The sequence below is a fragment of the Lissotriton vulgaris genome, chromosome 3_1, assembly GCF_964263255.1.
Source record: "Lissotriton vulgaris chromosome 3_1, aLisVul1.2, whole genome shotgun sequence".
In the NCBI taxonomy this organism is placed as follows: Eukaryota; Metazoa; Chordata; class Amphibia; order Caudata; family Salamandridae; genus Lissotriton; species Lissotriton vulgaris.
The window spans coordinates 487903958-487976046 of record NC_141689.1 but is presented as its reverse complement, the minus strand read 5'-3'; positions in this window follow the sequence as shown (position 1 = coordinate 487976046).

Below are 72089 nucleotides of genomic sequence, written 5' to 3'. Positions count from 1 at the left end.
AGCTTGCTTCTTGACCTGTGAAAGAACAGAAGAAGACTGGCTCTGCTGTCTGTGACCTGAGAAGAGCGCTGAATACTGGACCTGCTCTTCCTCTTGTACCCAGGACAAAAACAAGTGGACTCCAAAGGTCATACATCTGGCCTCCAGTTTGGGCAATAGGGGTACAACAACTTCCAAGAGGACTTGTCTTCAATTCCACGCTGACCAGTTCCAACTGGACCTGCCCTGGACCTTGCTGCTTGCCTCTGCTGGAGTGAGTCTTTGCCCCTAAGTGCTGTTTTCTGGTGTTAAAGTATACTCCTTCTAAAGTTTCATGAAACCTGGGACTTAAAGCCTTTTTGCCAACTTTCTGCCCTGAGAACCATCATAGGACCGGGAAAACACCCTGCCAACCCGATCTGATGAAGGTGCATCATCACTGGGAATGAGTTTGGCACAGCTCCTGCTACTTTCTTGTCCGCAAAAGCAAAACAGCTTCAGCTGGAGAACCATTGACAGGCAACTGACGACATTGAGCCATCCTCAGCCACTGCTTTCAGCCTTGCCCCACTAGGAAATCCATGCCCCAGAAAAGATTCTTTAGAGTGCTTCAGTAGACCAGTCCACTGCCTGTATCTGATTTGCATTGAATCTTATCTGCCTTTGCAGAAGAATTCACCGATACCTTGGACTTCAGCTGCCCATCGTTGTTGACCCCAGCTTCAGCCATAGCCTGCTGCCTGGCCCACTGTAGACTTTATGCTCCATAAAGGTTTTTAAGCATAACCTAACTACTTCACCAGGAGGAACCTGGTCCTTGTATCCTACCCCGGTCCCATCGGGGTCATCCTTAAACATTAACCTTGCCATGTCACTTTATTTATTAAAATGTATTATTTTTTTCTAAATTCGTTTGGGATTTTTCTTGTGTTGTATTCTGACTTTATTATTGTTTGAGTACTGCATCAATACTTCATACATTGCTTCTAAGTTAAGCTTTTCTGCAGGCGCGGCCTGTCCATTTGGGCGGAGGGGCCACGAACCACCACCTTTTGCCCAGTAGGAAAAGTGTCTGTCAGGCTGAACAAAGGTCAGCCTGACATACACTGTTCACTATCAGTTGAAGCAGCCCGGAGCTAGACATGTCCATTTAGCGCTGGGTCCTGGCTGCCTGAAATGAACTTTGCTGGGCTGAGAAAGTCACAGCTCCGGTGGGCATGAAGTGCTCAGCAAAGGTTGCTGAGGCCCTCCCCTCAGTGATGAGCGGTAGTGCCACTGATTGCCTCGGAACCCGGGCGCTTCAGTTTTCAGCCCTGAAGCGCCCAGGGTTGAGTGTCAATCAGTGACACTTCATCACAGAGTGGGGTGGGGTCAGTAGTCTCACTGACCCCATCCCACTCTGTGAGGATTTTGGGACTGCTGCCTTCCCTCATTGGCTGACCTTAGGTCCCAAGCCTTCTAGAACCGCTGAGGCAGCGCAAAGCTGGCTGATGGTAAGTGTGTTTTGTTTTCTCTTTTAATTGTTTGGTGCGTGTGTGTGTGCATGTATGAATGTTTGGGAAAGAGTGTTGTGAATTAATGTGTTTGTGTGTGTGTGTGCGCACGTGTGTGTGTGAATGCATGGTTGTGCACGTGTGTGTGTGTGTCCCGTCCGCCCCCCTCCCAACAAAACGTACCGGCTGCCACTGCTTGTCTGTTCTGTGCCATACCTACAAGGGGGTTTAACACATGTTAAACTAGTGACTTTAGTGGTTCGCCCTGACAAGGATTGTGGTTAAAGTTAAAGTTTGAAGTGGGTTCTCCCCCCTTCAAACTTTGGTCTTTCTTGTTTTTCGTATTGGCAGAATCGGGCTGTCACATTTATTAAGAATGAGAACTAGAACCCCTTGCTTAATTAAATTGGCTATTATTGGATATTATAGGGTGGTTTATTTCCTCTGCTACAGGCTTTAAATGCCATTTAGGTATTCTCAGTAACTTATTTTGTGGGCTTGCCTACACTTTTACCAATTCCATTGAAAAAATAAATCCTGTATCATTAATTCCAGTAGACCACAAAGTGGTATGTACCTCTGAAAGTAATTTAATTTAGTCTGGTGACAGGACAGCTGGGTTCACATTCTCATTACAATGTAAACTCTCATACAAAGGCAAACACCTGTTTTTCCTGTTGCTGCAATATATTTGAAAACACTTCACATGAAGTGCAGAAACTGTGCAAAGAATATCCCTACCCAATATATTTTTAGGAGAACTGGGGCTGAGTAAAAAGGAGTATTTACCACTAATACATCTCATAGAGAGAATAACATGAATCATAATATGGTGGTGGGTCACTCGATGTTTAAAAATACGGAAAACATCTATGGACAAGCCTGAAAGAGGTAAAGAGGGGAATTCAGAAGTTTTAAAGGCTGACAGACTGACTCTCATGTCAATGAGACAGGTGGAGCATTGATCGTTAATGACACAATCAGCAAAAGAGCCCATATGATCTACAAGCATTAAGGTATTCATTTCACAGTTTGGACATTTCAGGCTGTCCTAAACTAAGCATAGGGATTCGGGACAACTTGAAGGTACCTCGATGGGTCTAATGGCCCAGGTGAACCATAAGGGGTATTGGAACCATCACGCTCCCAGTGCTCCAGTTGCCCACATGGAAAATATGAGTTCCCTGCTCCTATGACTACCCCGCTAACCCTTCCAGCTCTACTTCCCACTCTTTCACCACCTTGGCCTCCTCGGCCTTCCCCCCTTTGAGATGCTTCCTGCCCTTTAGCTACTCACTGCATGTTCTGCAATTTTAAAAGACATCAGTTTCGATACCACGTTTTCTTTTTTTCTCCTGCCATGTTATGCCATGGTTTACAACTGTCACTAATTGCCACATAGTATACATATGTGTCAATTAAGTCTTAACATTCAATAATAACCCCTGCACAAAAGCAGCCCCCACAGTTCCCTGTGCATCTCTGTATGATGGGCTATGGCCGAATACTTCTCAAATAAATCCTCTAGCCTATCTAGATCATTGAGCGTACCCTTATTTGGTTTGCAATCCGAAATCTTGGTTCAATCTGTTTTCACCAGGCACAGCTCTGGTGCCGCATTCAGCAACACATCCTTCACTGCACTCAGCTCTCCTTCATTTCCCCGGTCCCCTCTTGGCCGGGACTCCTTCTCCATCAATCTCTCTCACTTAATTTGTCACTATCCATTGTAGCAGCTTATTCACATCCACCCAATTAAGTCTGTACACCTCACACATGCTGTACAGCTCCTCTCGGAACTGTATGGATTTCCCCAAATATTGGGGAATTCTTGCTTCCTCCTTACAAGTCAGCGGGGGTTCAGTGTACTCTAACCATGACTCTACCCCTGGTCGCTGAGTGGTCCCTCAAATGAAGCACTGCTAATGGTAATGGATCTGAATCTGTACCACTTGAGTGGGGAGGGGGTCTTGATCGTTTCCCTTCAGTCTCTCCACCCTGGGGTTGCACACGAACGTGCTCTTGACCATTCCCTGGCAGCAGCAGAATCAGTTGCTACTGCTTTTATTGCTCGACTATACATTAGCTGCAAGCAATGCAAGCAATGCAAGCCATGCAAGCAAGCTGTGCACAAACTGTAAACAAGCATTTGCAATGCACTAGGTCTAGCATTTGCAAAATGTTAAGCTATTTGCATTGTAAATGACAATAAGGAAAAGTCCACCCTCAAGGGCAAGGGAGGAAGGTGTCACCTGCCACAGGATAATAATGGAGCGTAACCACGTCTCCAATGGATAACAAGCGAGAAAGGCTGAGTTGGCAGCAAACGTTCAACTCACTGAGCCATCTACACTGCTGGGAATGAGCTCGGTCTGCAGTTCGAAGAGGACATCAAGGTCATAATGTTTGTACAATACATATATTTCATCAGGCTCTGAAGTCAACAAGTGCTTTCAGAGCAACATGGTTTGGGAAAGTACATTCATTAAGTGAGACAATCCAAACATGTATGCCACTTGTCTAAGAATTTGCAATCATGGGGATCAACTTTTTCTTCCCAACCCCTCCTATCCTCCAAGTCAGCTAGTGTTGCGGGTCGAGTGGTCTTCACGGGGACTTAAGTTAATTAAACCCGCCTGGCTATGGGATGAGGAGGAGGATTTCAGAGGCCCAGGACCATTTTCAAACGTTTTGCATGAGAGCCACGCAAAGACAAGGGTACCCACAAGTTAAATTTAAGTGGAAGACAGGGCTACCGTCTGGAATCAGTTCTGGCTGATGACTAACTTGGGTTATAAATATCCGGATATGTATTTTGATATATGGTATACTTGTTTGACTGTAATGAATGCAGCCTTTGGGGCTTGAACAGCAGGACTGAACTGGACTGGATTGCAGCTTGTTTGGCTTACCTGAGTAAAAAACCAACAGTTAACATATTGGTCATCTTAAAATGAGTAATATTTACAATGAGAAAAGAGATCCGATATATGAACTTACAATGAACAAAATCTTTTGTCAGAGTTCTCCAGGAATAAAAGGCTGATGCAAAACTGCAAATAAGCATAATTTCCCACAATAAGAAAGGTATAAAGCATTTAGAAAAGCTACATTTGAACAACTAAAGACGAGGACGCGCCTGGGCAAATATTCTGCTAAGTGGTAGATGGAGTGAATGAGGAGTATAATACAAAATCACCTCACTGCCTCGCACAAGTCTTGTCATGTGCCCAGAGCACCATCTCACCTTTCACCACATACCCAACGGAATAGGCAGCAGAAAGGTGGAGAAAGGGCTCGAGTCGGGGTCCCACGCGGGTGGACGGCGTCCCCCCACTTATTTTACAAGGGGGGACGCCATCCGCCCTGCCAAACAGCTGTACTTCACTCTTTGGCCTCTCTGGGGCGAGGAGCTCGGCACCTTTCGTGACGTCACTTCCTGTCATGACGTCACTTCTGGTGACAGCGTCCCCCCACTTCTTTTTTTACGACTTGTGCCCTGGGGGGAGCCCATTTCCATGTTCATTGCAGGAGGCTGCTTACTCTGCATGTGACAGTCCACACACTGAGTGTTGCGACGGATGTTTCGGATCGACTGGAGGGCCGGGGCTTTGGTCTGGCTTGCTATCCCAGACTTGTTTGGCTGACTATGCCGGAAATGGAACGAGGCAGCTTGGAATTCTACCAGTTCAATGTTTAGTACTCAACACGCTATCTGCTGCTTATGCTCACATGAGAAGCTAATTTCACAGGATTTTTACTTTAACAGTACATTTTAAACGGGGCATAAAATTATAGAGAGACAAGAGTCTAAATAGTACTGTATTGCAATGTTGACTAATGCATACAGCATAAACCCCCGGACACCGCTAGACATATAGCTGGCAAGGTGTTAATATGCACAATAGACATTATGACAATCAACAGTTAATGAAAGGCGAGATGAAATGACGGTAGAGCACAGGTGAATTTTTCACCGTTAGCTCTTTCTGGTTTTCACAAGCAGTCAGTAGCGCATCCTGAGTGGGGTGAGGGAGGGGGTGCAGGCTGATTGGCCCAACTTATTAATTCTCCGATTGGCTCATGCGGGTGTCAGCCTGCGAGCCACACTTGGATTTGTTGGAATGGTTGCAGCTGTAATAGCTGCCCTGGGCTATGAAGAATCAAAAATTTGCTAGCATTCACGCCAGGAATTTTCAATTCTATTAAGGACACGGAGGCGAGGATTATGCATCTCTTATCTTTACTGCAAAACACAGCAGCCAATGAAAACATATATTTTCTTGTATAAACATTATAAACAACTACATTGCCCATGATGCATACATATAAGCCACACCTCCATAGTCCATTAGAACCCTCTGCGTGGTCCCATCATCCTCTTTCTCAGTAGAGAACGCAAGTCCAACATAAACATGTATAAGTCCAAAATCTCCTCCAACGTGGAAGAATAACCAAGTCTTCAAGCCTAAGCTCGTGTCATCCATCGTCTTCTATTCAGACTTCTTGTCTGATCCTGAAATAAAGGAAATGAGACAACAGTAACCACTGTATAAACCAATATGTCATAACAGTAAACATGGGCGGGTAAGCTTTTTTCTGTTAACAGAGCCGGGTGGGATAATCCTCGCCTCCGTGTCCTTAATAGAATTGAAAATTCTTGGTGCGAATCCTAGCACATTTTTGATTCTATTACAGGACCGGAGTCTTCAGATTATGCTAGTTTAACGCTCATTAAAAACCACAGTAGTAATATCACTCACCGGCTTATAATAAAACGTTTTAAATGTTGACTCGGAAGTCCAATCTGCACAAGGCATAATGTCCTCAATGTTAGAACCCAACATGTATGATTTTGACGCCATAGCGCCCCTTACAGAATGAGCACCAAACTTTTGGATATCAATACCAGCCTCTTTCATTACAAATTAAAGCCATCTGGCAATGGTGGCAGCTGTTACTGGTTTAAACGGTTTCTGCAGTGCAATCAACAGTTTAGAGCAACCTTGTGGTCTTAAGACTTTTGTACAGTCTTGATATGTTTTTAAACATTGTACCACACATCATTTTTCATTTTCTGGGAAAGCATTGTAATCAATATGACGAGACAATGTTTTGGTACGTCCTGTAATAGTGAAAGAAAACCCCTCAGGGGTAAATACTCTACCTGTAACGTTGAGGGCTCTCACATCCGATGAAGGTCTGCACGACGACAGGCACAGCAACATAGCTAACTTGGCCGAGAGCTGCTTCCTAGATAGGAGGGCATTAACAGGCCAACGATTGAACAAGGATATAACTAAGGAAACGTCCCACAGACCCGAATACTTGGACTTTGGTGGGTTAGCCACCCTAAAACCTTTGGGAAGTTTGCATACAACCGGGTGCATACCCACCGGTTTGCCATCCACCAGCGTATGACCCGCCGAAATGGCCGATCGAACATTGTTGACCGAACGATAAGCCAGACCTTCCGACGCTTTGTCTGACAAGAAATTTAACACGTGGGGTAATTCTGCCCCCACCGGATCCAAATGTCGTTCCAAGCACCAATCCACCCAGCTCGTCCAGGTTGAGGAATATCGCTTCCTGGTGGAAGGTGCCCAGGCTTGCTTGATAAACTCAGAAGCCTTGTCTGAAACTCCTGGCAAGTGCCACTGTTCCCTGAAAGCCTCCATGCCATCAGCGTGAGTCGCTGTTCCAGAATCATGGGGTGCCGGTCCTGAAGAGGGCCCAGCAACAGCGAATTCGACTCTGGGAGCAACCTGGGAAGGTCGCAACTCCACTGTAACAACATTGGAAACCACGGCTGAGACGTCCACCACGGTGTCACCAGGACTATCTCTGTTGCTATCCGTTGCTTGATTACCTGTGTCATCACCCTGGGGATCAGCAAGAATGGGGGAAATGCATATTGAATCCCTCCCGACCAATCCTGGAGGAAAGCATCGGTTGCCCGTGCCATCGGATCCAGTCTCCAGCTGAAAAACTGAGGGATCTGGCATGTGAGCCTGGACGCGAAGAGGTCCGTCTGAAAAGGACTCCAAATCCTCTGAAGCCAGTGAAACACCTTGGGAAGCAACTTCCAGTTGCTGTAGTCGCTGATGTGTCTGGAATTCCAGTCCACCACTTGATTGGACTGGCCCGGAATGTATTCCGCAATCACTGATATCTGGTGAGTGAGGCAGTAATGCCAAAAGTCCTTGGCTATTTCGACTAGTAGAGACGATCTCGTGCCTCCCAACTTGTTGATATACCGCACTGCGGACACGTCCATGCGGAGAAGAATGTAACAGGAGGTCTGCCTCGGGGACAGTGTCCGAATTGCGAAGGAACTGGCAAGCAGCTCCAGGCAGTTTATGTGCAATGACAACTCTTGCGGAGACCATCTTCTGCCAGTGGAGATGTCGCCCCAGCGCGCACCCCAGGCCCAACGACTGGCGTCGGACTCGATGACCACCTCTGGTTGGGAACCGAAGATGGCCTTGCCATTCCAGGCATCCACGTGGCCCAGCCACCACTGCAGTTCGGTCCTGACTTCCTGAGACAATGGTATTTTGTCTGTGTAGGACAACCCTCTCTGAAGGTGCTGGATCTTCAGACGTTGGAGGGCCCTTTAATGCAGAGGGCCCGGAAATATTGCCTGAATCGAGGAGGCAAGAATCCCCACTACTGTGTGACTGTCTGCTTGTTCAGTAAGACCAGGATCTCTTTTTTGAGGTCTCTCAACTTTGCCTTGGGGAGGCAGAGTTGAGCAGGCTCGGAGTTTATCGTGAAACAGAGGAAGTCTATCAATTGCGTCGGGGAAACCACTGACTTCGCGAGGTTGACCACGAACCCCAAGCTCTGAAGCAGGTTCGTTGTAAGACGTAGGTGCTGAAGGAGCGTAGTTGGACTCTGCGCCATGATCAGAATATCGTCCAGATATATTATTAGTCTTACCCCCCACTCTCGTAGGTGTGCGACCACTGGTTTCATCACCTTGGTGAAACACCAAGGAGCCGACGAGAGCCCGAAAGGAAGGCCAAATATTCGTACCACTGACCGTCCCCGCGAAATTGGAGGAAGCGACGGTGTGGCGGAAAGATCGGAATGGAGAGATAGGCGTCCTTGAGGTCCAACCTGACCAGCCAATACCTTTCTTGCAACAAGTCTGCTAACAGATGGATTCCCTCCACCCTGATATGGTTGTAGGTGAGAAACATATTGAAGCCTTTGAGGTTCAGAACCAGCCTGTTCCCACCCCCTTTCTTCTGCACAATAAAGACGTTGCTGAAAAAGCCGTGAGGCCCCTCGTTGCACTGCGCTATCGTGCGCTTCTGCAGCAACCCTGCAATTTCTTTGGTTATAAAACTGTGATCTTGTTGGGAAAAATTGAGATTTGCGGGAAGATAGCGCTGAAAAGGAGGAGAATAAAATTCTAAGTGAAAACCTGTGACGGTTTGCAACACCCACGCGTCCTGAGTTATCTGCTGCCACTGCAGAAGGCAGTGTTGAGTACGACCCCCAAGGGAAGATGAGAGTGATCTGCAACACTCACCTGCGAAATGTTGGACCTTGAAATTTGCCCTGTTGTTGCTATCCTGGAATCGTCCCTTGTTAAATCGTCCCGAAGGATATAAGGTACTGCCACGCGTGGAGTCCCACTCCCCTCATCCACGACCAAAATCACCCCTCTGGGAGCCTTGTTGGAAACCACGGCCTGACGAGCGGCCCCTGCCTTATCCGGCCCAGTTAAAAACACCTTGTTGAAAAACTCGCTTTATGCCAGTCTGTGCCTTATCTAAGTACGTAAAAGTGCCAACATATTTTGAAACATCTTTCACGAACCGCTCTCCGAAGAGTTGCCCGCCCGCCAGGGGGCCCGGCTCGGCGTCCACCAATTCAGTGAGATTGCTATCCATCCGGATGAGCAATGATTTACGTTGTTCCGCTGAAATTGCGCAATTGGCATTACCAATAAGACAAGGCTTGTTGGGTCCAGCCCGCCAGGATATCAGGATCTACAGGAGTAGCACTCTCCTTGGCTGCCAGCACCATTGCTAAGATTTTGGCTAAGAGGCCCACGACGTCCAGCATCTTGTCTTGTCAGCCGCGCCATGCGCGGTCGATGCCTCCTTTGGGATCCTTAGAGAACTTTTTCAAAAAGGTAAGGAGACTCGCATCAATTTCTGGCATTTCCGCCACTTTGTCCGGCAGGTCCGGGCGCGGACATTCTGACTGCAGTCGAATGCGGACTTCCCTGGAAAATCCTTATCTAAGGTTCTCGTGCAAGTAGTCGGAGACCACAAGAGGCGGTGCCCAGTCTGAAGAACGGGGATGCATGATCTCTGAAGGATTGAATGTGAAAGGGGTATTAGGAGGCTCCGAAGGAGATGGCAGAGATGTTTTCGCCTTCTTTGGGGGAGGAGGCTCCTCGGAGGTGTCAGTATCTGTGTCCGTCCCGGTTGTGGTGGTGTCCGTGTCAGTATACACTCTTTGTTTAGACTTAGCCTTGACCCCAGAATAGGAATGGTCATCTGCCCCAGTGGCGGGCAGCGTTGACAGTGCCTGGGCATGTGGCCATTGCTTTTCGGGAAGCTTGCCCTCACCCGAGGTTGAAGCTGCAGACTTCCTCTTCTGAGGCTGCTTGCCATAGCCGTGTCGCTTGGCAAAGCTTTCCAATTGTTTCCTAATAGGGCACAGGGCTGGTGCCAGTGCCTGCTGTACGGTCTGCGAAACCGTGGTCTCCATTGCTCTATTGACTGAGGCCTGAACCGAGGCGTCTAAGGCCTCCACCAAGTTATCCTCAAGGACAGCCTCCTGCTGCCTGTCATAAACCTACTCCTCTTCTCCATTTTCATCGGGGTATCTAACCCAGTCTTCCATGTTCGCAGGTGGTATGAATATCAATATCAATAACCCTTAAAGGCTCACGACCACCAGCAGGGGTAGTGGGGGGGATCAGCCCACAAGCACACTGCACCAACAAACCACACTAACAGTGTCCAAAGATCCCCTCAGCAAAGCTGTAGTCGCAGGTCAGATGACCGAGGCCAATCACAGAATACATATATTGAGCGTGTGCACACTCTAAAGGCCAGGATTATTACGCGGTGAACACGTACATGTAGACATGCGCATAGGTCTAAGGCAGAGGTCTTCAAACTTTTGGATGCAGAGACCCCTCTGTTGACATTTTCAGGTGTGAGGACCCCCTCATGACGAAAATTTCCAAACCAGTAGGCAGAATGTGCACATGCATCAAACTCCAGAACTGGTCCAGGCAGCACAACAAGTTTTGGTCCCAGAGCAACAGTGGGCAAAAAGCCTGGATTCATGGCTCCGCCAGTGCCGCAGGTTAACAAACGGTTTCCTAAGCCTACATACTCAGGGGCAGATTTACAAGCCCCCTGCGCCACCACTACGTCACTTTCTGTGACGTGTTGGTGGCCCTGGGGGCCCCTCCATATTTACAAGAAGAGGAAAAGCCGCTCTGGGTGACTTTTCCTCTCCTGATAAATATGGCCCCTTCACATGCAGCACTGTGCGTGGAAGGGGAGTTCCATAGGTGTTGCTTTGGGTGTTCCCACACAACACCCATTGAACAAGACACATCTCCATATTTACGAGAAATCGTAAATCTGGAGATACGTGTGAATGCTTCGCCACCCTTGAGGTGGCGTAGCGAGGCGCAACGAGGAGAAATTTTTAATTTCTCCTCATTTTTTCCTCTTTCAATGCGTGCTGCATTCTACAGCGGGCATTGAAAGAGGAAAATGCCTGTAGTGATTGTTTTGTGAAGGAAGGTGACCCTTCCTACACAAAAACAATCTCCCCACGACGCAGGCATCCGTGCACCATGGTGCAAGGGTGCCTGCCCCGGCGCATGGCTGAAGCTTGTGCGCCAGCGCAGTGGAAGGACAGAGATGCGACATATTCTTGTAAATATGTCACATCTCTGTGCTTTCCAAACTAACAGACCACGGCGCAGAAAAATGACTTGCTGAACCATGCTGTGTTACTCGTTGTAAATCTGCCCTAAAGTGCTTTAACATTTTTACAACTCCAGCACATCCAAAGGGCAAAATTCTCATGAGTGCCGAGATGCAATGGGACTTGTATATAATGTTTGTATCACTCCACGCCCCCCCCTGGCAGTCGCTCCACACAGTTTGAAGACCCCTGGTCTAAGGGAATCCCATTGCACCACAAAACCACACGGATGTGGCTCAAATGGTTAGAGGGGCAGACCCTGATGCAGAGGTCTGGTCCGGGACTAGGGTTCAATACCTGCCTCGGCGGGTCTTGGGCTCAATTTCCTTGAACCTGATAATTCTCGCCTCGGTGCCTATTCTAATCATGGGCCCCACTCTGCAACTCTGGGCAATAGCTTGCTTAATCTCCACAACAGTCCCAACAGCGCTGGGATGCCTGGCTTCACCTTGGGGGTGCCCAGGAGTGGACATTCCACAGGGAAAAACCAGGAAGGGTTCCTAAGCAATATACGGACAGCGCCAGGACACCTCTGTTGGAGATAGCTGTGCGCTTTACAAATGGCATTTACATTTACATGTGGATGCCTGCTTTCGCCCAGGGGGCACTAAACAATGCACAATGAACACGGGAGCCTGCAAGGAGGTCCCTGCTTGTGCCCTAGCGGTAAGGTGTAGTGCACGCTCGATCAGAATGTGAAACTGACTCAGGCACACCCGGTCTGAGCAGAGGCTGAGGCCTTAAGTTAATAGGGCTGCACTGTGGACGTAAAACAATTCCGTAGAGACAGACCTGGCCGACTCTCTCCGCATAAATAATTTAACCTAATCCGCTGGACATGTGCCGTTCACACTGTAAATCACAGCACGAGCAGCAGAGGGACAAAGGTGGGCAGCAACAAGGAGACGTGATGGGTGAGAGGGGAAAGAAATAACAGGTTTGAAACAAAAATAAACAAGCAGTATGAGGAGGTGGCTCAACATATAACGCTGCCGACATTGGAGCAAGAGAATAGGGTTTGAGCCTCGGCGTGGGTGGCATCTTTTAATAATAAATAAACTGATATCTCATGTATATTAAATTTAAATAAATAAACAGTGTCGGGTGAGGGCAGGAAGCTGCCAGATGTATTAATGCGAGCGCCAGCAGCTATCGGGACTACACAAAAGTTAGGAAATCACCAACAGAAAAAGAGATACGAACACAACTGAGCCAATAGCAAGCAAAACTACAAATAACATAAAATTTAACACACCGTACAGATTACTTTAGGTCTTGCTGAGACAGCGCATGCGCTGCCAAGGCGAGACCTAAAAGTGAGCTTATGCTTGCTAGTTGTGCGATGTACAACTCAAAATATTATGGTTCCTGATCCTACAATTACCTAGCAAAGTTGTCACTGAGGAGTTGTTCTCCCTCTAACAACGGTCTTGCTGCAGCCTCCCTGATCACAGACAGCAGCACCCAATGTCTAATTTGGGAAACCATGTTCTTTTTACATTCCACGAAGACATGTGAAATATCTGCAGACATTCAACATTCACTGTACCTCCAATTAAGGTTATCAAAGATGGGTATTAATGGAGAGATGAAGGATATTATAACATAGTTTGTGGCTGTTGTGTCCAATATATTGATTGTACAAAGTTTATGTGATATGGATCAAGTACACATTTTGCAGCTTAGATTTCTGTGGTAGCATATGAGGTCCCAGAGGGGCCTGCCGACTACGGCACTGTACATGTTGACCCCGTGTCCCCGAGTCCCTCCCCATTCCTTCACCAAATATTAATCAGTGAGCTGGTCTATAACAGGTACATTCACAGGGAAATCCAAATTTGCCCTTTTCTCTCAGGGCTTTCAAGATGTTGGCTGAAGCTTGGGTGTTTCCCCTGACACACACACTTCTGCAAGGTGATATGCATGTCTTTGAGCATCTTCCTCCCTGTACGGATAGGGAGTGCCTTGAAGTTGTACAGCAGTATTGGAATTGCAGTCATCTTTATCGCTTCTATGTGACCCAAAAAAACATTAATAGCCTGCCATTTCTTTGGGTCGCTTTTAATAATGTTTTATTCATTCTTCTGCTGGTGCATTGGGGGCATATTTTTAAGAGTACTTCAGGTCTCTGCTTCTGCTTCCTGCTCTGTTTTTTTAGAGTGCCACTTGTGGCCTAGTGGTTAAGATCTTAGGCTTTTAGTCTAAGGGTTAAGAGGCCAAGCCACAAACTGTGTTTTGTGGTACACGAACTAGTGCTACAATAGTCTTACTCATTTACTACAAAATATTATTCACAAACCTATGTGGTGAGGCTTCCGCTTCTCCTGTCTTTTCTAGTAAGCGGTCTCTGCCAAAGTGGTAGAGATCTCTGCACTCCTAAGTATACAATATAGGTGTAATTGTCCGGGTGACCAGGGGGAGATGTCAGAAAATGGGGAATATTTCCTCAAAATAGGAGGGGTTAAAAGAAGGTCCTGCTGATACAAACACACAGCCATGCAAGTGTAAGACAATTACTATTTACAACCTACACTTCTGAAGTTATAATAGTTTTAAAGGTCACAAAACAGGTGAAATTCTACTCCAGCCAAACCTTGGAGTTTAGTCTAGCATCATACATGACCACTCACAGGTACTGCAACACACTCCAGCAGAAAATAATGGAGCCAGGTTCTTCGTGTAACGACACCCCATTGAGAGTAATGTTAAAATAATTAAATTATTTTTGCTTTTATATTATATAGATACATGGGTAAGTCTTCATATTGAATGTCTGCCAGTGGCTCACATTACACAGAAAATACATTTTCACAGTAAAATATATTTCCTTTAGTTCACAGTGCTGAACTAATACGCAGGATATCTATATAAATGTATTGCCACAAGCAATTATTTTCTTGACCTCGGATGGATGAAATGCAGAGCAGGAACTGCCTTGATTGTAACCTGTGACTTCGTGTTTATGGACAGCTCTTTGCGGAGATGTCTTATCATAAGTGTATTATGTCAACACGTTTCTTAAACAAAATATATAATTTCAACACATCTGACTCCAGTAGCTAGCATTATAACAGGCACCATATATTGAGTCGGGCCACCTGCAGAGGGTAAAATGATGTGAGTGCAAGCTTTGAAACTGTCACGATCAGTTCAAACATCTGTGGAACTCACAGGAATTCGATGACAGACCTAACTCCGACTGTCATCCCACCGACCACGCATGCAACCTGGGGTTCATCCTGGACTCTTCTCTGTCAATGACCCAACAAGTCAACGCCCTCTCCTCCTCCTGCTTCAATACCCTCTGTATGCTTCGCAAGATCTACAGATGGATCCCCACCGAAACCAGAAGGACAGTCACCCAGGCCCTCGTCCCCAGCAGGCTGGACTACGGCAACGCCCTCTACGGGGGAACCACGGGCAAACTCGAGAAGGGACTCCAACACATACAAAACGCATCCGCAAGCCTCATCCTCGACATCCCCCGCCACAGCCACAACAAAGCCCACCTGAGAGACCTGCACTGGCTTCCCGTCAACAAGAGGATAACCTTCAAGCTCCTCACCCACGCTCACAAAGCACTCCACAATGCCGGACCAGCATACCTCAACAAGCGACTCACCTTCTACACCCCCAACCGCCAGCTGCACTCCGCTGACCTCGCCCTCGGCACCGTCCCACGCATCCACCGAATTACCACCGGTGGCAGATCCTTCTTTTATAAAAAAATAAGAATTAGAGGCTGGGCACACCTTGCTTTAGTTTTATACACCTTATGTACACCGTTCTAATTTGCGTGCTGCTTAGGTTAGCACAATGTCCAGTTTGTGCTGATCATATAAACTAACAAACACCAAGCGAAACCACTTGACCTAATGCGCACTGTTGCACCTCCCGCTGGAGTGCTTCTATTTCCCTTGTCAACATAAATTTAGTCAATATTAAATAACATAACCATCATTTAATCTACACAAACATAACATGATTGTTTCATTGTTATTTTACTTGTTTCTTTTTTCGAAAATAGAGTCAAACATTATAACCAATTGTGACTTTCATTGGATTACAATTTTTCTTTTGCTTTTCTCACGTGTACATTTTTATACTTGTTTGCGAAGGCCTATGCATTTCGGGCCCCTTGGCCCTTCGTCAGGGGCTGTATCTAGGAGAAATCAGAAAATTCATACTAAATTGATATAGTCCTTCAACAATGTAGAGTTTGCAGTCAAAGAATTCTTAACAAGGTTAATCTATGTAGTATAATTTAAGTACATGCCAATTTATAAATGACTAAAGTGAAAATGAAAAAAAGGGGTGAAAGATAGCGGATAGGAAGGCAACCTGTAAATTTGTGTAAAGACTAGGGAAAACCGAGGGAATTAAGGAAAGAAAAACCTTATACCGTGCGTGTAGCTATATGACCCATGAGGGTAATAGTGAGCAAACCAGTGATACACATGATTCCAGTAATATGCCCGTACACTAAAGTTACCAACCTCTACTTTAATGAGTGGAGACTCAGATGTGAAGAAATGGGCGCGTTCTGGTATGAGAAAATACTAAAAAGCAGAAAAAATACCGCTAGGAATCAAATGTTCAAAAAGTAATTCACGTTCGCGAGTGTCTGCAAGGACGTTGCTTAACAGGTCCTACCTTAATGTTAACGACGTAGTCTCGAAGTGTTGCAATGAAGATGTGAGGGAGCTACTAAAGGCGTTTTCAGCGGCTAGATCCCCATACTAAAAAAATTCGAAAAAACGAAATTACTAGCGGCTCTATTGGGGATTGAAGAGCTCTAACAAATGATCGGATAGAGCTTACCTAGCACAGATTCAACAAGCTCCGCGTAACTCCGCAGCAGGAAACCGGAGTTCGTGCTGGGCTTTAGGACAATCGTGGCGCATGCGTGTGCGAAGCATTACATGCTGATACTAAAAACGGACTGGGTCGGAGACAGCGGGTTTCTGAGGTGTATGCGGCTGCCATTACTAACTGGGCAAACTCACTGAACCAGCGATTGCACGCATCCACCCTAGTGCAATATCACCGAGCCAAAAGAATCCCGAGAGGGTTGAGGATGCCCATAAAACCGATGCTATTCAGGTTTCATATGAAAAAGGACTTTATGGACAAATGGTACGCTGTACTAAATAAAAAATGTTCCTTAGATTTGTTACTTCTATTAATTGAAGAACTGGCAGTGGTGATCAAAGAAATCACGGAAGAAATAACCTTGATAGAAGCAGATTTGGAAATTCGCATGGATCCCGCAGACTGGACAAAATTTCTTGAAGACATGAACTCAAGATTAGATGTATACACAAAAAATATACAAGAAGGCAAACTGAGAAAATACAAACGAGACACCTCAGATTATAAGCTCAACGAGGTGTATACATGGGCGGAAGTATATGCCCAAAGGAGAACATACTTTAAAAAAACGACCAATACTTCATCCCAAGAAAGTGTAACATCAGAAAGTGAAACCAATACCAGCAGAGCACCTCCTATTGTGCAAGCAACAGATAAGACCCCAGGAGCAGTAGGAGAAACAAGCACAGGAGGAGCAACGGGCGGTAGAACGTCTTTTTCTCAACAGGACGGGGATTCAAGCCAGCCACCAGGCAAATCAAAAGGAAAACCAGGCGAGGCCAAAGAAATAACAAAACAAAACCTGAGGAGTACAAAACAAATATAGTGGTGAATATATCCTCTCAAACAATAACCAATCAACAAATTAAAGTACTTAACAAAGGTTTCAACTTCGTACCCACCTATCACACCAACCAACTGGAAACTGAGATCGATTTTTTTAAATTCATGAGAATACTACGTCTGAAGTATTTCTTTATGAATATTCCGGATCCTGGAACAACCACTGTAGGAACTGATTATGAGGAGTTTAAACCCAAATCTTCATTCATAGCTCCTACATCCCATAAGATACTAGACGCGTTTGAAAATCTAGTAATGAATGACATTAAAAAGATTAACACGCGGAAAAAGAGAACCACGAATTTTACAAAGCAAGAGAGACAAATCTTGAAAGAACTAGCTGAAGACCCTAACATACGGATTGAGAGAGCTGACAAAGGAGGAGCTGTGGTAATTATGGACCAACTGTTTTATGACACCAGTATTCAAGAGCACATCAATAACACTGAAATATATTTGAAATTGGACAAAGATCCAATAGAAGACCTCAAAATAACTCTGAATCAGTTACTTGATCAAACCGAAAATATGAAATGGATCTCAGCCAAAACCAGACAATTTTTAACAGTACAGTATCCAAAACAACCTAGCATTTACATGCTGCCTAAGATCCATAAAGACCTACTGAAACCGCCTTTTCGTCCCATAGTCGCAGGGTGTGGCACTATCTTTGAACCCCTGGGCAAGTACTTGGATCATTTTCTACAACCATTCGTACAGACTTGGTATTCGTACACCAAAGACACAACTCACTTTTTACAAAGACTAGCCACAGTTCAATTCAAAGAAGGAATGATATTGTGTACCTTGGATGTAAGAGCACTGTATACCTCCATTCCGCACACTGGTGGAATTGAAGCAGTAGAATGGGCACTTCTTAAACAAAACGAATTAAGAGCTGACAAAGTATTCCTTTTGGAATTATTACACTTCTGTCTCCACCACGGGTATTTCAAACATGGAAATGAGTTTTTTCTGCAAAACAAAGGAACATCCATGGGATTTTCCGGAGCACCTGCGTACGCCAATACCTATATGGCAAGATTCGAAGATCAATTTCTATTGACAGACCCAAAATGGATGGAAAACACAACCCTGTACTGTCGCTACATCGACGACATCTTCTTAATATGGCATAATAGTAAAGAAAAGCTTGAACAAAAAATATTCCAAATGAACACACTGGATGAAAACCTGCAGTTCACCAAAACCATAGAAGATGTGGAAATTCCTTTCTTGGATGTACTAGTGAAAATTGAAGACAATGAAATCCAAACAGAGGTATTTCATAAAGTGACAGATAAAAATACAGCTTTGATATATAGCAGCTTTCATCCTAAAAATTTAATTGAAAATCTGCCGTACTCACAGATGCTAAGAGCCAAGAGGATTTGCACGGATATACGATCATTTGAGTGCAACTTGGAAATAATCACGGACAAGTATTTGGAGAAAAAATACCCAGAAACACTCCTACAGAATACCAAACAAAAAGTGACAGAAAAAACCAGGGAATCATTACTCATACCAAAAACTAAATCCGAGACGAATCGTCAAGTTTTTGTATCAAAGTATTCCACCAGTTCTCAAGAAATCAAAAAAAGTATCAATCAGCATTGGGAATTGCTCAGCAATGAAAATGATTTCCAAGGAAAATTTAAAGAAAGACCCATTTTTGCCTACAAAAGGTCCAGAAACATAAAAGAAATGTTAAAATCAATAACGACGAACCCCCAAGAGACTTTCCGTGGCACTAGGAAATGCCATAATTGCGTACAGTGCAATAATGTAATAGTGAGCGACACAGTAAAGCATCCACACACAGGTGAAACTATAAAGACAAAGCACAATGCAGACTGCAACTCAACAAACCTGATATATGCCATAAAATGCCCCTGTGGGCTCCTATACATAGGCAAAACCGAACGTAAGATAAAAACTCGAATATCAGAACATAAAAGCACCATACGCAACAACAATCCCAACAGCAGCCTAGCAGTACATTGGACCAAAAATAGGCACACCATAGCCCAACTTAAATTCCAGGTGCTTGAGGTAGTTAAACCCACCCCCGGTAAGGACCTGACGAAAACATTACTGCAAAGGGAAATATTTTGGATAAAGAAGTTAGATTCTCAAGATACAAAAGGGATCAACGACCGAGTAGATTTAGGATGTTACTTATAAGTATTGCCCTATCGTCGCCTGCTTGCGACCTGTGTTCTATGAGTATTAGTTGTCATGTTTATGGACTTTATGTTTAGTACCAGAAGGTTATTCTCTATTTATGTTAGTTCTCACCACTTTTATTTCTATTGTATGTCACATACACAATCTATTTTTTGCATTACACCCTTCTTGTTATCCTTTCCACCTTTTCCTTCCTTCCCTATCCGTCTTTACATCGATGTAGCCTAGCACTCGTCGAGAGTGAGTTTGCCCAGTTAGTAATGGCAGCCGCATACACCTCAGAAACCCGCTGTCTCCGACCCAGTCCGTTTTTAGTATCAGCATGTAATGCTTCGCATACGCATGCGCCACGATTGTCCTGAAGCCCAGCACGAACTCCGGTTTCCTGCTGCGGAGTTACGCGGAGCTTGTTGAATCTGTGCTAGGTAAGCTCTATCCGATCATTTGTTAGAGCTCTTCAATCCCCAATAGAGCCGCTAGTAATTTCGTTTTTTCGAATTTTTTTAGTATGGGGATCTAGCCGCTGAAAACGCCTTTAGAAGCTCCCTCACATCTTCATTGCAACACTTCGAGACTACGTCGTTAACATTAAGGTAGGACCTGTTAAGCAACGTCCTTGCAGACACTCGCGAACGTGAATTACTTTTTGAACATTTGATTCCTAGCGGCATTTTTTCTGCTTTTCAGTATTTTCTCTTTTTTTTTTTTTGGTGCAAAACATTTATTGAGCACTGTCAGGAGTACACAGCGTCTCGCCAACAACCCGGAGGCCGGCCGCTATCGATGCATACAGTAGCACAAGTAACAACAGCAGTGCATGGGTGCGATCACAATCGCGCCAAACAAGAACATCCAAGTGACAAGTGCAGCGTCTTCACAGCTAAATCTATGAGTCTTGCATTTTTGAATTTTTATGTCAACAGTAACATGTGCCGTGTCTAGGTGAACCCAAGGGGGGGAGGGGGGGGGGGAAGCGGACACATCGGGCGCCCAGTCGGGCATATCAGACCGTGGGAGGCATGTGGCTGGCACAGCTATGAGACCACAAAGGAAGGAAAGGCGGGCCTCGGTATCGACGGAAGTAGGCCGGTAGATACCTGGGTGAAGTCGAGGAGGTCGGAGCAGCCCCCAGAGAGCCCTGAGACGGGGAGGTAGGAGAAAATAGGGGGGGGGAAGCAGCAAGCACATCACGCCACACAAGTCGGTCTAGGAGCGTCAGTTCAAGACCAAGAAGCAACATCGCAGGGTCCCAACATCCCAACTTTAAGTGCGGTCATCCTCGAGTGGGTCAGTTATCAAATAACAGTGTAACGGGGCCCAAATATCAGTAGGCCTAGAAGTAGGTGGCAACAGTTCGGAATAAGTATGCAATTGTTCCTGGCAGTATACCAAGTCACTCATCCAATCCTTAAACTTGGGCGCCCTTCCCCTCCCCCACCTACAGGCCACCCTGCGTTTAGCCAGAAGCATAGCCAGTGCCACATATTTGAGGTGAGCCGCCTGGAGAGGTGCAACATACCCCAGAAGGGCCACCAATGGGGACGGAACGACCGTCGTGTGTATAATTTTGGGCAACGCTTGAAACACCTGAATCCAGTATCTGCTTACTTCAGCACAGCCCCATGCAAGGTGAAGGAAATCAGCCCCAGGAGCCCCACACCTGTCACACGTATCTGTAGGTCTAAGCTGGAACCTGTGTAGACGCGCTGGAGTGTGGTACAGTCTGTGCAGGAATTTATAATGAATTATCCTATAACGGCTATTGGAGGATATGCGCTCGGTCTGCTGTAGGCAAAATTCCCATTGTGTATCCGTGAGAGTCAAGGCTAGATCCTGTTCCCATTTGTGCCTAGCGGGCAGAGCAGTGTAGGCCGTATTGGCCAGGACAGATTTATAGAGTGTGGATACCAATCTATTCGGAGTGTCATGAAGCAGCAAGTTCTGTAAGGGAAGAAGCACTGGGGGCTCACAGGGGAAGTTAGGCGTAAGGGCCTGTAGTCCGTGCCGGAGCCTGATATAGTAAAATAGGTCTAGAGGTGTCGGTTGTATGCCCTCGTACAGCTGGTCCTTAGTACGGAAGGTGCCATCACGAGACAAGTCCCCCCATGTAGTGACATGAATTTTTTTCAACAATTTCTGGAAGCCAGCCTCTTGGAGGAGCGGAAGCTGCGGGTGGTAGGTCAGTGGCAGCAGTGGAGCATATAGGAAGTGCAGGTCAAGCTTCAAAACAATGGAGTTCCACGCTGTTACCGTGCTGGACACCGTGGAAGGGGTCTTGTCCCTACCTTCAACCTGGGAGTAAAGTGCGCCTTCGATAGGGGTCGGGTGGGCTAACCAGTGTTCGGCCGCCAGTTGAGGCATATATCTCTGCTGACGTACCCAGAAGTATGCATAGTGGGCTTGAGCAGCTCGATAGTAAAGCTCAAAGTCAGGAATGCCGAAGCCCCCTTGTGAGAATGGTCGGACTAGGATTTCCCATTTGAGTCTGGGTGTCTTCCCACCCCACACCAGTCGGAGCAATTCCGAGCGCAGCAATCGAAAGAAATGGGATCCGGGATGATACGGAATGTTCAAAAAGAGATACAAAAGCTGAGGGAGTATAACCATTTTAACTAATGAGGCTCGCCCAGCCATGGAAAGGGGGAGTGTGATCCATCTGGATATATTGTCACTCATCTTGTCCATCACAGTGCCATAATTAGCACGAATCAGCTCCTCTCTACTCTTTTCCACATGTATGCCCAAGTACTTAAAATCTCCTGTGCACCAGGCAAGCGGGAATTCCAGCGGAAACTGGCTCGTCGAGGCAGTAAGGGGGAAGATACACGACTTACTCCAGTTAATTTGAACTCCTGAAAGGGCACCAAACCGTATAAACTCCCGGAGTATGGGATGTAGGTTGTCGCTAGGGTGGCGAACATAAAGGGTGATATCATCGGCATACATAGAGACGAGTATCTGTCTCTGAAAGCAGCGTAGCCCACTGTCCCTATGATGCTGTCGCAATTTAGCAGCCAGGGGTTCAGTGGCTATGGCGAAGAGGAGGGGGGACAGGGGGCAACCCTGCCGTGTCCCCCTGGAGATCGGGAAGTCCGAAGACAATTTCCCATTGATGAGGACTCTGGCCACCGGACGCGTATACAATAATCTAATCCATGAAATAAATATAAGTGGGAATCCCATTAGCTCCAGAACTTTGAACACATAGTCCCACTCGAGCGAGTCAAACGCCTTAGTGGCGTCTAAAAAAACGGCTGCCATTGGGAGGTCTTTGTGGACTGAGTCATAGACCGAGAAAAAGGTACGGAGATTGTGCGACGTCGCTCTCCCAGGGACAAATCCGGCCTGGTCCGGAAGTATCAGAGCCGGCAGGAGGAGGCTGATGCGTGCTGCAATCAGTTTCGCAAGAATTTTCACGTCACAATTTAATAAGGACAGCGGTCTGTAGGAGTCACAGCTGGACGCGGGCTTGCCTGGCTTGAGCAGTGACGTAATAAGGGCAATTCTCATGGAGGCAGGGAGATGGCCCACCTCTAGGGCGTCCTCATAAACCTCCCGAAGCACTGGCGCCATGAAGTCAATAAACGTTTTGTAGAACTCAATAGGGATGCCATCTAGCCCAGTGGCCTTACCCGACTTCATGCTCATAATAGCCTCCCTGACCTCATCCAATTCAAAGGGGGCGCTCAAGAAGGCTCTCTGTGCATCGCTCAACCAACCTAAGGATACATCCGCCAAATAATCGTCCAGAGTGAGGTCGCCAGTTCTGTTAGAGGAGTACAGCGCACCATAGTGCCGCACAAATTCGTTCAGGATTTGGGTGGTGTCCCTGAGTACTAGCCCCTCAGCAGTCTCAAGTTCCAGTATGACCGTTGGCGAGCGCATCAGTTTAACCGTCGCCGCCAGGGCCTTCCCAGGTCTCTCACCCTCTCCATATCGCCTGGCCACCCAGTATTTGTTCCTAAACTTTACCTCGCGGGCAGCTTCATCAGAGAATTCTTACAGCTTTTCACGAATGGTAGCGAGGGTTGCATTGTCAGGGTTTGTTCTAAGGCGGGTCTCAGCACTACATAGGTCAGCTTCTAGACTGCATAATCTGGTCAATATGCTCTTGAGTACTCCCGAGCCTTTCGAGATACATAAGCCCCGGAGCGTGGCCTTAAAGGCGTCCCATATGGTCTCTACGTCCTGGACAGAGTCCTTATTACGTTTAAAGAAATCTAAACATTCATCCCGGAGTTCCTCTTGGAATATCGAGTCCAATAACATAGAGGGTTGCATACGCCACGCCGTCACTGGGGGGCCTAGCTCTGAACCGGACAACGTAATAGGAACGGGAGAGTGGTCAGAATATGTCCTGGGGAGGTGCGACGCGTGAACCAGCGCCGTATACAATTGTGAGGTTAGGAGGAAATAGTCGAGCCGTGCCCACGACTTAGCCTGCACTGTAAAGTGTGTACCCTCCCCTCTAGTCCCGCAGTGTGAACGCCAGGCGTCTATGAGATTGTTACCGGCAACGGTTGCCCTAAGGACTTCTCGCCCGTTAGTATAATGGTGGGGGGCGGGATGTGACCTATCCAGGGGGGGGTGCAGGGTCGTGTTGAAGTCTCCACCCCATATAAGGGGTTGTGGTCCCGTCTCCACTATCGCAGCCCATAAAGAAGTAAAGAAGTGCGGGTCATCAGTGTTAGGCCCATAACAACATGCTAGTGTCACTGTCATCTGCCCCAGTCTACCCCATAGCAAACAATACCTCCCCTGGGGATCAGCCCTGGAGCCAGCAAGCCGAAAAGGCGTGGACCTCTTAACCAGAATGGCTGTACCTCGTGCATATGAGGAGTAATTAGCGAAGATCGTGTGAGAAGCCCACCTACTTCCAAAGGTGTGTGACCCGTGGGGCGCGAAATGCGTTTCCTGTAGGAAAGCAATGTGAACGTTATGGCGATTAAGCTAGCTCAATAATTGTCTTCTCTTCCTATGGTCCCCCAGCCCTCGCACATTCCAAGTAATCACATTCAAGCGTGTGTCACCCATGTCGAAGTGTGAAACAATGATTGCAGGATTAAAGCGTGTAAGACGGCCCAGTCAACTTCAGCAATAAACAGGCCATCGCCTAATCGGGCCGGCCCAGCGACCCCCAGAGGGAACAGAGAGCAAAACACTGAGGGAACGCCCCTATCTCCTGTGCCACCACTCAGCCACAGACAACGCATAGCACACCCGTCCCACCCCCTCATTCCCCGGCCAAAACCAAGGAGCCCTCCACAGGGCAGATAAGTGAGTTCAAAACACAACATGCACATGTTAGAACCTGAACCCCAACAGAACTCCCAGCACACCCCCCCCACCCACCCCCCCCAACAGTCCCAACAAAAGGACCTGAATGGAAGAAAGCAAAACAGTTCTCAGTATTCAACCACACAGGGCGAAACTTTCCGGCTCTGCTGCAGGAAGTCATACCTTGCCCAGTGCACGCCCGTTTCGCCCGGTAGACAGCCCACCACCCCCCACCCACTGAAGCCACCCCAACTTGCCAGTACCCCAGACCCGCCCCCCACCCACAAACTAAAACAATGCAAGAAAACAACCAACAAAATAGAATGAAAGTCAATGTCATTGGGGAACACCCAGTAGGGGTCATCAGAGGTGCACGTTCCACCACCCTCAGCCGTCCCACTCCGTGCAAGTCCACCCTTGGGGTCTCCATCCGGAGCAGAGAGGGGGTAAAGGGGTGGGGGCCTGGCATACATTACCACCTGCAGTCCAGCACCCGTCCATGGCACCCCAGGGGGCAGCAGCAGCCACCGCCGAGAAGGATAAGACCCCCTGTGAAGAGAAGGGAGTGAGGACAATCCTTTTGCGTGCAGAGATAAGAGCCGTAGTAAGCCAGCCGTTGACTACTCGGGACCAGATGCGTTTAAGTCCTCGGCGTCCGCAGGTCTTCTGTGTCATTTGGGCAAAGTCTTGAGGTAGTCCTCGACCTGTTGTGGGTTGAGAAAGAAGTGCTGTGTACCCTGGTGGGTGACCAGTAGCTTGGCCGGGTACAGGAGGGCATAGTCAATGTTCAGATCTCGAAGTTTCCTCTTGACTGCAAGAAACTTTCGCCGTTGCTCTTGAACTACCGGGGTAAAGTCGGGGTATATGGAGAAGGGCACGCCATCATATGTCAGATTCTGGTTCGCTCGGGCTGCTCGGAGCGCCGCATCTCGATCTCGGTAGTTGAGCAGGCGCGCAATTATGGGTTGCGGTGGGGCTCCAGGTTTGGGTTGAGGACCAAGGGAGCGATGGGCGCGTTCCACTATAAATTGATTCGAAAGACCGTCCGCCCCCACAGCCGCTGTAAGCAGTTTTTCGATGTATAACTCCATCTTCCCTGTGTTGGTCGACTCTGGAATGCCCGTGACGCGAACGTTGTTCCGCCGGCTCCTAGCTTCCAACTCCTCGTTTTTGGCAGCAATCACTCTTAACACATTGTCCATTCTGGCAAGGCGGGAGTCATGTGTCGCGGTCGTGTCATCATTTTCCGATATTCTGCGTTCTACCTCAGTTATACGCTCTTCATGGACATCCATCTTTTGGGCTATTCCATCCATCCTAGATGAAAGCCTATCCACTTTGTCGACCACCGTTGCAAAGCCCTGGCGCATCTCCTGTAGCATGGCGGCCATATCTGGGGCCAGTGGGGCCGATGTCGAGGCCTCCGTGGTCGGGCTCCGGGGTGGCGCTGCATCTCCCGTGTGTCGCGTCGCCTTCTTCTGCGACGCGGGTTCAAACTGCAGCCTGGGTTGGCGACTGTCCGGCTTCCCCATGCCGGCACTGAGATGCAGGAAGCCTCTGCGTCTATGCGCTGTCCGCGCTGCCACTGGAGAGGAGCAAGGTAAGGAGATAGTGTCCCCGCACTACTCAGTGCGGTGTAGCAGTGTCTCAACTGCAAAAGAGGTGCCAGGCAGCGGGGGGAGCACAGCAAGTGTTTGCGGGGGGGCCCGCAGTAATACAGAGTGCAGGACGGGAGTGAACCGGTCCCCCGGGAGCAAGTGCGGGAGTACCAGCTAGAGATTTAGCGCCTCGAGGGTACACGCAATAGCGCTAGGCCATTGGAGCCGGCAGCCTGTTGAGATGACGGCAAAAAGCAGGCATTGAGGCTGTGTATTGTGGCGGGATGGCAGGCTGCAGGACGTCCAGGGCCCTCTGTAGGTGAGCGCAGCCAGTCCTCTATGGCGCCGAAATATCGCGCATAGCACAGCAATGATGAGGCTCCCAGCAGGGCAAAACTAGCGGGGGCTCTGCACCTCCTCTGCCCCCGCGTCGCCAGCAATGCACACAACACGTACCTTCCGAGCCCCTGCCCGACGCCGGTCCCACCGCTGAAGGACTGGGTTCTTTAAGACCCAGCGGTGCCAAGGCACAACACCTGAAACCTTCGTGGGTAACCTGCTCCGGCGTACGAATGACAGAGACACGGGACACTTCCTTCGGCGTCAAAGATTCAAGGTTTATTTACTGCAGGGAACACAGAAGTCACGACAAGTACAACACGTGCAACTTGGGAGACTGCTTCAAATTGGTTCTGTGGATCGCTCCTTTTATACAGATTTTACCCATAGGACAACATGGTACACAAAGGTTTACAACCCGGTTCCCATAATTATCCCCCAGAGGGGTCGCTTTGGTCACTTCGATACACATAAGGTCCGGAACATAAGTGCGGAAACATTTGGCGGTTCCCAACTGTAAAAACCCATCTTCCCAACATTAGCGCATTCCAATCGGCAGTAAAACAGATCGAAATAGGAACAAAGACAGGTGCAGAGGAAGACGGAGACAGTGGGGAGATCGGAAAGGGTGTAAAAGGGGAGGTATCGGGAAACACGAGATACAGGCATCAAAGGGACGTGCCTAATGAGATGCACGGCTGAGACAATAAACCGGCACGGCAAGATGAGCCTCGAGCGGGGCCATCTGCCTTACAGTATCATCCCCCTCGTCATAAAGACACTTACAAAGAACATGTGTCTTCCGCAAATATCTTGGGAGTCCCAGGGTCGCGAAGCGGACAGCGTCCGTTCGCTGGCTACTTGAGGGCAAGAGACAAAATGGATGCCGTATCTAAGATGGAACCCGTGGGTACAGACGAAAAACCCACATAACAAACGAACGGTTTAAGTTAGCACAGCGAAACTGCGCACACTTACTAAACTCGTCATTTGCGGTTCATAGATACCAGACTCGACCATATTCGTGCGAGTCGAAAACACCACTTACAATTGTCACGGAACCTCAGACGCTCCTTTTGCCCTCATGTAGGCAAGCACTAGTCGGAATCATATTCGATATTCATCAGACCATCGAGATGTTGCTGTAGCATAGCTCTGTCCAACCGAGTCCCCTTGGTAACAGGTGGCTGTCTCATACACGTTGTAGCACAGAGGCCACATAAGGCAGGACCGCACTGCACACAAAGGCAACACGTGAACAGGAACGCCGTAACGACTCCGATGATCATCAGAATCTTCCAACCCCAAGTCGACATTAGGCCCCAAAACCACCTTACATACCCCACCTCGATCTGCTAAGATCACGTCTAAAACCATACGGTTTTGTAACGTCATAAGTCTATCCGCCTGAAGTTCAGTGGTGATATTACCAAGGGCACTGGCAGTAATATTAGCTGTCGATTCTACCACTCGAGTCAACTGTCTCAGGTTCCTACTGTTAACCATAGGTCCCCAAAACGGGAGGAAACCCTTGAAAAAGTCTCCTGCCTCTTGACCGGCAGTATCCTCTTTGCTAATTACGCCTCTCACAACTCTAGTCTTGTGATAATCTGCATCTACAGTGAACGTCGGAGGCAACAAGTTTGCGATGAAGCATGAGCCCATGAAGTCAGAGGGCAACCATGCATATGCACGATCATGACAGATAAAGTATGTACCCTTGGCGGCCAGGAACACAGGGGACGAGACCATCGGCAGAATGTAATTTTCAGTGCAAGCACTCTCTCCAAGTCGGGCTTTCGATCTTCGGCCGCGACCTATGAGACAAAAATTACCAATGTGGGGTACGACCCATATCGGAGGCGAGCTTTTAAGCTGCTTTTCACTAGTGAACACACTATATTCGCCTCTACTTAGGACCCTATAGGCTTGTACCTCTTCTTCGGGAATAAGCGAGGGATCGTAGATATCGCTATCTAAATCCTCTATTGCTATAGACAAAGGTTTTTGATACGAGGTAGGACCAGAGTAGGGGGAATGTGGTTCTCGAATGGGGTGGAAACCCAGTGCGCTTCGAAACATTGTCTGAAATGCTCGAGCAGACCCTTGGGAACTATACGGTAACACCAGATATGGAATTCCCTTATCCGTAGTATGTGGCATCAACCCACACACCCAACAATTAGTAGTGTTAACCGCTAACTGATGCTGATGGAGGAGCTGAATAAAGGAATTGTTGCGGAATTCTGCACGTCTAGCCTGTTCGTGTTCAGGTAAGATATGAAAAGAATGAGGAGAAGCAGTGGAGGTAAGTTTAGGGTCAGGGGTAGGAGTAGGTGTAGCAGTAGGTAAGAAGTAAAACATCGTGTAATACACCCCACCCGCCAATAATGCAGAAACAGTCAAAAACAACACGAATATTTGGAATATAAAACATTTGGTACGACTGAGTTGCTGCAGCTTGAATCTATGAGCCTGAGCTCCTTCCAAATCCGTCAGCTTCGAAAATGCCATTCCCTATGACCGTCCGCAACGTTTCTTGACGCACTTCGTTCTGGGTAGCAGCAGTCAATCCCTAGGAGTTCCCAGGAACCGACGGTCTTTAACCTAGCGTCAAGACCTACTAACCAGAAGGAAGTACGCGCGCGGCCGTACGGCCTTTACTTCACAAGTGTATATGCAAAAACAATGTCTCTCAGCTGTGGAAGCAAAAAGTGTAAGGAACGAAGCTCAATGAATATGTACAAAATAATTACAGTGATACGAATGTTCAAACTGATCGTGGAAAACGGGATAATGCAATTATCAGGGGACAGAACAGGATCTTTTATTAGTCTTTAGTGCTGGATCGCAAAAAGTATCGGGTTTTCCCAGGACGTGTCTGTTCGTCAAACAAAGGATCCGTTGAAGGGACCACGTCCTGTTGATCAGCTGAATGTTTTGGTCTTGAGTCTTTTGCTGACAAATGTTCAACAATGTCTTTCTGCTGCACTGAGGATTCTCCGACAGGTTGTGCGTCGCTGAAAGGTACAAACGCCGGCAATCCTTCGGTTTCAGTTGATGCAATGCCTTTCCTCACCCACGAGTCTGCTGGCAACGGGATAGGGACTTTTTTTGTATGGGTGGCGTGCACCCAATTCTTCCGCCCCTCAAGACGAACTGCAGTTCTCGTGGCAAGGAGGACCTGGTAGGGTCCAGTGAACCTGGGATCCAAGTTGTTCTTGCGCGAGAAGTTGCGCGTCACCACCCAATCTCCGGGCTGGAGCTGGTGGCCTGGACCCTCCGTCTGCGTCGGCAATGCTTCGTGAACCTGTTGGTGAATTAACCTCAGTTTAGCAGTCAAGTCATGAAGATAATCGATCAACATTGGATACTCAAGATCACAGAAAATACCCGGCCTAGGAACCCCCCAAACATTTGCAGGACGACCGAACACTATTTCGTAGGGACTAAGCCCTACTCGGGAGTGTACAGTCGCCCTAGTTGACAGTAATGCTAAGGGTAAAGCGTCAGGCCACGAAAGACCAGTCGTAGCCTGAATCTTTGCTAGTTTTAGTTTAAGGGTGCCGTTATACCCTTCAACCAAACCAGCTGACTGGGGATGATTGGCACTATGGAATTTCTGATTAATTCCAAGGCACTTGCATACACTCTTCATCACACTCCCCACAAACTCACTTCCGTTATCTGACCACACAATTCTAGGCATTCCGTACCGAGGAAAGTATTCCTTCAGTAGGATTTTCGCAGTAGACAAAGCAGTATTGTCTTTGAGAGGATAGGCCTCGATCCATCGGGAGAATGCGCAAACCACAACTAAAACGTATTTCAGGTTATTGCATCGCTCCATATGGATGAAGTCCAATTGAATCACCTCAAAGGGACATGAAGGGGGAGCAAAACTGCCAGGAGGAGTTGGGGTTCCCTTGCCAGGATTGTACATCATACACACCATACAGTTCTTAACCAAGCGTTCAGCACATTTCGTAATACCATCATTCTTCCACACAGGGGACAACAATTTACAAATACCTTTCGCGCTAATATGTGCTAACCCATGCGCCATTGTCACAACGGCCAGCACATATGCATTCGGTAACATCCATCTTTTCTGTTCCGACAAATCAATCCAACAACCATTCGCATCCAACTTTCCCGTACTTTCTTTCCACTTCATCTTTTCAGTCTCGGTGGCCTCATTCTGAATTGCCTTTACACTTTCGATAGTGTCCTCACACATACTCGATTCTGTAGGCCACCTAACCGAACTCGTCACATACATTCGAGTGCTAAGGTTCCGGGCAGTCTCCTTAGCAGTCTCATCCGCAAACGCATTACCTCGACCCACATCATCCGTCACCTTACGATGCGCACTACATTTGACAATCGCCACTTGCTTAGGCAACGTTAGTGCATCCAAAAGATCATTCACAAGCTGGCCATGCTGAATCTTCGTACCATGCGATGTTAGAAAACCTCTCTCTCTCCACAACCGTCCAAAACTATGGGCGACGCCAAATGCATATTGGCTGTCGGTAAACACATTCACACGTTTCCCTTTCGCTAACACACACGCTCTAGTGAGAGCGATCAGCTCTGCAGCTTGGGCAGAATTCTGATTTAATCGTGCAGTCTCAACAACAGTATTCAATGTTACAACAGCATAAGCAGTAGTCACATCACCATTCGGCAACTTAAAACATGAACCATCCACATACAGTGTACCATCTGGGTCTTCCAATGGGGTGTTTTTAAGGTCCACTCGACCTTTTGTTTCCTCCTCTGTCCTCAAATAACAATCGTGTTCTGTTATTTCATCTGACTCTGAGCTAATTGGTAACCAAGTTGCCGGGTTCAGGACATTACAACGTTTTATTTGAATGTGGCTTGCCAACAGCGTCAACTCGTAACCAGACAACCTCGCACTCGTCAAGTGCTGAGTTTTCGTACGATTCAAAAGAGTATCGACTGCATGCGGAACCATCACCGTAAGCATATTATCCATGACCAATCCTGCTGATTGTCGGATAGAGACCGCGGCTGCCGCTGTTGCTCTCAAACAACTCGGCAATGCTCTAGCTACCGGGTCCAAGGTCGAGGAAAAATATGCACATGGACGTTGCTTACCACCAAAAGGTTGCGTTAAGACGCTCAAAGCACAACCTTCTCTCTCGTGAACATATAATGTAAACGGCTTGCTGTAGTCAGGAGTACCTAACACAGGAGCCGAACACAATGAATCACGTAATTCAGAAAAACTTTTCTGACATTCTTCCGTCCATGGTAAAGGAGTCGAAACATCCTTGCACGTAAGAGCCACTAATGGTTTCGCTAGCAATGAAAAATTTGGAATCCATTGCCTGCAGTACGACGTGATACCTAGAAAGGCACGCACATCTCTTTGGGTTGTTGGCACAGCCATTCGCGCAATTGCTGCAATTCTCTCTGGGGTCAACCGCCTTCCCTCCTTTGACAATAAGTGACCTAGATAGGTTACTTCTTGACAACAATATTGGAGTTTAGAAGGTGACACCTTGTGATTTAACTCGCAGAGATGTTGCAGCAGCGATACCGTAGCAATTTTGCAAATGTCCTGAGTATCTGCAGCTACCAATAGGTCATCAACGTATTGGATTAAGGCCGCACCAGCCGGCAACCTAAACGCATCCAGTTGACCCTTCAAGGCTTGACTGTAAATCGATGGACTTTCACAGTAGCCCTGAGGAGCGCGTTTAAACCGGAAGCTGCGTCCACCAAGAGAGAAACCGAAAAGGTCTCTGCTCTCTTCTGCAATCGGGATGCTGAAGAACGCATTCTTCAAGTCAATCACCGAAAACCACGATGCAGAAGCTGGAATCAGAGTCAGTAGCGCCGTGATGTCAGGCACAACGGGGAACTGAGGAATCACAATTTTATTCACCTCCCGTAAATCGATAACAAAACGATAAACAGGTGGTTTCGAAGGATCAGTACGTTTTAGAATGGGCAGTACAGGGCTGTTGCACACGTTTCCCCGTGTTTCCTCAATAACGTCTTTCTCGATCAAATCATAGATGATCGCTAACAGTGCTCGTTCACCATCAAGGGAGATACGATATTGGGGAATACGTGGCAACCGCACATTGGATTTCAACTGAACAACATAAGGTGAGATAGCAAGTAGGCCCACATCATTTGGACCTGTTGCCCACAAAGACGCAGGAAGAGAACTCAATTCCGGTGGAAGCTTATCGAGAGACAAGTACATGGGAGAGACAACCCTCTCTCCCAACGTAAGCTTTACACCCGCAGGAGAACAATACAAAGTTGCATACAAACGTTTAAGCAAATCCAGGCCCAAAAGATTTTCACCACAACCCGTGGTCAAAATCAACGGAGCTTCTAGCTCACGAGGCCCAATTGTAAGGGGCAAAGGGCGCGAAACTGGATTGCTAACGGGGGCGCCAGAGAATCCAACGGAAACATTTGTTAAGCCAGACAAAGGTGCGCCAGGGAGTTTCGAATGCTTAATGGAACTTTTCGCTGCACCAGTGTCCAACAGAAAAGGCTCAACGACGCCCGATGTAGCAACTGCGACGTAAGGCCCTCTCTGATCAACCGGAACTGATACCACTCCCTCTCCTTGTCTATGGCTGTCCTAGTAATTACTGTCGTCAGTTCCCTGATCGACGTAATAATCGTCTACATTGTACTGCGCAGATCGTCCTTGCGACGATCCACGTTGATCAAAACAATTATCGGAATTTGATGAGTTATCTGAGCGATCGTTCTGGGCACCATGACCTCTACCACGTGGTGCCTGCTGCGAACCACCACGACCTCCTCTAGATGAGTTACCACTATTACGTTCATTTAAAACAGGACAATTGAATTTGATATGACCCTCCTGTCTACAATAGGCACATTGATTGTACCCCAACGAGGATCTTTGGGAAGAGGAGTCATTACGAGATTGTGATCTATTCGATTGCGGCTGCGATCTATTTTGTTGCGAAGTATTCTGATTCGAACGTGGAGGATACGCTTGCTGAAGCAGCACTTTAGTTTTAAGCTCTTTCGTCTTTTTATCGGCACAGTCGTTCTCTTCTTTCTCTCTGTTCTCATAATATTGTGCCGTAGCCAATATCTGAGCTGAAGTGGAAACGGCCCATGCACTTTCTGAATTCTTTAATTTATTGCTCAAATCGGGCAATAAGTTCGAAACAAATTTATCCACAAACAACCTTTGACCACCCTCAGTGCTCATATCCTGACCACTATGATCGATGAATGCCTCCTCAAACCTCGTAAAGAAGTCGGAGACACTCTCGTCCTTTTTCTGCTTACAAGCTGACAATTTGTCCCAATTTACCCTCATAGCTGGCATAAGAGTTTTCATTAACGTTATTATTCTTTGAGGGAGAGCAGCAATCAACTGTTCAGGCTTAGCACCACCAACTTGCAACCCATCCGCCGCTATAATGGCCCCCCAATCACCACCTAATTCGTTTGCGTGATTTTCCTGACGAATCTTAGCCCATACCGGTTGCGGTACAACATTGCCAAACAGCATGTCAATATCGGCAAGATTCATTATCGTAGCATCTACAAGCTGCGATAACTCTTTGTAATACCCTGCAGGATTTTTGCGAGGGTCAGGCAAAGATTGCTTCACCTGCAACACTTCTGATCTTTTCCATGGGAGATGTATCCATACTCTCTGAAAATACGGCAGGATAGGTGGAACGTGAGCAGCATCACCTGGCATCAACACGGGTGGAACTTCACGCATAGGAAACTGACCAGACTCATCTTGCTGTCTTTCGACATCCTCAACAAACAAGGCTTGAGGTATAGGAGTGGGACGAAAAGATAACAATCGTTCAACAGCACGTCGAACATTGGTATCCACTATCAGTCCAGCCGAGAACTGAAGTTGTAGATCGGACAAAGCGGTCAGCACCTCGTCAGGTGCGTCGGCCGATATCTGATCGCGAAGGACCTTACACATTTCCTCGAACACAAATCTCTGGGTTGGTATATTGAACTGACAAAATGTGTCGAGTACAATACGTGGTGGATTTCTAAGGGGGTGCGTCATCCAACCCATCGCCATATTATATAGCGAAGCACGTTCCCTATTACCAGGAAGCTGACTACGTCTCTGAGGACCATCGGAACCAGCGGACCCAAGAACAGGTCCGAGCGAATGAAAGAAACTAGCCGCAAGAGGAGAATTACGACTACGAGTAGAGGGAGAAGTATAGGACACAGGACTAACAAGTGAAGGGGTAGAGACAGAAACAACAGCAGGGGTTAACAAAGCAGGAGCAGTAGCGTGAGCAGGAGTATGTGGAAGTGGAGGAGCAGTAGGAATAGCAACAGACGAAGGAGCAGGAACAGTCGGAAGAACGGGTGCAGGTTGAGGAACAGGCAAAGGAAGAATAGGTGCAGGAACAGGTACAGGGGGAATCACAGGGGCTGTGGTACCCTGTACGTACGGAGGTGGCGATTTCATAAGATAGGACATTAAAGGATCCTCAACTGACTCATCCTTCTTTTCCGACTCCGTAGGCAAAGCAGGATAGCATTTATCTATAGTCATACGCTGTAATCTGTCAAACACTTCCTTTTCCTTAACCTCCTTATCATGCTGAAACTGCTCTGCTTTCTTTACAATGGTAGCAACATTATCTCTCTGATTTCGTTTAGTCTGTCTGATTTCTTTCTGTCGGGCTTCTTTACGCCACAACCGAAAGGCATCAAACATGGCCGGCCTTGACTTTTTCTCAAACAATTTAACCTCTAGATTATCTAAGATCGGGGCCTCGAAGCTACCATGTGGTGGCCAGCGAAGGTCACCGTCCTTCTTCGTGTATTTGATCCAGTATTCATTAAAAGTAATCGGGCCTAGCCCATGTTTACTGTACAGTTCATAAGTCGGAGTTCCAACCGGAGGTATCGGACACGAGTCCTCCAGTCGGGAATCCACACCACAAGGTCTGAAACAACTGAACAAAGTACTACGACCAGGCATCTCGCACACTAGCCGAGTTTCACAAACTTCAAGGGTTACGGGATTTACCAAGTCCCAGCAAAGAACAAAAACCCTCGGTTTTTGGCGGCTGCAGTCGTCAAATAACACAACAAAGTACGCTAGCAAAGTGTCACCGACAAAAACACTCACACAGCGTCAACAACAAAAACACTCGCTAAAAGTGTCAACAACCAAGAACTCTGGGAGCGACCCACAAATACTTAACTCAAAGATCGATGGCGTCTCCAGGAAGGCCCGTCAATCGTCTCGCTATACCAAGGTCTACGCCAGGCGCCAAAACAGGTCTACAGTCAGGGCAGCAGTCCGTCGCAGCCGTCAGGAGGCGGGAATCTTCGCGGGAAAAGTCTTCGGGCCACTTGTTTCGACAACAGGATCGATGAAGCGGAGTGCACCTTCCCTCGGAGATTTCACACGAAGTTCCTCACGATCGTCGGGCTTGGACCGGTACCACTGATGCAGCCCCACATTGGGCGCCAACTGAAGGACTGGGTTCTTTAAGACCCAGCGGTGCCAGGGCACAACACCTGAAACCTTTGTGGGTAACCTGCTCCGGCGTACGAATGACAGAGACACGGGACACTTCCTTCGGCGTCAAAGATTCAAGGTTTATTTACTGCAGGGAACACAGAAGTCACGACAAGTACAACACGTGCAACTTGGGGAGACTGCTTCAAATTGGTTCTGTGGATCGCTCCTTTTATACAGATTTTACCCATAGGACAACATGGTACACAAAGGTTTACAACCCGGTTCCCATAATTATCCCCCAGAGGGGTCGCTTTGGTCACTTCGATACACATAAGGTCCGGAACATAAGTGCGGAAACATTTGGCGGTTCCCAACTGTAAAAACCCATCTTCCCAACATTAGCGCATTCCAATCGGCAGTAAAACAGATCGAAATAGGAACAAAGACAGGTGCAGAGGAAGACGGAGACAGTGGGGAGATCGGAAAGGGTGTAAAAGGGGAGGTATCGGGAAACACGAGATACAGGCATCAAAGGGACGTGCCTAATGAGATGCACGGCTGAGACAATAAACCGGCACGGCAAGATGAGCCTCGAGCGGGGCCATCTGCCTTACAGTATCATCCCCCTCGTCATAAAGACACTTACAAAGAACATGTGTCTTCCGCAAATATCTTGGGAGTCCCAGGGTCGCGAAGCGGACAGCGTCCGTTCGCTGGCTACTTGAGGGCAAGAGACAAAATGGATGCCGTATCTAAGATGGAACCCGTGGGTACAGACGAAAAACCCACATAACAAACGAACGGTTTAAGTTAGCACAGCGAAACTGCGCACACTTACTAAACTCGTCATTTGCGGTTCATAGATACCAGACTCGACCATATTCGTGCGAGTCGAAAACACCACTTACAATTGTCACGGAACCTCACCGCCAGTACAAGCAGCGCCGCTCCCCAAGTGCTGGAGGCCCACCTGCCTCGTGGTTATCCCCGGGCTCGCGGAGGTCCAGTAGCCGACGGCAGGCACAGGCGCGGCAAGCCACACGCCGGCCGGGGGGTTCCGCAGGTCACAACTCCGGAGACTCGGGGGTTAGAGCCACCAAAGCTTCACCGAGTGTGTAGTGGCCCCTGCCGCTCCTCCGTGGGGATTTTCAGGCGGGTGTGTGCAGGGAAAGAAGGATAATCAAAGGATAGTTTCGCCAGGCTGCTGGAGCCTCACGCAAGTGCGGCCATTCAGCAAGTGCGCCCTCTAGCGCCCCCTGCTTTTCAGTATTTTCTCATACCAGAACGCGCCCATTTCTTCACATCTGAGTATCCACTCATTAAAGTAGAGGTTGGTAACTTTAGTGTACGGGCATATTACTGGAATCATGTGTATCACTGGTTTGCTCACTATTACCCTCATGGGTCATATAGCTACACGCACGGTATAAAGTTTTTCTTTCCTTAATTCCCTCGGTTTTCCCTAGCCTTTACACAAATTTACAGGTTGCCTTCCTATCCGCTATCTTTCACCCCTTTTTTCATTTTTACTTTAGTCATTTATAAATTGGCATGTACTTAAATTATACTACATAGATTAACCTTGTTAAGAATTCTTTGACTACAAACTCTTCATTGTTGAAGGACTATATCAATTTAGTATGAATTTTCTGATTTCTCCTAGATACAGCCCCTGACGAAGGGCCAAGGGGCCCGAAATGCATAGGGCATCGCAAACAAGTATAAAAATGTACATGTGAGAAAAGCAAAAGAAAAATTGTAATCCAATGAAAGTCACAATTGGTTATAATGTTTGACTCTATTTTCGAAAAAAGAAACAAGTAAAATAACAATGAAACAATCATGTTATGTTTGTGTAGATTAAATGATGGTTATGTTATTTAATATTGAATAAATTTATGTTGACAAGTGAAATAGAAGCACTCCAGCGGGAGGTGCAACAGTGCGCATTAGGTCAAGTGGTTTCGCTTGGTGTTTGTTAGATCCTTCTTTTATACCTCGCCGCCAAGACATGGAACACACTTGCCATCCATCCACAACAGACCCAGGACCTACTCAGTTTCAGAAGACTCCTCAAGACCTGGCTGTTCGATCAGTAGCTGCCCCCCCCGCGCCTTGAGACCTTCACGGGTGAGTAGCACACTCTACAAATGTCTGATTGATTGATTGATTGATTGATCGATTGATTTACTCATCCTCCTGGAGTCTAAAGAGCTCCTGTCATGTTAAGGAGATCAAATAGAACTCTGTACCTTAAGGGGAAGATGAATAGTTACTGCTTGGAGGTCATCTAACATTTAGTAATATGTGTCTTGGACCTTATGAATAAAGGAAAAGAATAGTAATATAAAAATAAATATTTTAAAAAAAATCTTTTCCCCTAGTATTAATTGTATTCCTGAACACTAGTATCCTCCCCACACAGCCATATATTCCCTTTAGCTGAGATACATAGCTACGTATTAATAAAAAGGGAAACAAAATCCTCTATCAATTTTTGCTTCTACGTATTGCTTTCTCTCAAAGAATGCTAATAGTTTCTAAAGCCTACCTCGACATAGAAAAGGTAAGTTGTACAGATACACCATATCAAATGTAGTTTAAAAGATAGTTCGAATAATGCAGTTGCTAACCACACAACCAAAATAATAACACAGCAGGTGTTTCGGGCACACCTTCCTTCGGCTCAGTTTAAAATCCAAATGGTATTCTCTTCAGGAACTGTTGGGCTCAAGGGACTAGCCTCTATTTGAATGGCACTAAATAACAGAGCAAAGTCAACGATCCTAACCATTCCTTTGAAAGGCAGTGAGAATTTTTCCCCTGATGAAAATTTACATTAAATGGTTTAAAATGATGCATTGTACAGCATGAAATAATTTTGGCCATAAACTGGTTACCTGTCTTGATATCTTTCTTTCATTCTTTCCTTCTTTTCATCTACTTTCTTTACTTATGTCCTTCTTTCATACTGCCCTTCCTTCTATCGATCTTTCTTCTTTAATTTCTATTCTTTCTTTACTTCTTTCCATTATCTTTTCATCCCTTTTCCGTCTTTTATTTCTTCTTTCATTCTTTCGTTCTGTTCTTCATAGTCCTATTTTACTTTATTTACATATTTTTTTACTCTCGTTCATTCATCCTTTATTGTTCCTTTCGTTCCATCATCCCCTTGCTCTTCCTTTTATACTTCTTCCCATCCCTTTTCCTTTGTTTTTCTTCCATCTGTTGATTCTCTCTCTTCTGATTCCCATCTTTATGTCCTTCTTAGCATTTCATTCTCCTCCCTACCTTTGTTTTCACACTCAATTTGCCTTGCACTTCTTTTTGCTTTACCTTTTGAATGATTGCTGTTTCGGTCACCGTTTTTGGCTACTTGGGCACCCTATGGCCCCCACCCCAAAGCTGCGTCATGGTGATTATTATTGCAGTGTTAATTAGTTTCTGCCTTTGATGACCTTGAGAGACACAGCTCAAAGTTAGGAAGGGCCATAAAACTCTTTTATCTGCCATTGTGGCATCCCCAGTTAAGCTAATATAGCAGATGCTACAAGACACCCTCAGTTGGCAGGGTCGGACTGGTCGTTGTGGGCATCAGGTGTTTCCCAGGGAGGCTGGAAGAGTGGCTGCCGGTGCTGCAGTATCGAACCCGAGTAACAAAAACAGCAGTGCTTCACACTTGCAACCTCGCTCCCCCCAGAGGGCTGGTTGAACAAAAATTACCAGGGCTGCTTTCGGTTCTTAGTCGCCTTGTTGGTTGTACTGCTTCCAGCAGCAAAGTTTACATTGACAGCAGTAAAATTAGTGGGCTTGAAATGAGTGCCCTGTGATGAAGAAGGTAAAGAAGCGGGGGTGTGGCTTGATGCCAATGGAGTATGGCGGCACCTTCGTGAGGCTGCGTGGACGCCGCAGAAGGACCAGGCTCCAGGTCGTTTTGCCGGTCCTAGATGAGAAGTTCTGGAAGGCGAAAGATGCGCTGACTCTCCAAGCTCTTTTTTTGATCTCTTGAGAAGACGCACGTCTGTGTTTTCTCACATGACACATTTCCCCAAACAGCCAAGCTGACCGTGACCACCATCTTAAGAGCTCCTGCTTTCTCTCAGCTGCCCACCTGGTGAAAGGAGTTTGATATTATACAGTACACAGGCATTTTAAGATGGTTTTGCCTGCACAACATCTATGATTCTTAACTGGAGAAGCACTGCATTACTAAAAATAGGTTCATTTATTTTAAGATTCTATAGCAAAGAGCTGCCAGTCATTTTGCCCTCATGTTCTTCTCTTTACTACATATGTTTATATGCTGTCCCTTCATATCTTATTCTTATCTCCTCTAACAAGCTAATTTGACAGAATATTCATTATATCACCTCTCTGGGAGTAACATGATGCCTTCTCCCAATATGTGAAGGGCAACCAAGACTTTTATGTCTTTCCTGACATATTGCTGCCATTGTTTTAATTGTGATGTTGCACACATGAAGAAATTTGTAAGTTCTTCATTGTATTTGAGTCGCTTTGACACATCATTTTGAACCTCATATGGAATGTTTGAAAAAAATGGTCTCTCCCTTGCGTCAAGCTCTGCGCAGTCCTTCATTAAGAACTCAAGGTTATCTACTCAGCTCTCAAAAATGGAGGACTCATTGGCTTTATTGGCCAAAACTTCGTATTCTCCAGGCATCAGTGTTCCTACAGCAGAGAAAAACCAAACGACTGAAGAAGGACCCACCTTCCCCAGTGAAGTCTTCTTCTCCTGTTTCTCTTGACATTCTATTGGAAGAAATAAGTGCTTTCCGTCCCTTCATGGAAGAGACTACTAAAAAACTGCAATTTCTAACAGAAAATTGGACCAAGATGAATGATTGTCTTACCTCTGTGGAACAAAGTGTATCCTCCTATGCTCACCCTAACGAGAAGGTTAATAATCTTCAGCTTCAAGTTTCCTCACTCCAAAAGCAGGTCGAGGACCTTGAAAATTGAAAAAGAAGAAATAATCTTCGAATTTATGGCCTACCAGAAGGCTTCTACCCTCTCTCCTTCTTTAAATATTTCTTTCCTAAACTGCTTCATCTACCAGACGGAACATTGCTAAACATTCAACGTGGCTATAGACTTGGTCACCAACGCAGAGGGATAAACTCTTCTCAGAGACCAAGAGGTGTCATCATGTACTTTCTCGAGTACATTGACTTACTTAAAGTCCTCTCAGCAGTCAAATCAATTCAACGTGTTTCATGATCAGGCTCCACTTTATTCTTTGCTCAGGATTACGCAAAAGCTACTGCAAAGAGACGCAAAGAATTTCTTAATATGACACCTGACCTACATGCCATGGGTGTTCACTATGGCCTATTCCATCCGTGCCTCTTCAAGGTTACTTATTAGAATAAAACCATGACTTATGAGGATCCTATCAAATTACAGAGCTTCATCAATTCATGGACTTTTCTGGTGCTTCGTCATCTAGTAATATGTAATGTTGTCATCATTATAAGAAGTAATTTCTCTTCCTGATCCTAATGTTCTTGTTTTTAACACATGGTTGCAAGTTTTATGAGGTTTAATATTTGTTAATTTCAGCTTTTTCTCAAATAAGTATGTATTAATATTATAGTTATTAATTATTTATTTATTTTTTCCATTTTTTTATGATAACTGCTCTCTTTTTCTTGTCTCGGCCCTTTAGGTTATCTTATGTTTTGTCCATACAATACTCTCTTACCCTTTTTTAAAGTAGTGTGGCCCTCCCGTGTTTTTCGTTCCATCGAATATGGGCGTGCCATCAACTCCATGTGGTATCATCCCCCCTGTCTTGTTTGGATACCCTTAGGTGTAGGTATGTTGTTTTCTTTTTGTTGTGGTTTCCTCTTTTTTCTTTTTCTTCGTATACCTGTGTCTTACTCCACCTTTTATTCAATTTCTTTCTTTTCCATACCTTTTGTGTTCCCTGTCTCACAATCTTATATACTCACTTTTCTTAAACTTTCCAGATTGTCTTTAATTATGCTCACATGGTTGGTTTGTTATATCTGTAATTTTTGTAATATTTTTCATCTTATGTTCTTCGATGGTCTGTTTTGACCTTTATCTTCAAGTTCTTCCCATGTTGTCTTTATTTTTTCAGACGCCAACTGGATCAAGTGGCAAACTGCCCCAAGAAACTGTTCGAATTGGTCAAACAGAAATCAGTCATGTGTTCAAACCATTCTGAACTGGATGGCTGCCCACCCTCATGCGACGATCTTACCTCTTTCTTCTCGTAGAAATCAAGACTCATCTCTGCTGACCTCGCCTCTAAGAAGGCTCTATTGCCTCCCTCAGGTACCGCCTCCCCCTTTGATAAGGACAAACTGACCACCAAAAACACCAAGAACAATGCGTTGTGGGGTACCTTTACCCCTTTTAGTGAAAATGACATCCACAAGATTCTTCAGAATATCAACCCCTCTAGCCACTTCAGTGACCCGTTGCCCCGGCTATCTTCAAAGAAATCAAGAATGCACTCATCCCCACCTGGACAAGGATAGAAAACACTTCTCTTTCACAAGACACGATCCCCAGTTGCCTAAAAGCAGCTCAGGTTTCACCTATTCTAAAAAAAACTAACGCTGATAAATATGAGCTCAATAATTTCCGCACCATTTCTAACATTCGCACCCTAGAGAAACTTCTAGAAAAATGTGTTCAATCTCAACTTTCTGCTCACATAGAGAAATATCAGCATCTAGACCAACATCAATATGGTTTCAGGAAAAGACACAGCACTGAATCAGCTCTCACCCACGTTATGGATGACATTTTAAAAATGTTTGACAAAAACAAATCCTGCCTCTTGATTCTCCTTGACCTTTCCTCCACTTGTGATACGGTTAATCATGACAACCTCCTATCCATCCTGCAACATAGAATGAGTTTTGCTGATCAGGTGTTACAATGGTTCTCGTCTTTCCTTCACCACAGATCACAAAGAGTCAAGGCAAACCACCCCCCTTCCCAGCCCTCTCCTGTACTCATGGGGGTCCCTCAAGGGTCCGCCCTATCTCCCATCCTATTCAACCATTTCCTGGAACCTCTCGCTAACTCATTAAACTCCATGAACATTCTCTTCCTCATGTATGCGAGATTTGGAACTCTCTTCCACCAGAAGTACGCAGGATCTCTTTAACGAAAGCGTTCAAATTGGAAGTTAAACGATTCCTTATGAATAAATTCTTACCCTAAGATATCGGATGTTGATACTGCATTTATGTTACTCCTCCCGTTCATACTGTAAAGCGCTCTGTTATCCTTCGGGATCGTGTTCGCGCTACATAAAACTTTATAGATAAATAAAATAGATCAATGTCTTTGAAAATCATATTGTGGAATGTCAGAGGCTTGAGTTCTCCCATTAAACGCCAACGTGTCTTATCACATTTATCTAAATTAGGGGCTGATATTGTTCTATTACAAGAATCCCTTTTATCTGCAAAGGAATCTTTAAAAATGAGAAGGGCTTGGGTAGGAGAAATCTTTTTTTCACCGGGTGATGGTAAATGAAAAGGTGTAATAACTCTGTTATAAGTCAATTGATGCTAAGTTGCTTTCTCAATTTTCTGACCGGGGGGAAAGAGGGGGTAGATGGTTAATTACCAAATTACACATTGGCAATACTCCGATCTCTTCATTTAACGTTTATGCCCCCACGAATGGCGATTTCATGTTTTGGACTGATCTATCCCTACAACTTTCATCATGTATTGATGATAATTTCATCCTTGCAGGTGATTGTAACCAAATATTTGACTCCTTCATTGACCGTAATTCATCGGTTTCTTGTAAACCACAAACATTTTTCATTCAGACTGTTCAACAATACAAACTTATAGACGCAGGAAGAATATGTAATCCCACTGCAAGGGAATATTCATTTTATTCTCCGGCTCAACAAACTCAATCGCATATTGATTATTTTTTTGTCTCACACAACACTTCCCAAACTTTAAGAAGTGCTGATATTAGATCTATTCTAACATCTGATCATGCTCCCATCTCCATTCAATTAGACATAGCCCCAAAATCCAATTTACCTAGGAGATGGTGTTTCAATAAGTCACTCCTTTTAGCTCCCAATTTTAATTCTTCCTTTGTCTCTTTCTTTAGTGATTGTTTCTCCCTCAACCAAACTGATACCTTACCTTTTCCTGTAATTTGGGATGCTTTCAAGCAACCGCCAGGGATTTTATTATTGGTTATGTATCTAGAAAAAGGAAAAATGCAGGCAAAGTTTCTAAAGACCTTTTAACTGAGATAAAGAGATTGGAGCATTCTTATTATTCTTCAAAGTCCAAAGATTGTCTGTCTCAACTTGTTAAAGCAAATTTTCAATTTAATTTAATAAGGAATCTACTGATAATGCTTCACTTTTGTTGCTAAAATCCAGTGCTAAATTCTGCGGTGGTCAAAACAAAGCTGGTAAGCTTTTGGTGAACTATTTAAAAATTAAACATATTAAGTTTGACATTGAATCTATCATGGATGAACAAAACACACTACGTGTCAAAGATTCAGATATATTAAATTAATTTTAAATCGTCTACAAATTTGGGCTGAGGACAACCACATTTCAACACATGTACAATATGGGTTCAGAGAGGGGAGATCCACAACAGATCAATGCCTAAACTTGTACCTCCTCACTGCCAAATATACTATTGCTGCCAAAGGGACTATCCATATGGGCTTTATGGATCTCTCAGCAGCCTTCGATCGTGTCAACAGACAGAAGCTATGGGCCCTGATGATCTCTCTGGGGGTGGATCAAGGGCTAGTTGACACATTGAAGGCATTACATTGGGAGACTACAGCTTCTGTCCGCTATAACAAAGAAGGAATGAAGACAGAGCCCTTTCCTTGTACAAGTGGTGTCCGGCAGGGCTGTATATTGGCTCCTTTTTTATTTTCATTGTATATCAATAACTTGGACCGAGAACTCATGAAGTTGGGAGTAGACTCCCCCCAAATAGGCCAGCGTTCGGTACCCGTCCTCTTGTATGCGGACGACGCAGTGTTGCTAGCCCGCACCTCATTGGGTTTACAAAAGCTAATTGATGGTTTCGTTAAATTCATGAATTCACTGGATCTCTCAGCTAACCTGGATAAGTCCTTTGTCATGTCCACAGGTACTAACACAAAAAAGGATTTTTCACATAGCATAGGACAACATAAACTAGGAAGAGTTAAGTCCTTCTCTTATCTAGGCGTGCTTTTCGATGAGAAACTGGAATTTAGAAACCTGGTTGAAAAACACGCAGTCAAACTGGTGACCTCAACGGGTGCCATAATGGCATACGGGAGGAGGCTAGGCAGATGGTCACCGGAACAGATTCTGAACTTATATAGAGCGGTCTCCTGTTCCAAGGTGTCATACGGGGCAGAAGTTTGGGGCTGCAAAATCAACCATGTGCACCAGATACAGGCTGAGGAAAATACATTTTTTAAAAGACTATTAAAGGTCCCTCAGAGTACCTCCTCATACATAGCACACACGGAATTGGGCGAGCCATATATTGAAGACAGAATTATGGTCCGACCCATCCTGGCCTGGATAAAGATCTGGACTAACCCAGAGGCCGGCCTCAGGAGACAGATCATTAAGGATTGCCTGAGTCGGGATAGAGGGGGACAGATCCCGTGGCTCAAATATGTAAAAGACACCATGGAAGGTATTGGTTGCAAAAATCTGTTCTCTGAGCCGGAGTCCATGACCAACCTGAATAAAATTTGGTTAAAAAACTTTTCACTGCTTGGGCATCCGCCAGAAGAGCCCACGCTGAAACTAGGAAAACATCCGTTGTGGCCCATAGTCTACTAAAAACAACGCCTGGAATGGAACCATACCTAGCGGTGATGCACAATGCACAGGAAAGATTCTATATGACTAGGTTCCGACTGAATCTCCTTCACCATTTATTGGCTGTTCCTGCAGGCTTCACACGCTCGGTAGAGTTGAAGGGTACCTGCGGCTGCGACACTAGGTCTCCGCAGGATACCCTTCACTTTCTTTTATTATGTCCTTTTTACTCAGTTCCCAGATGGAAGTTTATAGTAAGGATCTTGAAAAACAAAAAATTGAGACATGCTAAAGTAGCCCTCCTTTTTCTGCAAAAAGCCTCAGACCCATATACTCTACTCTGTATTATAAGTTTTATTAAGGTGGCCATGAGAATAAGGAACACCAGGGAAACCTCGGCCCACATTAATCCACAGACTAAATCAATGTCTGTATAAAATTCCCAATGATCTAATGTTCATTTTGCCCCTTTTTTTAGACTTATTTTTATTGTTCTTAAAATGTCATTTTAAAAAGGCTTTTTAAATACTGTATGCATGTATTTTTATGCTCTTTAATGGTATCTTTTTAAGTACCGAATAAAGATATTTGAAACTGAAACTGAAATGAATTTATCTTGTTTTATAATACATTATACACACCTGAATCTGCACCATCAGAGTTGCATATTTCACAATTTCTATCAGGTATTCATAAATCCTCACATAGTCAACCAGATTTCGTTTCCCTGGAATCGGATATCTCACAATCGCATTACAGTCCCTCAAGAGGGATACAGCTCCACGGCCAGATGGCTTCACAGCTGAATTTTTTACACACTTTGCTCCACTTCTTCTTCCCAAGGTAATCACTCTTCTAAACCTTTTTTTACAATCAGGAAAATCCTCTGATTCCTATTTGGAAACATTAATCTGTTTAATACCTAAAGATTGAAAAGATCTTCAACATTGTAAAAACTATAGACCTATTTCACTTGTTAAGACTGGCTACAAAAAATGTTCTAAGGCTCTGGCCTCTCGTCTAGAGACCTTTCTTCCTCAATTATTGGGTGCGAAACAATCCGGTTTTGTTAAAGGCTGCCTCATCTCGGACAACACTCGTTTATTCTTTGACATCCTATCCAAATCTCATCACTTATCCCACTCATTAGCTGCTGTGGCCTTAGAGGCTTAGAAAGCGTTTGATCACGTCAATTGGTCTTACCTATTCCAAACACTCAAATGGTTTGGTTTTGGTCCAAACATTATCTCCCTGATATCAATTCATTACTCTAACTCGCAAGCTGCTGTTTTTGTAAATGGTCAATCATACCCCTATTTTGATCTAAGAAGAGGTGTTCGTCAAGGATGTCCTTTGTCTCCCTTCCTTTTTAATCCAGCTTTGGAACCTTTTTTGTCCAGAATTCAGCAGAGTGGTGAAATGCAGGGTTTTATAGCCAATGACAAACAAATCAAATTGACGGCTTATGCTGATGACATATTGCTCTTTATCCCTAACTCGTTATCCTCTGTCCCTGCTTTTCTTCATGAAGTCAAGCTTTTTGCTTCTGCTTCGGGTTATAAACTAAATATAGACAAGTGTGAGATCTTGCCTTTAACCAAACATACTTTTAGAGACAATTTCAATTCCTAAGGTTTCACCTGGAATTCTCATCATATTAAATATTTAGGTCTTTATTTCATCCCTTCAATTTTAACAACACTTTTTTTATGCTTGGAAAAGTGTATAAATAAAATCTCCACATTAACAACTAAATGGCATCCCTTATATCTCTCATGGTGGGGTCGCCTGGATAACATTAAAATGATGCTCACTCCAATAATTTTATACACTCTTTCCAACATCCCTATCCCTGTTCCTTCAAAATTTCTCAAAAAAACAATTCCATATTATTATCATTTTTATGGAACAATAAGAAACCTTACATGTCATTAATGAGACTAACGAGACCAACAGTAGAGGGAGGAGTTAATTTTCAAGATTTTCCTACATATCAAAAATCCTTCCTACTTGGTCAAGCTTCGAGATGGCTCCCAGACTTTCTACTGGATTGTACTCTTTGGGTAGATCTTTCAATGAGCATATTTATCTCCCTTCTCTTTCAAAGAGTTTCTCTCTTTCACCCGCAAACCACATTCTATTTTTACCCCTATTTTTAGACACACCTGTAAACTTCTTGACCTTACTCCAATTACTCCCCCTAATGATCTAAACTCCTTTCTCAATTCCTCTCTTTGGCATAATACGTTTTTATTGATTCATGACAAACCCTTTTCTTGGAAATCTTGGAGAAGTAAAGGCTTAATCTGGATTCATCAACTCTTTTCTCAAAACAAGATATTATCATTTTCAGAAGGTAGACAGTGTTTTGACTTGCCCCTCTCATTTCACTCTAAGTATAACCTTATCAAACAGGCCCTTTCCAGTGCACACAATCCAGTTCTAAATTTTCCTCACCCTGTTCCTCCCCCTGTTAATAGCTTACACACCCTTTTACTTTTGGTCCCTAAGGCTTCTGCTATCTATACTCATATAATCTCTTTACTGCCTGACAGGGAGAAGACTAAAGTTGAACTCTCTTGAGAAGAGGATCTTGAGTTGATTGGTAAACTTCTTTATGGAATAAGGTCTGGTCCAAAATTAGAAAATCCTCTAGGGCGGCCAACAGCACACAAACGCTAATTTTTATTTATAACAGGCTTTTGCTACACCCGGTTATTTTACATAAAGGTTTCACTGATACACCTGATACCTGTTGGTCTTGCTCTTCCCCATCTGCTGATCTGACACACTTACTCTTTCGGTGCACACTGGTACACACTTTCTACAACAAGGGTTGGTCTCAAATTAATTCTATTTTCAAATCCAATTTTCCTTTTTCTCTTACTCACCTATTTTTAGGAAGTTTATCACTCATTTAGGATGGTTATATTTCTAACATAAAGATTGTTGATTTACTGTTGGCTGTCACTTTTCATCAAATTACTAACAATTGGAAGGATTTGACCAAATTATAATTTCAGGCATGGTGGTACGCAGTATGCTATAATCACACACTAGACACAGCATTTGTTCATCCTATTCATTTAGTTATAAAATCTATTGTTTCCTGTTGCAACGTTTATTGATGCTAATGCTAAACGCTCTTTCTCCATGATTCCTTCCCAGCAAGAAGTTACCCGACCTCCATGACATTCCCTTTTTCTTTATTAAGTTATACCTTACTAATATGCTTTATTGCTTTGGTTCTTTTGCATTGTACTTCAGATGAATTTCTTTTAGATTACATTGTTAATTGATTGTCTACTTAATTCATCATCGCCATGTTTGCATACTATACTGTATTGATTGAATTTTTGTGATTTTCACTTTTTTGTTTTCACTCAGTTTATCCTTTGTGTATGCTTTCAGTTAATCGTATTTTGTACTTTTATTCTTTAATAAAATTATTCTGAACTAAATAAAAAGAAGGTAAAGAAACAAAAGAAGTTCATGTCTTTACAGTGTCACTTAATAAATAACCCTTAGAATCTTGAATACGTTGATGGGACCATTTCTTTCTATTACATGTTGTCATTTGTTGTCTATAATATCAAACTTAACCCTCTTCTGTAGTGGCTACACTCACAGAAACAATGTCTATCATTAAATCAATTGAATTCTGGAACGAAGGCCTGGAATCCAAGAATAGCTGCCAAGGGATCTCAAGTTACTTTTGATTCCTGCTAGTCCTGGCCTTTTTTTGTTGCCAAAAAACACTTTGAATTATGGGACACATAGTTTTGATATTTCTATTTATAGCATGGCTATCACAGGTCCAGTTTGCAAGTGGTTTGGCTTAAGATGGAGATCTGCTGGTTTGAGTCCTGTATCTATCCTTTGAAAACAAACAAATGTTCTTACAGTTTCATCTCAAAAGAAGTTACATAACTTGTGTGCGCTTCCCAGCTAATAGAGCACACTTGACAATTGTGGACTTATCTTGTGCAATAGGCAAGACACCCAAAAAGTATTCAAATACAGTGATGCCTTTCATTTTGAAGAAAACCTTACGACGTTAGCACTGGTATGGCTCGTGTATACAAAATGTCTAACCATGTTCCAGTAATTTAAAAAAAGACTTTGTAAAGATTTGCAAATGCATATATAATTTACAGGTGGCCCATGAATGCTGATTCAGCAAAATGGCAGGGCTAGCAGAAGCAACAGCACACACCCTTTGACCTTTATGGCATCAAAGTAAGTGACATAATATGACCTTTGAACCTGAGTCTTCCCAGGAAGTGATGTCACTTGCTCCTAACCCAGATAATTGGCATTGTTGAAGTTCCATAAAAACTTTGTGATTAATATAAAACTACAACATAAATGTCCCATTGGATCCACCTATATGAGGGTGCTGATATGATCTTTGAAAGTGGTCGGATGTAATTCAATATTTGCCCAAAATTGTGGTGAGTAAAACAAATGATCCATACCTCTTCTAAAAGGGCTCTGGGTTTTTTTCCCATGAGAAAAGTTAGAAACATTGAGGTCAAATAGTGCAACATTGGGGTCAAATAGAGCATACTAAAGCATACTTTTCACATAAGTTTCCTAAAAAGCCAAGTGCTGTAAAAGTGCATTCGTGAAATATGTCATTACATGTTGTTTCTACTCAATGAAACCTAACACTACTCAGATGTTGACCTCATTTATTTCAAAATGTGCTTTAGGTTCACCCATATGCCACAATAGCCTACATTGTGCCAGGGCCAGCATTTTCTCCTGGGTGCCCCTATATGCCATGAATACCCCCTTGTAACACCCATTACAACAATACAGTTTGACAGTCTCAGAAGTTTGCTATTAATATTATTAATATAAAATGGGTGATTCATATTTTAAAATGTACCTTCAGCATGTAGAGCCAGCATTTAACCATGGATGTTCCGCTCCTATATGCCAACACTGCCCTCTTTTATGCCATTATACCTTCAATGTGCCAGATGCAGCATTTTGCTCTGGGTGCACCATATGCCATGATTTTTTTCCAGTAGGCTAGTACCAGTATTTTGGCCATCATGCCAAGAATTACCTCCATTATGCTGGCACCATTCCTTTGCAATGAATGCTCCAAATGTCAAGTATACCCTCTAAGATGCCAGTGACAATATGTTGTCAGAAGTCCCTGTCATGTTAGCAATAGTCTCCAGTGTGCCAGTATTTGCCGTTGGTGCCTCTATAAACCACAAATTACCTTTGGTATGCCAGGATTAAAGGAAGATTTGGAAGCATAACACCGCATTCTACTCCTATGCTCACTAACGTTCACTCACACACATTCCCACCTCATCACTCAATAATTCTCATTCATTTGTACTCTGTCTCTTGCACTCAGTCTTACTGTCACTTGTTCTCTCTCATTCACACACTGTCACTAATTCTTACTCTGATTCACACTTACTAACAGTAACTTGAACTAATTCATACTCTCACGTTCTCATTCTCACAAACCCTAACTCACTCATACTCACTTATTGGCATTCATGCTCATTTAGTATCACTCACTACTGTCCCTTACACTCACCCACCTGCTCACATACAAACACATAAAAATAAATACTCCCTCTCACACAAACTTTCACCTGCAAGCACCCACACAACATACTTACACTAGCTGCCAATGAAGGTCCCAGTGCTTAATTTGTAAAATATTAAAGTCCAGGTGCTCAGATTTATGAAGGAGGCCACACCCACTTCCCCTGGCTCCACCCACTTCTTCCACTGGCCCCACCCACTTAATCAATTTGTCGGAGACACATTAATATTAATCGGGTAGCCCAGCAATCAGAATTGCGCGGCAGGTCCTTTACATAAAGAAATGCGGGCAACAAATAAGAAGTGCACTTTTCTGGGCACGTACCTCAACCATTAAACAAGATACTTGCTTCGCACGACAGTACTAATGCATGTTAAAATGAAATCATTACTTACTTTCTTTTTGGCTTTTTTTAGAGGCCTGTTGCTGCGGGAGTCAACATGACACACGCTGCTTGCTACTTGAGTCAATTCGACTGACTATCGCTGCTGTAGCTATGCAGTACGCTGGGGTGGGTGAAAAGTGGAGACACTTGACTGATATGCATTGGTGCGACTTCTCAAGAGGAAAGACAATTCAACACCAAGGAGGAACGGACGAGGCGGAATGCTCCCATTCCCTAACAGAGGAGCTGCTAATCTCCTGTGGGTTGGATGGCTCCAAAGAGGCGGATTCCAGTTGTGTGTTAATCCCTGTTAAAACATTTTGAAATTCCGGTAGCCTGAGCTTTCTGCCTGTTGCCTCGTTCTGACAAGCTACCTTAGTCAACCCCAAGCCTATCTTTGTTTGACCTATACCCACAGGCTAGTAGGTAGTTAACACTTTACTTTCTACTTAGAAGTGGACAATACTTGCATCTTCTGCGCTAACTGGTCATGTGTTTCTGTTTAGTGAGCAAGACCTCAGTATCAAGATCCTATTCCAGCTCCTAATCCTCCAATTATATTTGAATAATACTGAATAATACAGAAGCATAATAAACAAGCATTGGCATAGCCAATAGGTCTCGCCGTTTGGACCTTCTAAGTGTTTAGTTATGCAGCACAATAAAACTGTTGCATGGCTAAGCACTTATAAGGTTCCAAAGGCGAGAACTATTGGCTATGCCAATGCTTGTTTTTTGTAGTATGGGTAAAACAATGTGCATGCCCTCAGACTAGCTCAATTAGTAAGGACTGTGGCATGGAAGACAAACGAGGATGGTGTTCAATTATTGCAAAACTGTGCTCACTTGTATCCTACCTGGCAGGTGCTGCCTCGTGGTAGTGCAAGGGATAATGCTGCTGTGATCCATACTACATCTGCTGTGTGTGGTGGAAGCCGGTAGTGTTGCTGTCTGGACTGTCCGGCAACATAATTTTGTTGTTAGCATTTCTTTCACTTTATTCCTCCAAATACAATTGAAAGATTATAGCTTGTTTACCCTGATCATTAAAATTGATATTAAGTGCAAGAACAATTTAGTAGTTTATGTCACTTATGCAACACCATTCCAAATCATTTAGGAGAGGTGACATGGATTGAATATAAACATTTAAAGGCTTCCATCATCAGCAGTTGTGTTTCAGGATGCATGTATTTTTAATGAAAAGGTTGATTTGCTTTCGACCCAGGATTTGAGTGCGATGTTCATCCCTTGGCAGTTTCAGTGCTTGTTATTGCCTTGGTAGCTGGGAGTGTCTAAGAAAGTGTTTTGTCTGCTGCTGGTGATGCCAGGTGTTCAGGACTGCTTCTATCCCTGGGGTGGAACCACAGTAGCTCATCAGGAATCATATAAGAATCCCTAAGGAAAATATGCACAGCAGCTTTTATTGTTATAACATTCAAATGAACCTAGGGTGTTGGACAGACAGCAGGATTGGGAGAGGAATGGGAAGCATTGAGGAGCAGGCGAGTGAAAAACAGAGAAAAGGTAGGTGGGGAATAAATGACAAGCCACACATGCACCCAAGGTAGCGTTTAGTAACAACTAAACAAAGACTACAGTCAAGTGTGCCTTTGGAGGATGCACTCTATCCAAACAGAGCATTTGGAGACTGAACTGCTCCTGGGTGGGGCAACATATGGACAGGCAGAAAAGCCAACGAATAAATAGCATAGAGCTGAGATGGACAATAGAGTTATCCAAACATGGGCAAAGAGCTGACCAAAAGCCCACTCTGAACATGTGATGTGTATTGGAAACAATAGGTCAGCCTACGTCAGGCAGCTAAAGTTGTCTGTAGTCAATACCTAACAAGCCCAAGAATGCTGTTCACCAGGATCTCCAGGTGGAGTTGAGTATTTAAATATGTCGTCTTCTGCAAGGATTCTTCAGCCGGGACAGCAGAGCGAAGAAATGGCCGCCCACACCTGGAATTGGGCATATTGTTGAGAGAATCTGCACGTTTGACTGCAGTGAGCATCAAACATGGAATGGCTTGCTAATGCAAAGCTGTGCTGCCAGCCTGGTTTCGACACTATTGTCAATGGGAGGATGGCTTGGCGCGGTCATGACTCACATATGAGTTATGATGTATCTGGCATGCATTTGACAAAGCGCCATGCTATTTCAGTTGGCATTGTCACTAGGCTTGGACTCTGGCCCAACAGGAGATAAAAAAAAGACCTTGGAAGCAACCAGTTGAAGGGCTGTTGGAAGCCTCTGTATGTACCCTCCTTCAGGGGGGGGTGCAATTCTGCTACACACAAGTTGCTTCACCCGCTCTAAAAAAAGAAAGACGCTCACTTTCTGAAGGGTGATCAAAGCGGGTCTCCGCCACGTCTTCAAGTGACAACTGGGGCACTGTGACTTCCTGGAGAGGAGCACACGCATCAGCGTAACCGCACTGCACGTCTGGGCAGGGGCCCCTTCCCGGCAGTGCCGATCACCTTTAGAAAACAAGCCCGGGAGTTGTGTGCCCGCGCACTCGCCACACACAACGGCAAAAGTGAAAGCAGGCTGGCAAATGGCATATGGCAGCTGTGCACGCCGCGCGTGCTTGTGCGAATAACAGCAAGCCGGTGGCTGCCAAAAGCCTGTGGGTAGCACTTTGATAAGCCAGTTACTAAATGTCTCGCCAGAGCAGGGCATGCGCTGGCTCAGGCGAGACCTAAAAATGGACCACAAACAAGAAGGGTGAAGACACTGAGTTTTCCACTTCTAAGATCATGGTTTGGAAAGGCAGTGCCAGGGGTTGTACTAGGCAAATTAGGGGTTGCAACAGCGACAACTGGTGACTCATAAGTAAAATCAAGGACTTTAACCTTTATGTGTTTTTTTCTGAGCTCGTATCTTTGAACTCTTTAGGTGAGCCAGCTTTTCTTCGTAGAAGGTAACTTTTGTAGAAAGCAGGGGGTTGGGAGGGAGGTAGGAAGATAATATCCACAAGGATAGGAAATAATTGTTGCATACTGTGGTGTGTGCTTTGCATCGCATGTACCTTGTTTTCCTGCTATATGCTGCTTGGAAACTGGACTGATGCTGCGAAGAAGGTGACCTCAGCCCCCCAGCTCAATGCCTCGACTGGGCATACAGCTCTGTCCTTATCCGAGGCAGTGGAAGCTGCAAGCTGTGGGTGCTGCAAAAGGTCAGCTGTGAGCAGACCTTTGGGTGCAGGGGCAACCTGGTGGTTCCTGAGAGAGGGCTAGCTGCGTTGGTCCAGACTGAAGGGTGATGGTGCGCAGCCAACATGCTGCCTCAGGTCTTTGGTTGTCTGCTTGCAGGTGCCATGACAAGGATGACTGCTGCCTGGTTTTCCACTGGAAGTTCTCCCAGTTCCGTCCCTGGCTACAGTACAGACTGAACTCAGCTTTTTAAAGCAGCTCATCTGAAGAGATGGGCACCTGTTAGTAGCACGCGTGGAGTGGACAGCCTCGGTGGTGTGGTGCCAGAAGCTATGACAACCTCTGATCTCTCCTCGGCCCTGGGCATGATCACGAAGCTGCAGAAAAAAATAAACACTGAACCGACATAGATAGTCAGTCTCCATGCTCAGCGCATCTCTGCAAATAAGGTGCATGAGCACAGTAATTCGAGCGCCACAAAATATTTGATTGCAGGAATGTAGTAAAAGGAATATGTATGCATTATTTTAACCCCTGTTGTGGTACACGTGGCGGGGCTGGTATGAGTAAGATGCAATGGTTGTACTGCAGGGTGCCAATCATACTGGCTCACCATTACAATATCAGGAAGAAAACATAACATTTTAATATAAAACATAGCAATCCAAGGGTTATAGTAGTCTGCTTCAATATTGTGTAAGTGGAGAATGCCATCAAGCACATATGTATGCGATGATGCTGTGTCTCCAAACCAATGTCTGCAGGATTTGGCACCTGCTTGGAGTGATTTGAAATCATGTGTGGCTAATTTATCAGCCATTTCTCGATATGTAGCACTGATAGAGTGCGCAGGTCACCCGGGTCACTGAGTTTACCAATTTTCCACGCACTGGGCCCTGGCGTGCATATGACTGCCAGTGTTTGCGTGAACCGGGTGAAATCCTTAGCACGCTACTATGAGTAATTCGGGGGGTGACTTTTACACCCCTTACTGCTCATGTACCTGACTTACCACAGGCACATTACTCCTGACGGATCAGGAGCTAGCAGTGGATAGGTGACAAGATTCCTAAAGGGAGTAAAACTTTTATAAACCAAGTACATTTATCCCCACTTTATACTGTAAAATGACCACAGACACCTGATAAGTTTTAAAGATTTATCAAGAAATTTCAGAATGAATATGCCAAGATAATGAGGCAAATACAAATCAACACATCAAATATTAAAACTAATGCCATAATGTAACTATGGATTAGGGCAAGTACCATTAGAGTAATTGAGAACACTACAGGGTAAGAGCTATTCACCACAAGTTTAAACTAGGGCCTGGGACATGAACGGGACTTAAAATGAGTACTTAAACTAGGCTACTTATGCTATTCTTACTAATTCACAGCAACCAATGCTAAAGGGAAGGGAAAAATGGAACACACTACTATAATATGACAATTTAATAATGTCCTACAGGTAGGGAGAGAAGTGGAACATTTCTAATAAACAATTGCATATAAGTTGCTTTCAAAAAGGTGATAGGGCAATATCACAGGCGAGAGTGCTTTATTAAGAAGAGAAGAAAGAGAGATAGAAAGACGTAAACCCACAGATTAATAATTACCTAGATGGGAATGAGGACTAACCCTGGCCACAGGTCAGTTTGAAAAGACGGGGACAAGGACCCTCAGGAATTGAAATACCAGAATGCGAGCAGGTACAGCTCACGGACAGTCAGGACAGGATACCCCTCAGGATTTGGGTCAGGACTGGGCTCACCAAGGTACGACCAACACCCACAGCTTCGGATGCAACGCCTGCGTTACCCCCTCTCTGCAAGTAATCCGCCAGTAACCCCGATTGGGTTTCCGAATTTCCCAGCAAAGTGCTTCGCCAGCACTTGGGACTATTTCCACCCCTAGGAGCTTGTGGAAAGTATGGACGGAGTGCTCCGCAGCACTCTAGATTGATCACCTATAGAGTTCGTAGGGTCAGTGACAGGTCTGCTACTCGGACAAGTCGGACAATTTCTCTAAGCTACACTGGGCCAGTTATACGGTTTGGGGACCCCTAGACCACCCACAAATGTTGCAAGTGACAGTTTCCCACATTATGATTGGTCAGGAGAGGTGACTTGGTCATTGTCACCTCCTAGAATTCAGTGTTCACATCATTAATATTAAATTTTGCATACCCGCCCCTTGGGTTCACGTTCCCAGGCATAGGAATATAGAAGACAATGCAAGTGCACAGTATATAGCAACAATGTAGCGCGGTCAAGGTAGACTGCAGCATCTTCGAGGTGGGTTCCCAGGCGCATCGTGCTTCAGGAGCCAGCTGGCTTGATTTAGCTTCTGCGCAGTGGGGTTTCTCCCATGTCACGTGACAGGGTTCAGAAGAGCTTCAAGTATGGCGCAGCTCCCCATCCCCGGGCCCATAGATACGCGGTACATGAAAAGTAAGCGAAAACAAATTAGAATCATACGAAAAAAGTGATTACACTGTATACCGTTATAGACTTCACTGCATCCCTTACTTTATAATATCTATAGCATTAACGTTTAGTGCAAAAAGACAGATATGCAGAAGCAGCGGTGGCAAGCAGAGAGCGTGGTGAGAGACAAGCGGCCATGTTTGCAATAATGCGCATGAGCAAAAAAAAATCCCTCCAGAATGCGAGTGCTTCACATCACGTGAGTATGACCGACGCATGCGCAGACTAGATTTCTGCAAAGCAGCCATTTCCGTAGTGCAAGCATCGTTAGGATGAAAAGACACACAGGCAAGCCTCTTGGGGACACCCGCGTGTTGGGGAGAATGCTAAATAAATGACGGACAGGTTGAATTAATATGATTACAAGTTAGGCGAGGTTCTTGAATCAGAGCAAGTCGCTTTCCGTGCGAATCCTTGCTCCATCAATCCCCTCTTTGATGATATTTACTATCATCACTATAAAGGAAACAGATGCCAACTTTCATTCTTCCATATCATGCATTTCGATTTCAACAAACTTATTGTTGAGTTTTCTTTCGGCTTCTCTATGAGAGTGGTGGTTCTTTGCCTTTTTGTAGATTTGATTCCTCAATTCTTCTAATTCTAACTCATCAATATTACGTTTTACTCCTCTCTTATTTACAGTGTACTTTTTGCATTTTTGACATTTACAGCAGATGAATATGATCAGTGCAACCACACCTATTCCAGCTATTGGCATCAGTATTTTCCACAGAAGATTTTTACCTAAGTTAGAAAACCAACTACCTATAGAGGAGAGACCTCCAGTCAGTCTCGTCCAGGCACTGTCAACCTCTAATGGTTTGAGTTCTTTTTCCAAATTAGTTATGTTCCTTACATATTTCTTAAGTTCGATACTTTTGTCAGGTATGTAGGTGCAACAATGTTGCGCCTTCAGCATTCTACAGACTCCGCCCTCTTTTGCCAATAAGGTGTCAAGAGCAAGGCGATTCTGTAAAACCATTGATCTGATCGCAACCATCTCAGTATTTACCAGCAGGAATCCAGCAGCAGTGTCAGTTGATAACCGATCCACTACTGTAGACAATTTGCAGATTCTGTGAGTATTCAGAACTACCCCCATTCCAGGTATCAGTGCACTAAAAATATCACCTATAATTTCTCCTACACTTTCACGTTTTCTACGCGCTAAGTCATTAGTCTCTTCATTGCTTCCAGCAGCATTATTCACATGGTATACTTTCGGGAAAACAATGCCAAAGTAGCAGCTTCCATACCAGTGATCCGGCAATTTGAAATAAGCCTTGTTCCCACATATATAATAAATTCCGGGAAACACAGGTTCTGACCCATTTTTGAAACCCCAACCTCCAATTACCTTGTAATTATGTTCACACTCGCTGGAACCGATGAATACATTGTTATAATATTCTGTCCTTTCTCTATGGAGACAAAGTTTCCCTTTCCGTTCAAAATCCAGCAACAAAGCAGGAGTAGTTTTGCTTTGCGAGGTGTTGTCCATGTTTTCTGCCCACCTTGGACTCTATCCTTTTCGTCATTTGCCTTTTTCTGAAACTTTTCCCTCCTTCTGTCTGCCATTTTTATAAACATCTTTTCCTGCTCTTGCAAAGAACAGGTCAGATTAGCTTGTCTTGCTTCATTTAAGTCTATGTCACCTATAGTCAGGAAATATTCTCCCATATAACGGGTTACCTCGCTCCTAATATGTACAAGGTTCAGGTGTCCCCTAATAGGAAGTTCAGAAAAGATTACGTCAGCATTTGAATAGTAGTACTGTAAAGTGCTTCTATAAAACAAGCTTGCCAATATACTACAGGAAATTCCGTAGGTTAGGGGTAAATGGTGATATGTCACACCTTCAGCTACAGAAGTGGGTAGCTTCATGCAGACATAACAATCTTCTATTTCCATAGCCTCTACATAATGCACTAAAAGGTTAGCGAAAACATTTAAATGTGTCCGGTTTCTCATCTTGTGAAAATGTAGTCCACCCTCATCTAATTTTGGTCGTGTGCGTCTCATACTAATTGTATTGTCACGTCGTTCTAAACTTCGTGGTGTTTCTACAGTCTGTACAACGTCTGTGTCTAACGTTTCAGGTTCAGTAGGGGACAAGTTAGGATCTTTACTTATCATAAAAGGTATAAAGACTGTTAGTCCTATCCACATCACTATCAACATAGCTACACTACATAAGCATATTTTACAGCAAGTTTTGCAACACCTAAATCTGGATCTTCCAGTTACGCTTGAATCAGACATTATAGCTTACAGGTGGCTTTTGCAACCCCTCTTTGTCTTCTTTCACCAAGGGTTCACTCGGCTTGGTCTCAAGGAGGGTCTTCGTCAGAACTCTGATCAGCACTGGACTCTTCGTCACTTTTGCCACTGTGGTTGGGCTCATCAATTTCTTCCAACACCAAGTATGTCCATTCAGGGCTCCGATACAGCCTGTTCTGTTTCTTTACTCTGTCGCTCTTTCTCAGAGACTTGCCTCGGGCTGCTTTCCTTTCACTTTCAGCCCTTTTTCGGTCTTTTAGTTTTTCTTCAACTGTCTTTATTCGGAGTCTCAGCCTTTTGATGTATCGGGGTTCACCTTTGCCTCTGTGGCTTTCAGTGGTCGAGGAAACTTGGCCTTCCTCGTGCCCTCTTTTTATTTCACTTTGTTTCTGTTCTTTGGGTTTGACAGTGTCTATTTCCCTTCCTGTCTGACTAGTTCCAGGTCTTTCATCTTTTTCTTCTGCCTGGTTTCTAGGCTGGCCTTGTTCAGGTTGGCTTTGTATGTGTTCTTTGCTTTCAGGCGATCTGGATTCTGTCTCCTGAACACGTTCATCTATCTCTATCTGCTCCTGTTCATGCACTTTGTTCCCTTCATTTTCTTCCGCATGAACTTCAACTTTGACCACTATCTGTCCCTTTCCAGACTCCGGAGTTTCAGGAGGAGTGTCGATGTCTTGATCTGTCCCTACTTGGCCTACTTCCTGATCAGGTGTGATGTGAGTCTCGCTGACCTGACCTTCGTCCTCTAGTTCTGTCTCACCTGGACTATCCCACTCACTGTCTAGGTAGGAATATTTTCTGGTTCGTATTGGATCAAGAACCTGGTCGTCGGCAGGGAACCAATCAACGTCTCGACTTGTGCTCGGCAGTTCGATGTCAGCGAGATCCGGACCCTCTTCGAGAGTCTCCTCAGCTGGGCTGCCTTCAGCTTCAGTCGCGTTTTCTCCAGTTACCCGCTTCGTGTGGCTGGCATGGATCCACTTCGGTACACCAGCACACTTTACAGCAGTCGTAGTGACAAGGATCACTTGTCTTGGCTTTCCCCACTTTGGTCCAAGGCAACTCTTCCGGGTGTGTTTCTTTAACACCACCCAATCACCTGGTTGCAGTTTATGTGCTGGGGTCTTGGGCCAGTCATCAGCTGTCTCTCCAATCTGGTGAGAGATAGAACGCACTTGGTCACCCAGTTGCTTGCAGTATTCTAGTACCAAATCATCAGAAATACTTAGCAGTTTGTGTCCAGGTACCCATGCCTGTCGCATCACTCTCCCCATTAGCACTTCATGGGGGCTCAGGCCTGTTTTTTGGTTTGGAATACTTCTCAAACTCATCAGGACAAGGGGCAAAGCTTTTATCCAGTTCATTTTGGTGGAATCACACATCTTCGCCAATCTGGACTTGATCGTACCATTTATCTGCTCAACTACCCCAGAAGCCTCTGGATGGTATGCACAGTGCAGTCTTTGCTTCATCTTAAATGCCGTACAGAGTTCGTCTAGGACATCGTTGGCAAAATTCCCACCTTGGTCTGTTTCAATCGTCTCAGGAATTCCATACCTAGGTATCAACTCCCTGAGCAACAGTTTGGCTACGGTCAGGGCATCATTTTTCTTTGCTGGGTAGGCCTCCACCCACCTGGAAAACAGGCAAACTATGACCAGGACATATCTATATCCTTTGCACCTGGGCATAGTTATAAAGCCCGCCTGCATCCTGACAAAGGGACCTACTGCCTTTCCAATGGTACTCTGTTCTACTACAGTCCTCTTTCCTGCATTAAAATTGCTGACACACTAGGCACCTTTGGCAAAGCCTTTCCGCTTGGTTCCTGAACTTCGAATTATAGAACACCTTGTCAAACACACGACACATTGCGTCTCTTCCCATATGTGTTGGTTCATGTATCATTCTGACCATGGGATCTACCAGGCTGTCGGGCAGTACAGGCACCCCAGTTGAGTTTACCACCACACCATCATTCCTTATTCTGCATTCGTTCGCCCTCCATCTGCCTTTTTCTTCCCTGTCTGTTGCCTGTTGTAAGTCTCTCAATTCTTCCCACGTTGACACATTTTCAAACAACATCAGTTGGCAGCTGTTTCCACCACCCCATAACCCAATTTGGAGGGACATTTGGTGTCGGGCACAAAACTGGGCGATTTGGTCAGCGTATCTGTTTCCGGCTGTCACATCATCAATTCCGGATCTGTGAGCCGCACACTTGACCACAGCCAATTCTTTGGGCAATTGAATAGCTTCCAGTAAGTTTTGTACCACCTTTCCATTCCTGATAGGGGTACCTGAGGAAGTCATGAATTCTCTTTGTAACCATAGTTGGCCGAAGTCATGAACAACCCCATAACAGTACTGGCTGTCGGTATAAACAGTTATTCTTTTGTTTTTACCCCTCTTACATGCTCTTGTCAACGCGATGAGTTCTGCTACTTGCGCAGATTTTACTTCGCATAGGTAAGATGCTTCCAGGGTGTTCGTCAATGTGACTACAGCATAGGCAGCACACAGACCTCCACTCTCATGTCTTAAACACGAGCCATCCACAAAGATTGTAAGATCCCCATCAAGTAAGGCTATTTCTCGGATGTCAGGACGGGGCTTAGTGCTGAATTCTGTTAAATCGATGCAGTTAAGTTCCATTTCATCCTCGGCGTCTACATCCAGAGGAACAGGTAACAGTGTTGCAGGGTTTAAGACATTGCACCGAGAAATTATTACATTCTCAGCACCAATCAAGATTCTCTCATACTTAGTCAGCCGACTAGGTGTGAGATACTGGGTCTTGGTTCTTGTCAGTAGGATTACAACAGAATGTGGAACATATACGGTGACAGGATGTCCCATGACAATATTCTCACTCTGTTCTAGACTGACGCAAGTAGCAGCTATTGCCTTCAGGCATCCGGGTAATCCAGCAGCCACTGGATCTAGAGTGGCCGAAAAATAGGCCACGGGACGCCTGACCAGCCCATGCTCCTGGGTCAGGACTGAGAGAGCACAATTTTCTCTTGTGTCACAGAACAGTTCAAAGTTCTTGGAATAATCAGGCATACCTAATGCAGGAGCGGTACATAGACAATTTCGCAATTTTACCCAAGCGGACATGCTTTCACTGTCCCAACTGACTGGGTCTTCTACTCCTTTCTTGGTCATTTTTATCAAAGGTTTGGCTAGAGCTGCGAATCCTACAATCCATTGCCTGCAGTACCCCACAACTCCTAGGAACATTCTTACTTCTTTCTGAGTTCGGGGTAGGTCCATTGTTTGAATTATCTTGATCCTCTCTGTAGTGACTTTTCGGATCCCTTTCTCTATCTGGTGCCCCAGATATTTTACTGAGTTTCTACAGAACTGTAATTTGTCTGGTGATACTTTATGTCCTCCCTTTCCTAGGTGATTCAGCAAGGCGATGGTGTCTGTGACACAGTCAGTTTGAGTTTTAGATGCCACTAACAGGTCATCTATGTACTGCACCAAAACGGACTCTCTTGGCAGTACTAAAGATTCAAGGCATTTCTTTAGGATCTGGTTGAAAATCGATGGACTTTCAGTGTACCCTTGAGGGACACGATTCCAGACATAGACATGGCTGTCAAATTCAAAACTAAAAAGGAACTTGCTTTCTGGATGCAATGGGATGGAAAAGAATGCATGGCACAAGTCAATGACAGTGAACCATTCCGCATTCCAAGGAATCTGATATAGTATCACTGCAGGGTTGGGCACAATGGGACAGCAAGGTACAACAATTTGGTTTACCTTGCGTAGGTCCTGCACTACCCGGTACTTTCCACTAGGCTTTTTAATCCCAATGATGGGCGAATTGCAGGGACTGCTCATTACTTCCTGTATGATGTCTGCTTCGAGCAACCTGTTAATTTCAATTGCGACTCCTGCTTTTACTTCTGCACTCATTTTGTACTGTCTTGTTCTGGGGTATACAGCATTTGTTTTTATTGCTATTTTAACTGGGTCCGCATTTGCCATTAAGCCTACATCTTTTCCCGTGAAATCCCATACTTCGGGTACCACTCTTAACTGGAGTTCTTCAGGTAAGTCTTCAACAGACAAGGGTCTAATTTCAGTGTCAGGTCTCACTAACATCAGTTTGTACAAGCCATCTTCATCGGGGGTCTGAATTTTGACACCTTTTGGTGTGCAAAAGATGGTGCAGTTCATTTTGCACAACAAATCGCGTCCTAACAGGTTCACAGGACTGGAATCACAGACCACAAATCTGTGCATTTCTTTAAAATTTCCTATAGAGATTTCCATGGGTTCAGTTACTGGAGTACTGATTATTTGATTGGAGACACCCACTACTTGGATTGCTTCTTCCGAGAGGGGTAGGTTAGGAACATCCACTGTTCTCACAGTGGACCGGGTAGCACCAGTGTCCAACAGAAAGGTGACGTCTTTTCCCTCAACCTTTCCTTCAATGTATGGTCCAGTCTGGTCTACCGGTAAGGAGGCGCCAAGCACGCACTCCTTGTCCTCCCCCCTCAGGCCCCGTCAATCTTGATCATCACAGAGGAAAGAATCATTTAACAAGTACTGCGGAATTGCTGCATTTCTCTCATTCTCTCCTTCCCATACCTCCGCCCTCTCATTCTGCTGACCCTGATTCTTATAATTCTGTCTAGGAGCGCGAGGTACTGGAGGTAGCTTTACCTGTTGCTGGTTCTTTCTTGTCCCCTCTTTCTGCACCTGTGGATTTAAACCATTTATAGGGGCATTACCGGCCTGTAGGTGTGGAAACTCGTCTCTCCAATGCCCTATCTGGCCGCACCCGTGGCAGGGGAACTTCTTCATAGCCTCTTCCCGACTCATTTTTACCCGGGGCTTTCCTCCTCCCCCAGCATTGGTATTCTGGGCATTATTATTAGAATTCAATTTACTTAACTGTTTTTCTTGCTGTTCAGCCAATTTCACTTGTGCCCACATAACTTTCTCCTTGAGGGCTTTCTTTTTATTTTCTATTTCATCCTCGCAGTACTTGGCGTACTTAAGGACATCATCTATGGGCTTTCCCTGCCAACTGATTTTATTGTCTCAAATCCATTGGGATATTTCAGGCCTTAATCCTAGCACGGATCTGTAACTGAAATGGGTCATGTCCTTCATGTCCACATTATCGATTCCACTGTAAGTTTTGAATACTTGTAGCAACCTTTCATAAAAGGAGTGGACAGTTTCATCGCGCTCTTGGGTAGTTCTATCTATCCGGGTCCAATCGGTTTCCTTTGCGGGCACCTTTTTCTTGAGGTATTGTATGACTTGATCATACTTCCTCATTACTTCGGGTGAGGGAGCCCCGGTTCTGGGATCTCTCGCATACTCGTCATTGGGCCAATCAATTTCAATTTTGCACTCGGTCCACAAATCTACAGGCACCACAATGTCGAAAAACCCATCCAGGTCTTTTAGGAGACATTTCTGAACCTTTATGAAGCGTTCGACCTGTCTGTACCAGTCGACTGGCTTCTCCCGTAATTTCGGGAAGTCATTAGTGAATGACACTATGTCTTGTCGGGACCAAGGAACATGGACGTATTTTCCCCCCGGGACCTCTCTCATGGGACACAATTTTTCTGCGGGACCTACTTCTTTGAGCACGTATTCTGAAGTCTGGGACTTAGCCCTACTGTCTTCCTTTTTCTTTGCCCACCGGGTTCTCCATTTTCCTACATCCCCCCATTTCTGTAAGAGTTTCAGTATTTCTTTTATCTGGATCTGTTTTCCTACCACATTCAAGCTCTCTAAGTCTTTGTCTGAAAAATCTACTCTGTAGGGTTTCTGAAGGATTTTGGAGCGACTGACATCGATTCCCATCTCTGCGGCAGGGTCCATCGATCGCTCATGGAGTAATCTAGCGTTCCGGGTAAGGTTTTTGCTGATGAACAGTAACTCTTCTTCGTTAAAGGAGTTTAATCGGTCTAATCCTACATTTCCAGCCATTAGTTCCTCTATTTCTATCCTTAATTTATAGATTTCTAAGTGTTTTGGTTGGGGTGTGGTCTCTTTTTCTAACTCTTTGGTCCATCTGTCCAATTCTTCTGGAGATACGACTGTGGCACTCCTAACCCCTGATATGCTTTCAATCAGAACTTCTTTTGCCCTACTCTGGCTTCTTGGTCCTGGCATGCTAGCTCTAGATTCCCTAATGGGCATATCCATTAGGACTACTGACTCACAGTCACTTTCTTGATCATCGACTATGAGTGTCTCTTTTCTTGGGGGCGGAATACTTGGAGTTGGCATAATTGGGGTTATAACAGGAGGACGAGGGCTGGCCAGTCTATCCCCGTAAAGAGGAATAGCGGGGCCAATAGTTACTGGGATGGTCAGTGAATCTGGATGGGGATGTATCTGGGCTATGGTCCGAACTAAATCATCTCGCTGTCTAGCTAGAGCTTCCTTCTCTCGCTCTCGTAAAGCCTTTTCTGCAGTATTGTCATGCAACACTTGGGGTACCAAGGGAGGGTATATACTTGGGGCAGTCGGAGTAACCAACCGAGGTGGGTCTTCTCCAAACGGACGGTAATTCGGGACCGTAGAACTAGGTTTGCAAAACCCATCCCCATCACTGGTTTTACTATCCGTTCCCGTTCCGTCTGTCTCACTATCCCTCCGACATCTCGGATATCTAGAAAACGGGTTTGGTGAACTCAGAGGCTCTGACTCTGCAACATAGGGAGGGGGATTTTTCATCAACAAATCCTCTAGGTGTTCATCTTCAGAGTCCCCCACGGCCATTAAGTGATGGGTCTTCTCTTTACATTTCCCTTTCCCTTGTTCTAATACCCCCATCATTGGAAACAATCCCTCTACCATCATGTTTTGTCTCCAATGTTTCATTTTCTGCTCTTTGGTTTCTCTATGGACCCTCGGATACCATTTGCTTACTCCCTTGTCCATCCGGGGTCTATCTCTTTCCAGAGCCTCAATTTCCCATTCTTCTAGGGCTTCGTACTGTGTTAATCTGGGTCTGGGATGTAATTCATTCATGCGGGTCCTCAAGTTAAACAAGATTCTGCCATTAAACGTACCATCAATAGGAAATGCTAGAACTCCGTCATCTGCAGTATACTTTGCCCAGTTCTCTAGCCATACACAGGTATGATACCCTTTTTCAAACATCATGAAGGAGGCAGGAGTATTTGGTGGAGGAATGATCACACCCTCCCTTGTTCTAATGGGCTTGTCCGTTTTAAAAAAATTCTTTATTTTATCGGCAAATGACATTTTTCTTTTTACTCCATACATTATGTGCGGTCTACCTCGTAAAATCTGTTCCTTATAGAAGCCTAAGTTTTGTGGATTAGGTAAGAACTCTGGATACCACATACACCTTTCCAGACCCCTCTCAAGCTCCTGTTGATTAATTTTGTTTACCTTTGTGCTTCCAATGCTAATGCGACTTTTATTTCGTAGTAACCAACCAACACTGTGATTACAAAAAATCCTTGTCCAATGGGTGCGCGGCCTTTTCGCGAGACGAGGTCTCACGCTCCGGCACTCACCCCTCCCTTACAATTTCAGCTTCACTACACACCCGCTGTCTCGACCAATACCAGCGCGGCACGGAGTGACGTCAGAGCAGTCTTCCGACCGACTCCCTCCTTCACAAGGTAACGGAAACTTTTAACTTTTCCTAAAGTGCGAGTGCAAATTTTAGTCAACAACACACAACGTTTGCCACTGTGTCTGAGGGTTCTAAACAGATAGAAAAATTTCTTCTCACTACAAGTAAACCACTTCTGTCTACTTTTCATTCACTCCGGATAGACTTCTCTGTCTAACCTCCCACACGAGCAATATAGAACCTGCTACTCCTCTGACTCATCCACTTCTTTCCGGGATATATACTAAGTCAGGATTTCACCAGCGGACTATTTTACTTACCATTCAAGCCTCGGAGACCCTATTACTCCTTCCGCATGTGACCCTTACTAGGTGATATCACAATGGAAGTTTTATACAAAAGGACTCGTAGCTATCATTTATTCAGATGCAAAAAGATCCTAATTAGTGCTTCCAGGTATTCCTAACCCTGCACTAATGACTCACGACAAGTGACCTTATCAGCTAACCGGATTCTGCTCACCGTTAGCTATATACTTCCCCGGGGATTCGGACTACACTGAACACTTACAAACAATTTCTGTTAATGTAACATGTAACACTTATAGCAGCAATGCAAAATCATATACATATAAATCCTTTAAACAATTGTGCAATATTTGAAACAATGCAATCAATATAGCAGCATAGACACTTCAGCAGCACATTTTATTTTCACGGTTTGTTTATCAACTACCCTGTCTACCTATCTTAACTAGTCCTAACCATCCTCCTGCTACCAGAAAATTACTGATAGAGCGCGCAGGTCACCCGGGTCACTGAGTTTACCAATTTTCCACGCACTGGGCCCTGGCGTGCATATGACTGCCAGTGTTTGCGTGAACCGGGTGAAATCCTTAGCACGCTACTATGAGTAATTCGGGGGGTGACTTTTACACCACTTACTGTTCATGTACCTGACTTACCACAGGCACATTACTCCTGACGGATCAGGAGCTAGCAGTGGATAGGTGACAAGATTCCTAAAGGGAGTAAAACTTTTATAAACCAAGTACATTTATCCCCACTTTATACTGTAAAATGACCACAGACACCTGATGAGTTTTAAAGACTTATCAAGAAATTTCAGAATGAATATGCCAAGATAATGAGGCAAATACAAATCAACACATCAAATATTAAAACTAATGCCACAATGTAACTATGGATTAGGGCAAGTACCATTAGAGTAATTGAGAACACTACAGGGTAAGAGCTATTCACCACAAGTTTAAACTAGGGCCTGGGACATGAACGGGACTTAAAATGAGTACTTAAACTAGGCTACTTATGCTATTCTTACTAATTCACAGCAACCAATGCTAAAGGGAAGGGAAAAATGGAACACACTACTATAATATGACAATTTAATAATGTCCTACAGGTAGGGAGAGAAGTGGAACATTTCTAATAAACAATTGCATATAAGTTGCTTTCAAAAAGGTGATAGGGCAATATCACAGGCGAGAGTGCTTTATTAAGAAGAGAAGAAAGAGAGATAGAAAGACGTAAACCCACAGATTAATAATTACCTAGATGGGAATGAGGACTAACCCTGGCCACAGGTCAGTTTGAAAAGACGGGGACAAGGACCCTCAGGAATTGAAATACCAGAATGAGAGCAGGTACAGCTCACGGACAGTCAGGACAGGATACCCCTCAGGATTTGGGTCAGGACTGGGCTCACCAAGGTACAACCAACACCCACAGCTTCGGATGCAACGCCTGCGTTACCCCCTCTCTGCAAGTAATCCGCCAGTAACCCCGATTGGGTTTCCGAATTTCCCAGCAAAGTGCTTCGCCAGCACTTGGGACTATTTCCACCCCTAGGAGCTTGTGGAAAGTATGGACGGAGTGCTCCGCAGCACTCTAGATTGATCACCTATAGAGTTCGTAGGGTCAGTGATAGGTCTGCTACTCGGACAAGTCGGACAATTTCTCTAAGCTACACTGGGCCAGTTATACGGTTTGGGGACCCCTAGACCACCCACAAATGTTGCAAGTGACAGTTTCCCACATTATGATTGGTCAGGAGAGGTGACTTGGTCATTGTCACCTCCTAGAATTCAGTGTTCACATCATTAATATTAAATTTTGCATACCCGCCCCTTGGGTTCACGTTCCCAGGCATAGGAATATAGAAGACAATGCAAGTGCACAGTATATAGCAACAATGTAGCGCGGTCAAGGTAGACTGCAGCATCTTCGAGGTGGGTTCCCAGGCGCATCGTGCTTCAGGAGCCAGCTGGCTTGATTTAGCTTCTGCGCAGTGGGGTTTCTCCCATGTCACGTGACAGGGTTCAGAAGAGCTTCAAGTATGGCGCAGCTCCCCATCCCCGGGCCCATAGATACGCGGTACATGAAAAGTACGCGAAAACAAATTAGAATCATACGAAAAAAGTGATTACACTGTATGCCGTTATAGACTTCACTGCATCCCTTACTTTATAATATCTATAGCATTAACGTTTAGTGCAAAAAGACAGATATGCAGAAGCAGCGGTGGCAAGCAGAGAGCGTGGTGAGAGACAAGCGGCCATGTTTGCAATAATGCGCATGAGCAAAAAAAAATCCCTCCAGAATGCGAGTGCTTCACATCACGTGAGTATGACCGACGCATGCGCAGACTAGATTTCTGCAAAGCAGCCATTTCCGTAGTGCAAGCATTGTTAGGATGAAAAGACACACAGGCAAGCCTCTTGGGGACACCTGCGTTTTGGGGAGAATGCTAAATAAATGACGGACAGGTTGAATTAATATGATTACAAGTTAGGCGAGGTTCTTGAATCAGAGCAAGTCGCTTTCCGTGCGAATCCTTGCTCCATCAGCACCATAATCCTCTCAAGTTGTCTCTGACCACACATTAAGAACTTGTGCTGCACTCCTTTGGTTTATATTGCAGTGGGCCTTGGTGACCCATGAGAGAAGTGCTCATATTGAACACGGGCTTCAAATGATATATATTTAAAAGCAGAGCTCATAACAAGGTCATTTACCAGAAATGAAGCTCTAGTGGTGTCCATTTACTCCATAACAGACTGTGGGGAATATGTACAAGAATTGTCGATAACAGTTTTTTTATCGCTGTGTACTATCGCCTTGTTACGACGTATGTACAAGACGTCGCTACATGGCGATAGCTTCAGGGATCAGTGGTGAAAACTGCAGTTAACATTAGCGTGATGGCAATAGAAATTCCGGCGTTGGCGGGCAAAAACCAATGAAAGGCCCTTTAGCAGCAGAAAAATGCAAGTTAGCCCAATGTGAGTTTTTTTTGCCTCTAATGGCAAATACCTTTTTAAGGTAGTGAAACGCTCAGACCAGCCCACTACATCTTGGACTCTGTGTATCACATAAATTAGAAATCTAGTAGAGAGCCAAGGGGAAAGGGCAAGTTCTAGATTTGTAGGAGTAGAACCTTTAATGACAGAATAAGAAAAGCAGATCTGACATTCTTTCTTGCCTAATGATTCACAAAGGCGAGAATCTGTAATGACAGAGGGTAAATGCCACAAAACACTATAAAGAAATACAATCTATCTCCCTCACATATTTTGATCTTTTATCTCAAAGTATGTATCCTTTAATCAAAGTCTTTATGGGGCTGCCTATGCAGGGTTGAATGGTATTTTGGTAACAACAGCCCTTCCATTCTTATGAATATTAGTCTTGTCATGAACCATTCGGGAGAGTCTCTGAGAATAAACCCTGTGATGACAAAGAGAGGAAAAAATACAAGTCACTTACAGAAAACAAGATGTAATGCTCTCTGAAATAAATACTAGGGACCCGATGTAGGTGCCCTAATACCGGTCGGAAACGGCCGAATTCGGCCGTTTCCGACCGGTATTACGGTTTCCAGATGTAGGGCATGCATTTACAGAATCGGTATTTTACCGATTCTGTATTTACCGATTCGGTAAAATTACCGAATCGGTAAATACAGACTAGGTAAAATACCGATTCTGTAAATGCAGATGTAGCTGGCACATGTCAGAGTGCCACAGGGCTTTAAGAATCGGTATTTTACCACCCAATCCTATTGGGTGGTAAAATACCGAATAAAGGTGTGCATGTACATGTGTGCATGCACACCAGTGCCATGTGACACACAGATATGCCTTTAGGCCATGTCTGTGTGCCACATGGCACATGTACCCGAATTCAGGGTGCTAGAGGGTGTCAAAGTGACACCCTGAGGAAATATAAATTTTATGGTCAAGAAATGTTCCCTAACGTGTACCCCACCGTCTCCATGTACAAGCCTAAAGTGCATGTAACTTCCCTCCTGTGCCAGCTATGAAGACGCAAATACATTTGCGTCCAACGTTAACATGTCCTCTTTCAGATCCACCCTGAACGGGTTGAATATTCCGTTCCTAAGTATGCCGTGCCAACGTCTTTATGTAGTGTACTTTACACGTTTTCCAGCCTCTGGCGAAGTAGGCCCTGAATTCTGCCATCGAGCCTTTTCCTGCCTTCTGACTCTGAACGCCTCAGCCTGGGCTGCCTCTGTACCCGTGACCTCTGCCTTACTCCCTGTGCGGCTAACGGCGCTTAGCTCAGCCTGCTGCCTGCCAAGACCGTATTCAACCTTCGAATTATCTGCTCCGCTCCTCAAACATACATTCCTGCCTACTAGTTCAA